The 72,089-nt window shown below is 32.8% G+C and overlaps 1 protein-coding gene across 1 annotated transcript; it reads left to right on the forward strand.

Moving 5' to 3' along the window:
• Positions 1-8,735: 8,735 nt before the first annotated feature.
• On the forward strand, positions 8,736-50,395 carry LOC115447776. The gene is made up of 8 exons (XM_030174997.2): positions 8,736-8,907; positions 34,699-34,803; positions 42,491-42,655; positions 44,150-44,319; positions 45,628-45,844; positions 46,585-47,014; positions 47,417-47,520; positions 48,320-50,395. Exons 2-8 carry the CDS (start codon positions 34,743-34,745, stop codon positions 48,430-48,432), a joined length of 1,260 nt encoding a protein of 419 aa, XP_030030857.1. The 5' UTR covers positions 8,736-8,907; positions 34,699-34,742; the 3' UTR covers positions 48,433-50,395.
• Positions 50,396-72,089: the final 21,694 nt, after the last annotated feature.

Below are 72,089 nucleotides of genomic sequence, written 5' to 3' on the forward strand. Positions count from 1 at the left end.
AAAATTACTGTTGCGCAAAATATTTGCTCTAGAAAACGTCAGCATTGCATTACTATATCAATCAATTAAACTGGTAGCTATAAGATTAGATATATATTTGTAATATTATCAACTTGGGTGTATTTACATTATTATTGATAGACATAAACATACTGGTCGTAACTTTTCGCCTGCGTGTCCGGCTCATGATGATATAGGGGACAAGCCTTTCACTATATTGGGTACAAATTCCAGATTCCGGGTCTTGATGAAAAAAAAAACCATATCACATAGCCCGACCAGGGATTTGCACCTAGAACCACAGCGGTGTCGTACCGCGTAGGAAATACAACTGCACCATCGCGGCAGTCAGGACTAAAATAGGTATACGAGTACTTACTATTATTATTTCACACGTGAACTTTTCTTTTCTATATATTTTTTTTTCGTAAGAAAAATTTTATTTTTAGAATATAAATTATTTTCATTTTGTTAAGATAACGTCTGTGTAATTAATAACCGTAATGATTATTCTTTATTTATGGGGAATAAGGGAAAGAGTATTATTATTCTTAACAAATTTTACTTCTTGTTTTATTCGAGACTAGCTTTTGCTCGCGGTTTCGCCCGCGTGAAGGAGATAAAAGTCCCGCTATACATTTTCCCGGGATAGAAAATAGCCTATAACCATCCCAGGGTCTTAAACTACCTCCGTACCAAATTTCATAAAAATTCGTCGCGCAGATTTTGAGCAAAGCGATCAAATACAGACAAACAGAAAAAAGGAATTTGTTTCAAAATATGTACAGATTTGCATTGAATATGAAGTTTCTACTCTATTCCTATTTAAACAATGGTTTAAACACATGCAACAGTGTCACAAAACTGAGCGCCGTTAACACCGCGTCAGTTCATTGTGAATATCTAATTGAGCATCACTTTCAACAACCTAACGCGAAAACGTCAGACTTGAATCCACTCTCAAAGTCCTCTGCGGTCGACGCTTTGGTTAGTTATGCAATGTGTAGTGTGATGTGTATTAGACAACGTGTTGCTACGTGTGCCTCTCGCTCTATCTCGTACATGTGATATTTATTTGTGGCAACAACAGTTACTTGCTAGGGTGCGTCTTAAAATGGCGAATGCGAGCATAATTCTTTGCGCACTTATTTACTTAAAGGCTCGCATAAAGCGCGCATGTCGATTGAGTTCGCTCCTTATATACTTTATCATAGGGTTGCTTTGGATAATATTTAGCGATACATATATTGTAGGCGGTGTAACTACTGGACATAATAAGACTTAACATCTCATGTCTCAGGATGGCAAGCGTAGTGGAATTCCAATTAATACGTTATAATTCAAGGTGGTGAATGATGTATCTACTGTTTATGGGCGGTCGTATCGAATTTGGAAGATATGTCGCAAATACGATCCCTTCATCATTAAGAAAGCCGAAAGTTCTTCCCTTTTCATCCATCAAAATATTTGAATAAAAATATGTAAGTAAGGTCAAAATATGTAAGTAAGGTCAAAATAAAAATATGTAAGTAAGGTAAATTCACATACTTAAAATATGAGCATAGATAATTTAAAAGCATTCTTCTATAACAGCTGCAAACAAAATGAAGTGAGACCTTGTATTGTTACCGCAACTTGAAATATGAGCGCTGAAATAGAATAAAAGTTCGAATACGTACAGTCGCCGGCAGAATTCTTAGTAATATGTCAATTGTGACGTGTCACTAATAAATAAGCAGCGTTATTTATGAAACTCCTTTCAAAGCATTGAAATGTAAAAGATTTATTGTAAATATTTGAAAACCGCCACAAAAGAAACCGGCTTACACGAATCTTTTGAATAACAAGACACGTTCACAGAGATTTATATTTTGAAGCTTACTAAGGATAGTACCGAATCTTTTCTTGTTAGAATACTTGTAACAGTTTGGGTTAACAAATTGTCTTGAACATTTATCCATGTTTAACTCTTTGTACCGTTTCTTTTATTTTAAGCTGAGTCGTGGGAATGAGACTTGGAAACACAAGTTGAGTAATTAGACCAGTATAGATATAAGTATTGTCAGATATATTAATTCAAACCGTTTATTAATTATCTACATTTTTTTTGTTCCTCTAACCGACATAAGGCCCAATGTTATTATTGTTTGAAGTCAATTTTTTTTTATTATGTGGTTGCCTGAATCCTTTTGAAGAACGCCAAGATGGTAATTATTCAAACCCTTAACATGTTTTAGATTAAGTCTTATTACACTAGAAATTTACCCCGATGTCTTCATCTTCTAAGTCCTAGTTTGCCACATAAGTGTATAAGAAAAATATATCATTTAAAAACTGTTTTCTACAGAAAATGATGGTAAATCCTTAAACTAATTCAAAGACTTTTCGTTATCACAAAGTTTTCCACACCATTACTGAAAAACTTGTGTGAGCGATACTACATTTGAATACGTATCCAGCTGTCTTATTTCGAATCTTGAGCAAAAGTTTCGCATCAACACTTCAATCTTGAGTTCGGAGATGTATAGCAAGGACACGTTCAATTCCGTTCCCTGTTCCCATCATCTATTTCGGGGTGACACGGGAACGCGTAATTTGCCGTGGGATTAAATAATAAATCTTCGGGTTAGATGCGTGTTTATAATGTTGACTCTTAATTATAAATACCCAAATTTTTTGTGAAAATCTTCGAAATAAATTCATGATAAATGTTAGTTTCGGTTTCTTTCAAATACGTGTGTGGTCAAGACCTAACAAGAACGAAATAAACAATAAGCAATGGCTTTAAATTATATAATTTTATGAACTTATTTTATTGTATTTAACATAGTTTCTTAAGTTCCCATTACTCAACATCTAATCTAATTAAATAAAAGAGAAGAATATAATCAGTTTCTCTATTCAGCATGTAATAAAATAATATGACAAATAACAAACACTGTTTCATAGCAATTAACAATTAGCAACCCGCATATTACAGGTATAAACTTACGTGACGTTACATTTTTTCCCGAATTACATCTACTGCAAGTCGCATTAAGGAACTATTTTCATGACAATAATTAACACAAATTAAATACAAAAGGTTTAAATTATTTATGATCTGCAAGTGAAAAAGGAAATGTATTTTCGCGAAATACTTGCTGCTGATAGGATATATTTTATATCCGCCTGGATAGCGACCACCGTACACAATGTGTTAAAACCCGCCACATTGACCCACATAAGTGTGTCACTTTTCGGGATCAGCCTTTGTAATGTGTATATCCGGTTCCAACAGGCCGGCATAATTGTGTCGACTGTCGAGGGGTAATCATCTGTCGTCAGTCGACATTCTAGTGGACCCTACTCCAATCACCATCAGATGCTGTGGGGTCACTTTATTGTGCCCGTATAGAAAAAAATATATTCGATATTCTTTTACGATTCGGTACAATTCTTTACGTATTATAATTTTTAAACACTGTAAAAACCAGTATTAACAATGATTTATCCTACTAATATAGATAATAATTGCGAATGTTTGTGAGGATGGATTTATGGATGTATGTATATATGTATGTTTGTTACTCTCTCACGAAAAAACTACTGAACGGATAATATTAATAATTGATTGTATGAATTAATATTGGTTATACATCAGAATAACGCATAGGCTACAATTTATAATGATTTAATGTAATTTGGTCATAATATAACAATACATATCAAGTAAGTCGGAAATAAATTGCTATTTTAGTGTACGCTGCCGAAACCGTTGGAGTTAGACAAGTTGATGTAGCGTAGGATTTTTTGCCTTAAATAGTTCTAAATAAAAGTCCCCAACAGCATAAATTTACCTATTATGTGGAAGGCACTATGTCCAAAATAGTCAGACATTTCTGCCTGTCTCTATGTTATCGATTTTCTCAAAATCTACTGAACGGATTTTTATGAAGTTTCGTATGGAGATAGTTGACCCTGGGAAGGTTAATAGTTTCTTTTTATCCCGGAAAACTCCTACATGCAGGCGAAGCCGCGGGCAAAAGCTAGTAAAAATGTACATGTGAAATGTACCGATTACGATGAGTATAAATCGATTTGTAAATTGAAACGTTTTGTAATCTCTACTATACTCCATAATCCAGAGTGAAGTTTGAACTGACAACAAGTTTCGAGAATCATTTTCCTTGTTTGACCGAGTGGTATTGTTTCCCCTGTTTACTGCGGTATCGTCAGCTATTTATGTGAATTGGTACTTATGGCTTGAATGTGTAAGATAGATAAACGTTTATTGCTCTTTTATTGTTGTTCAAACGTTAGAATATATGAGTGCTGTTTCGATCTTGCTAAGCTGGTCTAATTATTGAGATTTTTAACTGACTTCAAAAAAGGGAGTCGCCAATTCGACGTGTTTGTTTTATTACAAAGCTCAGTCATTTATTAAACGATTTGAATTTATTTTTATTTGAAAGAAATAGTTTTTAAAGCAGTTCAAGAGTTTGTTTTTAAACTGAAAAAACTGGAATAAGTATGTCGTCCAAGTAAACGAAATTGCGAATTTTGCATTTCTGTCACTTTTTCAATGATGTTTTTGTGTTGGGATATTTGGGTCCATTTCTTATACATTTTCATAAGGAATACAACAGTGCTTGCACAACGCTTTTTGGAAGAAATAGACATTGTTGTCCCTAACTGGACTCTTGCATACAACAGAGTTACCTAGTAAGGTGTTAGTTTCGCACCCAACTTGGCACGTATTGACGGGTCTTTCCTGAATTCTAACGGTTTGATGAATAGTGTTGGACCATACCGCTAGCTAAATCACGTACAAAGCGTTGCAACACGTCTATAGAGCTCATTTCACCTGCGACACCGTTTCGATTATCATACAAATGGAACAAGGTTCATGATTAATTTTGAGGTAAGTTGAATGAAGGGAAAAGTTCGTGGAAATTTCTATACTAGCATATATAGAGCCATAAATACTGAGGACACCAACAGCTTTATTATAAACATACGTACCATCACGCCATTTTCCTTTCTCAGTTGTAAGCCTTACGCCATCTTACTGGATATCATTCCGGACTCTAGGCTGATGCTGATCAGCAAATCCCAATACCATTTTACTCAACCCGAGACTTCAGTATAGCTGACGCTCTGAAATACGCTACCAAGGAGTCAGCTTAACTTATACTAACAAAACAGTATGTTGAAGTTCCAAATTACAATACATGTACAGTGGTTGCTACAGTGGTTGCTACCCTCAGCGGATTCTGAAGTTCTAAAATAGTATCTTATTTTCGAAGTACCATACAGTATGGTCCATACCACAGCCTAACCGACTGCCTGTTTGACTCGGTAGAGAGAAGCATTATTAGTAACTTCTTGCAAATTTCCTCATTTCTAACTTTGTCACAAAGGTAGATACCGCGAATTCTTCGGAGCTTGTTGAGTAACTAATTAAGTTTCGCATGTACAATCGCATGTTGCTTGACTTCAATTTTGAAATTCCGTAATATTCCGATAGAGTTTATAAAATATTTTTACGCCCTTTGCTATTTAAAATGTGGTTAGCAAAACGTTTTGATGTATATTGTTAAAGATTTATTTTTTATATTTGACCACTTGTCTGACGTCTACTCTCTCTCGTAAATCTATTCTATTATAAAAGTATTACCAAACTAGGCCAGTGGGGGCCCTAAACGACGCGAGGTCCCAGGCGAAAGCAAAAAGAAACAGACGCGAGGGCCCGAGCAGAGTAAAAGCCGTCCCCTGCTTTAACAGTTTTGTCGATAAGATCGTAAAAAAAAGGACCTGGAGGCACGGCGCGAGGCCTCTGTAAGCGCGAGGCCCCAGGCGGTTGCCCGGTTCGCCTTCCCCAAAGGCCGCCTCAGAACCAGGCCTCAAACGCTGGACCTCTCATTCCACATCTCGTACACGTTGCAAGCATACACAAAGTTTATCTTTTAAAAAATTAAAAACGCCTGCACATTGCAAGCGGATATTCTTCGCCATTCTCCCATTGCAATATCGGAATCGCTTCGTCTATGTGTTTTTTCTTCACACATGTTCGGAACAATACGCCAGTTTCGAAATTGGAAAAAATTTGCAACTACTATTGGTTTTAGTTCACATTATGAAATCGTTTACATTTGCACTTCAGTATAACGTTGAGTTTTCGATGTCATCAAATTTAACGTTCAATTACAATAGAAGCTATTTTGGAACATTAAACGCGGTTTGTTTAAAAATGGTTCATTTGCATAAGTGTAATATAAATTAGTTTTGATGAAATCCCTTTTAAATATTACACTATTTCGTGTTAAAAGCCTATATATTTATGTAGTGATTGAGGTTGCGTGTTCGATACGACTGCCATGCTATGGTCTCGGGTTGCATTCCTGGATCGAATAATGTAATATTAAGTTTATTCCCTACAAAACCGGAGTCTGAAATCATCCTAGGTAAATATTAACAGGCTTGTTCTTGTAGTTTTCAATTTCCCTGATCTCACACAGCAAATAAAATTTTATACAAATCGGAATTACAGCCGTATTTATCTTATGTTTGGTATTTTAATACATCAAAAAGTGTCGTCGGAGTTTGAAAAAAGACCATCCCATTAATTTATAATTACTGACGCTTGATCATTGTTATATCAGACCTTATGATTAAAATATTAGGACGCCCACTTGCAACACTAACGACTTTCTACGAAAGAAATAATTGACATTTACGGCATTAATAAAGGAAAAAATGTAATTCCTATAATTAACGGCATAGTTCACATCGTTATATAAATCGAATATGGCAAGAAATCAATTAAAATCCTACATAAATAGGTATAGTTTATATTTATCGGATAAAATATAAAGCAAATATGTCTGAAAGTTATGAAATTCGTACCAAAATAAATGCGAATGGGTGGGAAGATGTTTGTTAGAAGTAAACGCAGGAACCCCTGAACTGATTTAGATAGGGTCACAGATTAACAATATCTTTGATTAACATATAGACGCAAGTAAAGTACACAATAGATTTTTATAAGAGTGTCACTCTGGCGGCGCCGTGAACCACACATAGTCAGTTTAGATATAATTGGAAACCCTTTGATTCACAATACAGTACTATTGACTGAAGCTGCGCTAACGTGCCGTATAAATTCAAAAGGATTAAAAGCAACAAATTTAATAGTTTAACTAAAACCCTAGTTAATCACTCGACGCGCTCCAAACTGTGAAACAGTTAAACAACGTTTTGTACTTTAAAATAAATCCCTCTACAATTTCATGCACCTATATTTTAGTAAAATTTTGCAATACCCATTATGGCTGAAACTGATACTTAAATACAATAGTTATATTACATAAGTAGTGTATACAATATCAACGTTTTTAAATCCTATATTAAAATCTGTTGTACTAAACTACAGTGTTTAATTTTTGCACAAATTATCATAGCAAATGCACATAAATCATTCATATTTTTATTATAGTTTTTCATTAAACATATTATTTTCAAATGTTCTAAATTCGTATTTCTTTTAATGACTGCGTCCGTGGCGTATTTGTATTACGGAACGACTGCAGTGCTGAAGCCTCGGGTTCGATCCCCGGGTCGGGCAAAGTGTTATTAAGTTTTTCTACTCATTATCAGCCTGGAGCCCAGAATTGGTGCCTCATATGGCGATAGGTTCGCTACCTATCACATCATGGGACGGAATACCCACAGAGCAAAGTGGGGCTTTAGCTGCGTCCATGCGTGTGTGTGCATAATGAAATATTTTTTTTTTTAATTTTAAGTTTTCGTGCTGCATTTCATACATACATAACATACATAACATCACGCATTTTATCCCCGAAGGGGTATGCAGAGGCGCAACTAGGGCACCCACTTTTCGCCAAGTATGTTCCGTCCCATGATGTGATAGGGGGCGAGCCTATCGCCATATCGGGTACAAATTCCAGACTCCGGGCTGATACCGAGCAGAAAAACCCAAATGCTGCATTTCAATAGATATAGAATAATAATTGCGTAATATAAATAATAATGTAAGGTTGCCAATCACTTAAAATCACTAGCGACTTATGTCGTTTCACTGTCATTCAGTTGTCAAAACAACACAGCGTCTCTTCTTTTGAGGTGTCACTTTGGCTACGGCTTTTGACAGTACGATGACGGCTAGCTAACATCATTTCCGTACACGTACGTTATACCCAACTATTTCACGAAACGTTTTCTCAGTAGCCCTAAAACGTCATGGAACTAACTCTGCAATTTGCCTAAATAGCGACGTGTTCAAAACGGATCGGTAATGTTCGAAATTTGAATTCGTAACTCATACACTCACTCAAACAAATGTACTCAGTGTGTGTAAATGTATGGAAAGTAGTTTAGGTCCAATTTTAAATATTCAAATTTAGAACAAAGTGGTCCCAAGCCGGTGCCAATATATTACACGTGAGTAAAATTAAAATAGCAAATATTTCATTTACTTACAAAAAAACCAAGTTCACATTTTTTTTCTCATATTTGGTAGTCAAGAATAAAATACTGCGTAATATTTTGTGTCAAAACTACACCTCTAAATACCCGCATCAAATGTATTATACAAAGAACAATGAAAAATCGTGTAAAAGAGACGCGGCCTTATTCAAAAGCCTCACCAATTTCCATGATAACCGTAGTAAAGTAAACATTAATACGCACTGTAAAACGTCCATAGCCCAATGACGTGACCGTCAGTTCGCTCCCGCTCGCTCAGTACCACGCAGCCTCTTGTGGCGTACACATCGGAGCGTTGTACGCCCTATATCGATACGTTCTTACACGAATAATTTTCGTATGGAGTGCAGTGTGTGTTCAGAATAGTGCGCTTGTTTTATGAACGAATGCTTTTCGGACTTTTGATCATGTCCTAAAAATGTAAGTATTACTTATAGTGTCTGGAAAATTATTTTGAATTAAGTTTATTATTTTAGCGTAGTATTTAAATTAATAAATAAAATGTGCCACATTATTTACTTGACAACACTTGATCTTAATTACGGAACGCCCAATTGGGTAACCTAGTTCCTTTAGTGGGCTTGAATGACATTAAGCTCTGAATAATTAAATGACACATTTTAAAATGACATTCTGTAAGCCGCGGCTATTAAATTATTAATTCGAAATTAAAAAAATTGTATACATTTATTAGCTAAAGAAAATCTTTAGCAAACAGACTCCTCTGAAATAGAAAATATCTTGGAAATCAATCTTCCGACATCGTTCCCCCGTGAATAAGTCTGTACGGCCCAGATCTCGACGGATATCAAAATAGTTACGAAGATTCTGTAAGAAGTTTTTGATTAAATTCAATCCCACATTTCGATACGGAGAAAAGTATGCCAATGACATTAAACTAGCCAGCCGTTTGCAGGATCTTTTTAAAGCATTTTAAAACTAACTGCGTTTTGTTCGATGTTTAATTAGCGAAGAATAAAATTTCTATAATATTCTTCTGAAATCCGTTTTTTTTTAATATAACGTTTTAATATTATGTGAAGCTGTTAATATCTATTAATCATTTTATTCAGTTATACTAATTTTTATTTACGCATCACATGATTCAAATTGTAGCATTGATAAAAAGCTAGTCTTTATAAATTAAATATTAGTCATAAAATTTTATAAATGTTATGCGGGTATAATTTTGTCATTTTATAATTTTCTTGAATCAATCAATAAGATATGCGGAATCGTTATCTATGATTTCAAGATTTAAATCAAAATAAGCATACAAATATTCACTTTACTTTAAGAAGCTTTTGTGAATAGATCATTACCATTTTATACGAAATGAAACTATATTCTTCATACAAGTACTATTTATTATGCAGTAAATAAAGTCCACGATTGCCTGAATTATTTCACGAAAATGTAAAATACGTCGACGTCATTACCGTTCCAATACAATTTAATTGCGTCCCGATATTTGCATTCAGCGAGCATACTTACAACTGACGACCATTTCAGGGCGGTGTATAACTATATAAGAAATAATGTAGTGTGACTCGTGAATATATTATATAACTCAATTAAGTATAAGCAGATATTTATATTCTTAATTGTTTTTTGTAGAGTCGTTTCCGTAGTATAAATTCAATAAGGGCATAGGTTTAAGGAATACAATCTAGTCTTAATGTAATTTAGTGCTTAAGTATTCTTTATAATTATTATGTTCTGTGTTATGCCTTTTGTTAATTATAAAAAAAAAAGAATACGAAATTACTACGCCAACTAACCTTCCTAACGAGAAGAAACACTTATTAATGGATGGTTTTTGGCACAATGTAAGCAAAGATGAAGACAAGTATGTGGTTTCATTTAGTAACGCAATGTCAAAATGACCCTGTAAGTATATTACGTTCTGACATTTCGTAAGAATGACAATTATTACTGTTATAGCACATAAATTTTAGTAATTAGTCAGTTTTATTAAGCTATCTTACTAAAACTATTTATATTACAATAAATTCAAATAATAAACGATGTGTTCAATATTTTGATTAGGCCCGTAGCTACAAACTGTAAAATGCCTTAAGGGACGTTAGGGATGGTTAACTTCCTATTCCAAAACATCTTCGGATATCCCATAGAGATCATTTCCCGTAATAAAGCCAGCCATCCGACCTATTAAGACGACGATTAACAATTAATGAAGACATCGCTCTTTGAATATACGAAGGCAAATCATAAATTCTCTTTAAAAGGTCGATTCAAACACTTCAAGGTTTGCAGAGTAAATTTCCTACAAATTCGTATTCCAGCCACTTAGCCCTTTCTGGAGCATTCTCCAATGTAATCGAGGGTGTCAAAATCGGAATTTTGTGAATTAAATTATTAACCAATCATAGAGATACCTTGCTATCTTTCAATAATAATTATTCGTATTGAACAGAACAGCCATTAATTTTGCCAGACACTTCATTTTATATTCTTAAGCTAGACTTTATTGAAATATTACGCAGACCTATCTACGTTTTTTTTATATTTTTCTATCCCACCTGTCTTAGAAAGCTTGGTAATTGAAAAATAATCTTCGGTACATATTGGAAGACAGGTTCAATTTTCTATTCTTGTGATAAGAAAATGGTTTAATTTTCTGTAAGAAATTTCATAAATAGTTATTATTTTTGTACTATAAATAAATGTTCCTACTTGCATTTTATGTTAGTATTTGACTTCCAAAATAGCTAAGTAAAGTTTGAAACTTTGCCAGAAAATAAATACAGCTTTTATGTTATAATAAACTTTGTAGGTATGGTTTATATTACAGGGTTATTTTGGAAATAAATATCTTGTATCATGGAAAATAAAATTATGGAAAAAAAATGTTGCCTTTTCGTAGTATAGCTGTAGACTATAGAAATGGATTCCGAATCAGAGTTGAGCTCCAATGTAATTGGTTATTGGAGCTTAATTAGTAGGTGTCTTGTATCTTAGTAGGTATTAGTAGGTTTGTTTATTTTTGTCTCTAAACAGTAGTGTTTGTAGCGTTTGCTTACGTTATTTCACCTTCCTAATTAGATATACATAGCATTAAACATTCATCCAAAGATTTAAACATTTCACTATACACATTCTTCAATGTTATCAAAGAATAACAAGAACTTCTATTTAACCAGCATAACGAAGTTTGATTTCAAGCACGCTCAGCATTTTTTTTTTTTTCAATATGATTGCTGATTTTACCGAACTGATATTTTACTCTTCAATTTCCGGTTTGTTAGTCGTTCAATGAATTACAGACTCGGAGGTGATCTATAATTTTACTTTATAAGCAATCTACTATATTTTAAAGAAGCAATGTGAAATAGTAACATCGCAGGCGTGTAACGTTACACTAATTGTTTAATGATTAAACATGTCTATGTTTAATTTTACACACTTCTATTATGTATTATATGCACCTGATGTGACAAAAAAAACATTTTTCGTTCTATCTTTCTTAAATTATTTCGGGTGCCATATTTGGAGCTAAGTATTGAACTGACTCCAAAAAATATTTTATTAATGTAGCCACCTGGAAATCTTTAGTGGAGGACTATGTCCAACCGTGGTCTTTATCTGGGTGCTGATGATAATGATGAATGTATAGCGTTTTCTTTGATTAACACACATCTTGTGGATGGTAGGTATTTTTTCCAGAAAATTAATTAGTATAAGGGCGCAATGTTTAGGAATATAATCTAGTCTTATGCTTATATATTTTATAATTTGCTATAATTTTGATAGTAATCTGTTTTACGTCGTAATTTTATGAAATAAATAAATAAAGAAAAATACTCATTTGGTCGTAGCAGTGAGCCAAATCTTGTTCTTATCTAATATTATTATAAAACAATATCCCTACCGCATTTTACTGTCTGAACATGATAAACCCAAAAACTATCAGATTTCAATGAAAATTGGTGTAGAGATATTTTAGGATTCTGGGAAGTACATAGGCTACTTTTATCACGGAAAAACTTCCACGCAGACGTAGCCGAAAACAAAAGCAAATTTATAATAACAAAAATCTATTCTTACAAACAAGAGAAATGCACATAGACAGTACAATCAATATCGTTTAATATGCAGTGTCTCAACCCTTACTCTGTAGTTCCCACTTAATGTTAAGCGTGGCTTTGTATATTCATGCTTTGAAAGATTAGTCTATCTCACATATGGATCGTGAAAATGTTTGCTTTTTGAATAGTGCAAGACCAAAGGTTTTCATTTTAAAATATCAAAGGTGTCTTTTAAATATTAAATTCATATAATTGAATTGGTCCTGTGTTGCTGTTTTGTGAAATGTATTTGTTATTGTTTGAATATTATGAGTTTTTGAAGTAGTTTTTGTTATAAATTCAATAACATTAAAAATGTTGACATGAGTTATTGTAAGAACTTTTCTTTAAATGTAGCTCTGGCCTTTGTAGGCACAATGTTTTGTAATAAATCTTCCATCAATATTTTTTCATTCAGTAGCCGTTCAAAAATATTCTCTAATAATAAAGATTCGTCATCATGCGGGGTTGACAGTATATCTGATCAGACCGTGATACGGGGTTCCTGTGGGAAGGCTTGGATCCTTGTTTCTACCCTTGTTAATGACCGTTAAATTTTACTTCCTTTTGAAATACAAATTTTAAAATCATACTTTGCCGACTCGAGGTATCATTTATTTTCATATATTATGAAAAATTTATATAACAACGAAAAAATAGCCCTCGAAATATATTTGATAAGTACATCATAAATGATACACACAAGTGTTAGTATAAAATATCCTTGTACTGGATTTAAATTTCAATTAATGTTTTGAACTAAAATCCGTAACAATTAAATTAAATTAATACCTAAAAATTATACTGTTTGACAATAGCTATATTGAAATAGGGTGACCGACTCTGCAATAGATCAACAGTGAATTGATAAAGGTAGAATGCTCTATTGGATGCAAATTGCAGGTGCTGTGTCTCTAAAGTGTTTATTGTGGATAGTCATTTCGATCGTGGAAGGCAATTAGAATGAGAGTTTAAATTGGTTCGTATTGAATATACAGATTTTTATATTAACAGCATTAGAGTGTAATGAGTTTTATGTTTACGCGATTGTTAGACATTGGAATTAAAGTATGTTATTATTATTTTCTCCCGACATTTCGAAGATTACAGCCTTTATAGTGACCATGTCCAAGTCAAGTCCGGAAAAAACTTTTATTTCAACATTACAGTGTATTTTAGATTTACATTTATATTAATATATATTCGATCTTGGATTTAGAACACAAATCCGAATTTAAGTTCACAATGTGTTGTATAATTTAAACCTGCTTAATAGTTAATGTAATCATCAATCGACCCAAAAGCCGTCTAAAACTTTCATTTTACAATTCCATAAAACATTAATTACTTGTTTCATAACAAATTTTACGCTATTTTCGAAATACTAAAATGTTTCATAAAAACCCTCTGAAACGTTGATGTCACTCTTTCTATTCATACCTGCAGTAAATTAAAACCCAACAGACAGCACTGGACGTTGTGAACTTTTTAATGCAGCGCGTTGCAGCTGTGAAGATGCGTTAAATGTACTTAACTCAAAAATACGGGTCAGTTTTATTTATTGTTATTCGGCGGCTTTCGCTGCGTCTGAATATTGCTTAAATATATTTGTTTCCACAACGTTACAATATTTAATAATTATTAAATATGGTAAAGTTTAAAGTATGAGGATTAAGTTTAACGTTTTTAGTTCCAGTCTAAAACGTAACCGTGGACTTCATCATCATCCACAACCTGTTAAGTCCCACTGCTAGGTATAGGCAGAGGTCTATACCCAGCAGTGAGACTTTAGAGACTAGATACTTTAGAGAGCTATATGCTACCTTTTTGTTCTCCACCTAAGCGCAATGAAAATTATTTCAAAACCCTAAATTTATAAATATTTCATCTTACATATAGATTACGCGGCTATTCCCGAAGTAGGCAGAGGAGCAACCAGGACACCCACTTTTCATCTGTGTGTTCCGTTCCATGATGTGATTGGTGTTAGTATAAATTTACGTTTTATTTAATTTTATGGTTACAAACAAGCCGACATAATTGTGTCGACTGGCGATGGATAATCATTTCTCGCCAGTCAACACTATCTAGACCTAACTCTACTTCTCTATCAGATGAAGTTGGGGTCACTTTGTGTTGTCCGTATAAAAAAACATAAAATGGATTATAATTGCGATTTATAATATTAAATATACACTTATATTTGTCGATATGTACATCGAAGCTGTCTTAGTTTATTCGTTCTGCAGTATAGATACTGTGGAAATGGAAATACTAAAAATATTATAGGTTATACCTAACATTATTGCAATTAAAATATTTTCCAACTTAATGACAATGCATCTACTTATATTGTTTCCGAAATCCTTTAGAAATTCCTTATGTGACATCTGATTCCTTTACAGTAACAAAACAATAGAATATATGGAACTATATTATGGATTACATTAGTTTTTTTATATTGATAACAATAAACAGAATTCCACAAGTCCTCCTACGTTTTTGTGAAGATCTAGCCTCTTTTGTGCCAACTGATAAACTTGCTTTTATTAAGGAAAAATGAAGTGGATCTCAACAAGAAATCTTGAATAGGGCATCCTATTGTATTTATTAATAAATTAATGTTATTTCACGACAATAGTGACATCGGAAGATAAATAACACATGTTTATTAAAGTAAGCACTACAATCCCATATCACGTCTAAATACATAATATGAAATTGGCGTTGTGTGTGGATCGTGGGAGGAATACAAAGTCAATTTTAAATGACTGTTTTCGAAACTCGAATGTACCAGTTAAATGCATTTAAAAATTTGAATTTGGAATTCTTAACCAAACAGGAGATAGTTCAGATCAAAGTGGCCAGTACGCCAAAACGCTAATTTCATAGATAAGGACCTAATATTTGGCGATTTATACTAAATACTACTTACGATCCGAAAATAAAAAGTAATGAACGAATGATTAGGAAATAGCCTTCTAGTGCTAATTAGTAAATAAAATAACTTAATTCCGAGAATATTTTCATAGCGAAATAAAAAAATACACATCACACCTTTATCCCCGAATGTGTTGGCAAAGTTGCAACTAGGGCGTTACTTTTTGCGGTGTGTTTTCTATGCCAGAATGCTATAGGGGGCGAACCTACTCCCTATGGGGCACAGATTCCAGAATCCGGGCTGATGTGAAAAAAAATACCCAATTTCACTTTGCACGACCCGGGACTCGAAGCCTAGACCTTAGAGCCAAAGTACTACCGCGCACGCAATACAACTATGTCACTGAGGAAGTCAAATAAAAAAATTATCACCTCTGTAATACAACAAGAAACGATGAATTATTCTAAAGGCAATTTCTCACTCAAATGGCAATAGTCTACTTCTAGTATTTTCTTCCCTTGTAATTCTTTCCGTCATTTCAAAACAATTTACCTAAATGGACTCCCCACAGTAATCTAAATACCAATCTAAAAATTAAACGGGAAACGTAATGTTGAGCCGATTTGAATAAATACATTTTTGATTTCTTGAGTTCGTTAAAAGGTTGAATGGAGGTTTTAGATTCTTAAAATAAAAGTTTGATTTCATTCAAAATTAAATAAAAAGTTAGAAACTTTGCATCACTGGCCAAATTGATATTTCAGGAGTTTATTATTCTTTCTCTTCATAATATTATTATTAGCATCTATTAGATATTCTTACGACTAATATTTACACGCTTTGTCCACGACATCTGTGTGGACTCAAATTTGTCAAACCCTAATATATCTTCTCGATATACCGCCAAGTATCACAGGACACGCCCGATGCGTTGATACGTGAGGTTGGTTTTTCCCGTACGTCCATCTGACCTCAACTTTCTGTATAATATGTCACACAAAGTATTCTAGTCATCACATTTTAAATCCAATGATTTTAATATGATACGCTACGGAATAATTGAGCAGACAGATACAAATTTCGAAAGATGTTTTATGTTGTGTTACCTCGCTTCTATCATGTATTTTTAAAATAGTTAAATGCAACTATACGGAATATCTATGATTATCTTATTTACATTTAAATAAATGTTATAATGTATGAAAATTGGATGTTTCAAAGTAAACGTTTAATCCTCTGAAAGGTTTCAATGAAATCTGGTAAATAGTCTAGACTATAGGTTTTCTCGTCTGAGACTATCTCGTGTGTGATCCGCGTATAAAATTTCGAGAAAATATACTGATATAATAAAAGTTTAAATTATAATATCGCTATTATGAGAATAGTTACTAACATAACTAGAATTGTTTTGTAAATTATCTTTCACGTATTATTCAAGATTTAGTTGTCTTAACTGGCTGAGTGATATTGGGTTTTTCTGCTTAGTATCAATCCGGAATATGAATTTGAATTTATATTTTCCCGTTCATATAAATTTGTTCATGATTTTTGATCAATCCAGATTTGAACCCTATCGGAATACGAAAATATAAGATTTTTACGAGATCCTTGGTTATTAGAGATCATTCTATGTTGTCATATCTTCAATACTGTTCCCCCCGAGCCAATTCTTCTTTCCAAAGGACATTTGTCGTGGCCTTTGGCACACGGTTAAGTATGTGCATCTCATAGTTGCCAATTCACTTTGAGGCCTATAAGGCTCGCAAATATTTCCTGACCTTTTTCCTTTCTCTCACCGTGAAAGACTTCCTTATCCTTCTCGCACACTTCCTTCCCAGCTATTACCTCCCTACTTGCCTCCACTGTACTACCACTGCACATGACACATTAACCGCCGCATTTCCAAATTGTATCCACAAAATATTTGAACAATACCAATTTATTTATGTAACAACTAAATTTAAACCCGGAGCTTAGTAATGGAAATATGCGAGTTTCATCAACAATACATTAATTTATCGGGCTACAACACCGGAGGCTGTTAGCGGCTAAATTACCGAAACCAATGACGTCATACCTGTAAATTATTACTGTTAATCCAAAGCAACATGTAACAATTAATAAGTATTAATTACTTGTCGAAATCAAAGATTTTAGTTGAATATTCGGTATTAAGAAGCAAAATGATTAATTTCCAAGTAAGGCGGTATTTCCCTGAAAATCTTGGTATGGCTAATAATTTATAACTCTTTAACTGCCGACGGTGTTTTCCGGTAAACGTGCCATTTACTAAATTGAGGCCGATTTGAAAATTGTATAACAAGTTTTATGTCTATACAAATTGGCCTAATTGTGCTAATGGGCGTTAAGTGGTATTTATATTTATTAGCTTTTGTTGAAAGAGTTTTCCAGGACAAAAGACCCGCTTTTATTACCGGGTTAAAAACTAGCCTATGTACTACCCAGGGTCTCAAACTATCTCAGTACAAAATTTAATCGAAATCTGATTGGTAGTTTTTGAGCTTAAACATCGTTTTATAATAAGTAAGGATAGGTACAACATGATTGCATTAATCCCAATGAATATTTTCTTTATTAATAGCTTTTTACTAAACAATTAACGGATTTTAAATAGAATTACATTATTACGGCTACTTGTGTGAAGATATTTATTTTTATTACTTTTCTTACTCATATCAAATTCAGTTATTCTAAACGATTTTTTTTAAGGTTTATTCCAAATATTTTATGTCTCTCTCACATGTATATACTGAAACATTCAAGAAATGGAAAAAGGAAAAGTATACTTTGGAATTTTATGTCCCACGCCGTCAAATCTGATAGAATAATTTATTCAGAAAAGGCTTGGGTAACGTACCTACATCACACCCTTAGTTTGACGTCATATTAATTTTGTACTGAAAACCGCAATCTCTTAGAAGAAATGTTACTTTGGAGAAAACGAATTACGAAGTAAAAGTCAAATCATTTTCTTTGAAAAGAGTTTCTTAAATTATTTTCAAATTTTGTTATTTGTTAAATATTTCATGAATAATATTTTTGATTTGCTGCTGACCACTTGGTCTAATATAAATATTAATTGTTTATTTGTTATTTACTCCATACTAAATTTGGCTCGAGCTTCGGCCGCATGTGTTTTTCCAGGATAAAAATCCCGTATATCTTACCAAAATAAAATTGTTTATATCCTTGCTAGACTCCCGTGCTATCTTCATACCAAATTTCACCAAAATTCTTTAGGTAGATTCGAGTTTGTCGCATTTAAACAGACAGACGCGGCAGGGTCTTTGTTTTATAAAATGATGTAAGTATATTTTTTATGCTATGTATAGTGTACCAAAAATATTTCGCAAAGGGTGCCAACGTTTACACAATTGCATTTATCTAATGTTTCTAGTTATAATGGACATAAGTTCTTACCTGGGTAAATTATCTGTCACTTAAATATGGATTTTTTTTAAGTTATATATAATATATACCCCGAATATCTGTTCTAAAATGATAACCTGATAATCTATGCCACTTAAGGCAAGACATCAAAATGTGCCACAACTATGTCCTCATATCGACACGGTTTGAGCCACAATTTACCGTAATGGGTCCATGCGGTTTGATGCCGGAAATTGCCTAAACTCGATGCAAAGTGGACGATCTCAATCAAGCTTGATTTCGACCCTCTAATTTGGCGAGAACGTGGCTTAAAACATGTGTGTTGCATTTCAAACCGCTGTCTCTTTTACATATATACACAAACACTAAATATAGCACATATCGACTGCGAACCGGCAAAATGTACTATGTGATTTTAAAAACATGGAGATTCATCGTGTAGGTTTGTCGTAATGGCGTATCTACATATAATTATTTTGTTAAAATGTCCACTGCTGTTAGTAGAGCTCTCCTAACTTTTCTAGATCAACTTATTGGAAGCGGCCTGGGTATAGAATCTTGCTTCGACCATACCAAGTCGCCTCTATAACTTGCAAGTGCTTAACTCTGCGCATTTGATTAGTGATTTAGACTTTATAAATATTCAAAAGCTATGCGTTTTTTATATCTCATTAATAGTATATTATAATTTTAATATACAATATATTATATGTATTTTTCTTCAAACTAATCGACCACAGATCTTCATGCGACATTCGCTTGTCCACATTCAAAATGTAGGAGATTTAGAGTTCAGTGAAAATTTCCAACTCAAGTTGTGGAAAATATCCAGAAATAAAAATGAATACCCGTTGCATGTCACCGGCTTTTACAAAAGTCTCCTTTGTGAGCCAATGCATATACTTTTACTACGAAATTCTAAGTACAAAACCTTTTCCTTTATAAATTAAAGGCTACTTAATTTTTCGTGATATTCGTATTAATACATATTATTGTAACGATAAATATTTATTTGCAAATATGGCGATGTTTTTTATAATAAACATTATCAATCAAGTTATAGCAAAATTCTCAAACAATATGTTAAGGGCTAAAATTTGATATTTTGGGTATGACGCCAAGTGTTAGGAAACGAAATACTTGAATGAGTTGCGCTCTTTCTCTCGTGATGAATGAAATGATGAAAATGAAAAATATTTATTGTATGAAATTGTTACCAAATTAATGTCTTATAATTTTATCGCTCTTTCCTCGTAATGATAGTATAGTTTATCCACAAAATTATTAATATTTACGTTCAAATATATCCTTATATTCTTCAATATCAAAATTCTTCGCTTCACCGCTGCCTTCGCTGCTCCATGGAAACATATTCATCGTTTAAAATAATTATTTCACTATAATACGCTTTTGATTTTGCTAATTGGAATTTATCTTTTATATATTTTAAGAATATTCATAATCCAAACAAGCAATTAATTGTTTTCCTACGAACTAAATAAAGAACAAATTACCACTACATATATTGAGGCAAATTTCATTCATCCGTGTATTACTCGGAAGTCTTAGGAACTTGAGTACGGGAAACTTCGTCTAGGAATAGTGGAGTTTCGACAAGTATGACAACGACCGTAGTCTGAAATACATTAGTTCTTAATATCGTTTAAAATAAAATAAAATTAAGATAAGGCCAGGGAATATGAATAGTCAAAAAATCCCCTTTTTACGAGTCTCAAAGCTGTCCTTCGATTAGATCGCCCGTAATCGCTAAAAGACGGATTTGCCCTTGTAGACGGAATAGGGCCCCCTGATATTATTATTGATATCACTCCGATTTCGAGGTAATTTAAGTGAAAATCGCGAGGGTTTAATGTTGAATTGTTCATTGACAATTTGACTATGTTTGTTGCTTCAAAAACCTCTACGTCAATATCAGTTGTGTGAACTTGTGTGTTAAACCCTAGCTATACATACAGGAAAGATTTATGGTCAATTTACCTGTAGATTGAAAACAGCAAAGAAAATACTATATTCTAAACTTATAAAGAGTCTATTAAAGCCTATGTTTATTCAAAAAGTATATGTCATTTTGTGTTATATGTTAAATTATATACTTATGAATATGAAATAGTTATAAATATTCAAAATGTTCAACGAATCTATTATAAAAAAGTCTGACTAAAACATCGTAGCGACACGTAACATTATAAATTTTTCAATTAACTTACACAAAACAAATATCAGTAACTTTCAGTTTATTTTAATATAAATGTTTATTGAAATACTAATAAGAAATTCGAAGTTTATTATTCATAAATAATGCTAAATAAGCACAAAATTCATACACATTTCAGTGAAATAATTCAGTATTATATTTTGTCTAAGAATATGCAGAAAGTTTGCTGAAATACAACAATAGCTTTGCATTTGCTTCTCTTAATAACACACCTGCATTGTGTATTTTGTAAACACAGCATTTTCAGTCTTTGATTAATAAAATCAAAGTTTACTTTTTGTTAATTAAATGTATGTGCATACATTTCATAAACCAAAAGTTAAATTCTCATGGGAAATATCCCTTAAGGCATTTTATCCATTAGTACAGAACTGAAAAGATGAACTAAGAGTTTAGCACGTTTGGAACCTTCAGCAGATGTTCATTGTAAAATATGTTAATTCTACTTTTTGATATTGTTATTGCACTTATATAAATAAAAAAAAATACCTACTTTATTTATCACGTACGAGAACAAAATTACACTTATGATACGTCAAAACAAATTATAAGAATAATGAATATTATTTCTGAACAACGCTTAGTACTTATATAATGAGAGACAACATTTTAGAAAACTTTTTTAAGGTGTCGGTGTGTTAATTAATAAAAATTAACGCAAAGACCAACGAGCAAGTTCTGGAATAATATTTAGCCTATTTTTAACTTAGAAAAGTGCACAATGGGTTTTTATTGTGAGACGACTCACGCAAGCAGAACCACAAGGAAAACTGGTTACAAATAAATAATGATGTAATTGTTTTATAAAAGTATTAATTTTGTAGAGATTTAAAATTATGATATAATATTAGCCGCCAAGTATATAAGCTTAGGTACTGTAGCCTTTATTGAATGTGAAATTAATACATACGTAATGTATTTTACTACTTTATTTGAAATTATTAGCTCGCTTAATCCTCTATCTCTAAATTAAATATACCCACGCAAAAAGCCCACTCAAAATCATTTAGCGACATCCACTCATTTTTACACCCTTTCATAAGTCTTTTGTAATGAAAATTCAACGTAACAGTTGTTTGATCTAGTCTTTTTTCATCTTCATGTTATAATAATGTAAACAACGAATACATCTTGCCGTGGACCATAAAATATTCATATATACTGAACGACTTGTTAAACTATGAGCTACAAGGGTTTCGTATTAAGATTTCTGTTACGTGAATCTTTGCTAGATATGTCAACGATGACAAACTGCGTTTTTCTTTCATTTTTAGTGCTAGTTAAGGCACGCCTTTCCTGTTCTTTGAAGGCAAAAGTTTGGGCAAATGTTTACCACGTTGGTCATACGAAGGGTTATAAAACACCAAAGTCTAATTCGTATTCTAGCTAAATGTACCACGGGGTAGATGATTGTATGTTTTAGAATATTACGTTTGATTTTGCTTTGAAAAATGTTTTTTTTTTTCCTTTGAATGACGAGATGAGCTTGCCGTTCACCTGATGATAAGCGATAGTATGACCGCCCATTAACAGACGGAAAATATCGAACACCTTGAATTACAAAGTATTGTTAGGTATTCCACTGCGTTTGCCATCCTGAGACATGAGACGATAAGTCTTATTATTTCGAGTAGTTACACTGGCTACAATTTCCTTCAAACCGGAACACAACAATGACTACACACTGCTGCTTGGAGGCAGAAATAGACATAGCAGTGGTACCTACCCAGGCAGACTCTAACATATCGATGGCTCCTACGTATATAATCGTATGTTTGTTTTGCACTTTTTTCAGGACAAAGCTTTAAAGGTGTTTTCTTGCACCGTATCGTTAATTTTAACCCTTTTGTTTTGAAATTTAATCTATGCATAGATAATCTAGGGAGGCCCAATATAGAGTAGGAATAAAGTATTAATTATTTGTAGTTTTTTAAATATTGCAGTTACGATTATTTCTGTTGGATATGCATATGGTAAAAAATAGTAAGTGCTACTTACGATTTTTACGCCTACTTATATTTTATAGAAATATCGTATATAAAAGTTACGGTAGTATACAGTGATCTTATTAAAGTAAAATTGAGACGTAACACATACATGCCATAATTAACTGCGTACATTGTAAACTTACTTGATTAGTGTCTGTGATGATTAGGTGATCAAAATGTATTTATATTGTAATATTATATTGTACATAAGCCGGATTTTTTAATAGTTAAAATAGGTTGAAATCAAAAACAGTAAATTAAAAGTTATATTTATTATAAAGTATTTAGGTGGGTACTATTCTTACACAGTAATAAATAGCCAAAGATAATTATGAAATAAACACACAATTTCTCGTTTTTTTCTGGGTATACAAGTTGAAATGTATGTAACAAATGTATAGGTAATTTTTTTTACTTACGTACATGAAACAAGGAACTTAATGTTATCTTAAATAAACAAAGTGACCCTTTCATTACCCTTAATTTTCTAGAATCACACAATGACATCTAGGTATAAAAGTTTAATTTATATACTAGATATTTATTATGTATAGATGGGTAGTATTATAATTGAGCATGACAATTTAGGTAATAATCTTTTTATAAATTAGGTTTTAACAGTCGTTATAAGAAAGATTTAGTAGGTAACTTTCATGAGGAACATTAACCCGTAAAAGTAGTAATAATGGCTATCTAAAATCATTTAAAAGCTTATTTAATATTATACAAAAACATAACATAATAAACTCTGTTTGCCAGTACGTTATGAGTACTCTGCGTGCTCTTTATCGTTTGAAAACTTTCTCCCTATCAAAACTAAGGCAATGCCTGTACAATCCCTTATCTTTTCTATAATAGACTACGGTGATGCGTGCTATTTTGATCTGAATGCAGACCAATTCAATGAACTTGACTGCCTCCTCATTTCATTTTCATTTTCCTGAATAACTGCATTCGATTAATTTTGAATCTCCGTAAATATGACCATGTGTCCTCTACCGCTCACAGTTGAAATGGCTGCCCATACGTCAACGCCGTTCTTGCGGGCACTCACTACACTCTCTATACTTTCACATCCCAAGTCTCCTTCCTAATTACCTTCTCAATTCCAGTACCTAAGTAGTACTCATAATAAAAACCTTCGCTCCTCAAACAATCTTCTAGTTAAGTGTCCCTCTCACAATTTCGACTTTACTCACCTCTTCCTTTGCAAATCAATCCATTCTTCTCCGGAATGCACTCACACTCGATATTATGACGGCCACGAATCGTTTTGCATCCAAAGCTAAGGTTCTACTGCTGTTGCTTAACATATGTATGTCCGTGTAGTTATAGTTTTATTCATCCCATATTATATTTTTTTTACACTTATCTTTATTGCCTTCACGACTCCATCACACAGATGTTAGCTGGTAGAGAATGCCCTTTACACATTTTACGTATAGAAAGTGTAAAATAAAAATTAAATAATAATTACATATCATTTTAAGTGTCAAGGATTAGTATCACATGATTTACTGTACTTAAGATAATCTTAAAATCAAGAATAAAAGAGATCTCGTAACCGTCATAAAAGAACAATTGGTATCTTCTATAACGGTTTGAGAAGATAATGATGTCTTATTCTGAATCCTTCTTATAAGTCTCTCTCTCGATATCGAGAGGATGAAGGTTTCTAAGGGAAGGCCTTTTGCAAAAACTGTGGTGAATTTTGAAATGACACCACTAGTACAAAGACTAATCAAATCATTTTTTTCGCTTAATGTATGGCCAATGTATTGTAGTAAATTGGATTTACAGAAACGTTGTTTTGTTGTCGACGTCGGGTATTCATTTTCGTCACAATTTACATACGGTCTAAGGTGGTTTGGGCATTTGAAGAGGATGGATGATAAGAGACTGACAAAGACTGTCTATAAGGCGAATGTGGATGGAAGAGCTGATAGGGTCGACCGCATCGTACCTTTGAATGTCAGATATCTGACATTCTTAGTATAGGTCAGGTCAAAAGTACCCGGAACCGGTGGGAATGCATGAAAAGATTGATGAAGGTGGAGAAAGCGAGAGAAGTATATCAGCATCTTTCAAAATGGCAATCCGTAGTCTCTCTCTACCCCTATGAGTAGAATTATGGTATGAACAATTGTCATATACTTCTGTTCATCAGTCATATTTATGTAGAATGATATTAAGGCTAGTAGTTTTAATTCTTTAATCTTAGACCACAGAACAGTATTACCCTGCAAAAATTTTTCACCAATTTTTATCTTGTAGCGTCAACTTAAAATCAAGAAAATTTACATGATTCATTCATTTACTTTGTATGGAGAAAACAATCACCATACAAAATCCATCAATAATAAAATAATAATAATAATACCGAATTTTTAAATAACCTCATAGATAATATCACAAGTAGTTAAAGTCGTTAATGTTGGTGATATACTTTCAAAATCTTCGCCCGAGAGTTCAGAAAGGGCTGAAATTTCAATAAGGTCGGCCCTGGCTGGTAACGGAGAGACTGAAACATTAAAAAACTGACATAAGACAGCATTATTTTTGTAGAGTTCCATGTATACTATTGTATTGATAGTTACGATAAGAGATAGAGCGACGTAAAGTATATTAAGTTATAAATACGATAGTAAACACTTTTGTGCGAACTAAGTAAAATATTGCATGTATTAGATACGATAAATAACTTTCGATAATGATCGATGTAAAAATGTATGTGTTACATGCGATATAATTTTAAAAACAAAAACAACGTACATAATCGTATGTGCTACTAACAATATTCTTACTTGATTTGATTAATAGGCATTACTAAAAATTGTATTTTATAATAAACTGCGTAAATATTACAAATATAATTCAAAAAGACTTACCCAATAGCCTGTTTTCAGTGTAATTGTTTGAAATGCAATGATCCTCTACATTTTTATTTACAGCGTTACAAATATTGTCGTCATTTTAAACCATTCCACAAGCAAATTACACAGAGTTTTTGTGTTCGTAAATATTTCTTGATAGGTAGAAATATGTCATTACGTATTTTGTAGAACCAATCTATAATGCTCACATCAAGTTAAACTAATATTTTAGGTTAGAACATGCGTATGCTCAACGTATCGACCGGTAAGTGATACATACGACGCGCGACGCTTGACCTTTCTCCCCCGTAAAATGTGGCCAAAGTAAATACGATCAGTTACGTCGCATGCAAAACAACATACGATAGAAAACGGAAATCTAAAATACTTAATTTTCAATATTTGACTTTCAAATTTACACAGTTCATGGAACTCATCTAGATCATTTAGAAAACACAAAAAAGTAAAAACAGCAAAATTGTGGGATACGATTATATTCGTAGGAGCCATCGATATGAGAGACCTACCACCAGCGGAGGCGGTAGTTTTTTCTAAAACAATAAACGCAATGCATGATATACAATCAGAACAATAACCATTAAACTTATTTGATGGTATATGTTTGATGAATTAATGGAAATTAGAGCGTCCGTAATGAAAGTAGTAACACTCATAGCAATTCTTTAAAAACGGAAAGACAAAAATATCATTTCAGTTTTACGCAGCCAAAGTGAAATTAGATAATTGTTCGAAAATAAATCGCGTTTTATATTGAAAAAGACGCGGCCATTACGAATTCTAGACTGCTGGCACGGTTCCTTAGCCTGATAAAAGGGCTGCTAATAATGCTGACGTCATTCAAGTTCATTAAGGATGTGCTTTATACGTAATCTTTTAGTGCGTACTTTTGACGTCTGCGAAATATTTATCCTTTCAGATTTTTCTATGAATGTTGGCTCTGTAAGTTTGTGGTTTTTGTTCCTTTACAAATAAATAATATACTTTTTTCTTACCTCTAAGATCAAAACATGATTTTGTTTGAAGTTATTTCGACGGAGTAAGGATTTGTTTGCCTGTTAATAAAGTCGAGTAATATGTTCCTACTACAATTACTTGAGCTATATAGAAATCGTGTAAAAGATCGTCATATTCATTCATCAATAGTGAACGTTTATTATTCCATTATTTTAGTTTTTAAAGCAGCAGAGTCACGGTATAAACATATGTGTTTTTATGCTGTTAGGTCAAAATGAGCTCACTTCACCTGGTGGCGATTATATACCTATCTAACTTATATATAAAAGTAAGATTAAATAAGTCTATCACACGCAAATATTTCGTACTCAAAACACATCCATCTCCAATGCTACTCGTACATTTCCCATGACAATAACCAACATAAATAAGTTTCCTATCCATTTTGTTTTGTATATTGTGAATGTGTATTTTGGCATAATATATTACAGCTTCTTTATTCATTGATGGAATTACACGGGCTTGTGGTAAGTGCTTTTACAATATTCCATTGACAAAAAAATACGTAGGCATTTTCATTTAAGCTAAAAATAGATTTCAGTGTAAATAGACTCTATATTATATACTCTTAATAGAACCTTTTTATGTCGTATCAATCAATGTCAAATAACCTAATGGCTTCAGTATTTTGCGAACAAACCACATTAAAATGAACATTGTATAATTTTAAGCTGAAATTAATTGTAGTTCGTTGTAATTAGTAGATGTAGATAACCACAGAGTGGTGAAAATGGAAATGATCAAATGCGAATTATAATTAATCTGGGTTGATATTAATAAGCAAGCAGAAGGAATTCCGATTTCTGGCTCATGATCAATATATTATAGATTGTTAAAATAAGATTAGGGACTTCCGTACGCTTTTAAAGAATTAAAAAAATTCACCTAGAAAATATGATACTTCTAATTTTTGACCAGAGACAATTACAAACGAGTACGCATTACTTAATAGTAAAGGATGTTTTTAACGATAACCATTATCCTTGATAAAATTAATAATTTTACATTCCATAGTCAGTGTTAATTACTAGAAAGAATGTGGCCACTATATGATATTCCATCGTGAACAACATGAGCACCAATGCCAACATCGTTTGCCGCACAATTATATGTATAAATATAACAAACGAACCAACTTCGTTTATATCAGCAAAGTCGAAAATCGGGAACTCACAAGGCCTTCTAATAAATCCTCGTAACACCTTTTCGTGTTTGAACTGACGTAGAAAAAACGGAATTCCGAATGAGTTGTAAAATTTGTGCCGTTACTAAGAAGGAGTTCGATAACTCAATGAATCCACGCAGCTTGATGTTCCAAAGGCTACCCAAGTTCAGGACTTCCAATTTGTTTCGATTCGATACGCTGATTACATTTTAGGGATCAATCTTGAAGAAAAAATTTGAATATTGAACGTCTGAACAAATGAGATGAAGCCGACATGTTAAGATGTGATTTTGTTCTTCTATTCCTACTTTACATGAGATTTTATATCATTTACCTCTAACAATGTTGCGTATAATGATTCTATATTAAGCATCTGTAAAACATATAATGATATCAGTAAAGACCTAGATATTTTCTCACTAAGTCTAAATAGTTATATAAATAAATGTCTAACTAGAGTGATTGTATAGCACTTAAAAATGCTTTATTTATAATATAGTGTTTCAAATTGTACGTAGCTTATTGTGCGTAAGCTGAGAGCTGTCGGAGTTTGAATTTAGAATTGTTAACACTATTATATGCATCCTTTTTTGTATAATTATAATTTATACTTTATAGCTATGCTTAAATAAAATAAAATAAAATTTTGTGCCAGATATTGGCAACTGATTATTATTTCTAAGCATACAATTCTACTGTAGGTCTATTTTCTTCGCCCAAAAGTGTTTGAATTAAATATAACTATCACACAGCACGAGCCGACAAAGAGGTCACATGGTGTTATGCGGTTCCACCACAAGTATATTGCACCGGATCACTGGATTTAATGCAATGTCACTAAAACTCTATAGGATTTATTCTTTTCTATGGAAATGTAAAAAAAAATGAAATGTGTTAATATTAAAGGATGATTAATCATCTTGAAAAAATCTAGCAAAATTTAAAATCATAGTTAATGTTTCCATATAAGATACGATACAAATGGCACCAACAGATAACACTAAATATTTCAAGTTGAATTAGCCTAGGCGAGAGTTAATTCCACCTGACCTAAGCCTCATGTGATATAAAATGGAAATTGCGCAAGAATAATTTCATAAGCCGACCTGCATACTAACCGCAGGCCAAAAGTTAGGTGTAGCCAACGGAAGCATATCTTATTCACACACGCACGAACCAATTACGTTCCTTTACATTATGTATTGCCGTTAAGGGTTGGTTAATTTAAGTTTGTTAACTTAAGAGTCGATTTGTTTATTTAATGGTTAATAAAGTAGTATGTAGCCATGCTTTCGTCATTGATTAGCGTACGAGTCTACATGTTAAGTTTTGTTAGTTCTCCTCTTGAATAAATTATGTTCTATACTAAATATAGAGTGATATTTTGATCTTTATAAATCTAAATGTATCACCGAAATGTTTGTACGCACATGACTTCCAAATTAGATACATCTTTCTTTTATATGTTCGTTATTGTCAGGAGAAGGTCTGTATTACAAAAAATTACAAAAATATTACAAAAAAAGCAAATATTTAAAAATCTCAGAAAAGGCAGTATGTGAATGAGACAGAAGAAAAAATATGTCAGTTTGAAGGTTGTCGGGTCAACTAGTACATTTATAAATATACATGATGTCCTACTATACATAAAACGTCTATTACGTCCCAACTAGCATTTGATTAAATATACACACAAAAGATTTTATGAAATCAACATTGTCTTTAATAAATTGAAATATAATCGAGATACATTCTTGCTGGAGCTAATTAGTCTATATTTCTTTTCTAAAATAATGTGTGTATTCGTTGTGAACTATCGCTTGCTGTAGCGGCGAAGAAAAACATCGTCAGGAAACTTACATACCTGAGAAGTTCTCTATAGGAATTTTGAGGGTGTATGAAGACTACCAATCCAAACTAGGCCAGCGTGGACTAAGGCCTAATCGCTCTCAGTAGTAAAGGCCCGTGCCCAGCAGTGGAACAGTATATAATATAAGGCTGATATAATTATTATATGGGTGAATATTTGAAAATAGACATATTCGGTGTTCCTAAAATAAATTCAAATATTGCTCCCAATCGCGATCTTTATCGATTCGATGTAAAGTTTATCGTATTTATATACTATATAAATTAAAGGCACAGTCTGTAAATCGATATTCAAGTCGGAATTGGATTTGAAAAATGTTCACAAATGGCAATGAGAAATGACACATATGGTAATTAGTATTTGAAAAATGGTAATTAATATTTGCTAAATGGTAATTATAATAGGTGGTTGGTAGGTAATAAGTAAATAAATAAATACCGTTAAAATTATATAATATATTATATTTATGAATTATATATAAGTCTCTAATATATAAAGATTGAAAACAAACATATCTACTCATTGCCAACATTATAATATATAATAATTGTAACGCAACATGATTAACCGATTTTGCTCTTAATAATCAACAGAGTTTGGTCAGCAAAATAAATACATCTAACAAAACAACAGTCTTGTTTAATTATTACAATAATATTATGTTTTAAAATCAACAGAAATGAGAAAATCCATTATAAAAATGCGTTAAACATTGATCTTGACTTAATTCTTCAAGGAAATAATGCTAAAATGATACAATATGTCGAATGTCGACGGACCACCTGATATTCAGAGGGACTAGTTGCTTTGGGTGTTTGGAAATGAATTGTAGACATACTAAGTATGTCGGAAAATTACAATGTGATAGCAAAAATGAATCTACTAATACTATGAATAAAGAAACTATTATTGATGAGTTGGGTTAGTGAAACTCTTGTGCTAGACGATCTGTCAGAAGACCCTGGATGTCCTGTTGTTCAAAAATATTATGAATCTGATTCTAATTCAAGTTTAAATATCTTTCAACATCCTATGTTATAATTTATCAGTTTATCTCATAACCTTAATTAAGAAATACATTTACATGCGACTTGTTCAAAATATTATTTTTAGTTGATTTTAGTTTTCATATAACAATTCCGATAGATGTAGAATCTTTTCAACATTTCTTTCTTTGCAGTCTTCTAGCTCTTGGTGTTAATTCTTAAGCTGATAATATTTTTTTCTGTGCTCTTCGTTTTTTTCGTTATTTTTCTTTCTGTTTTTCCTGGGCGTATAATAATAGGATCAGCTTTAATTTTTGTGTATCTACTTCTAAGGACAATTCTCAAGGCTTTTGCTTATACTTCTTGATTAGATTTTTTTATTCCCAGGCATCTTTAAATTCAAAAACAGTGAGATGGTAAGCGATACGATCACCCATAAACAGTAGCAAGTCTACCTGGAATTTTAAATTACAACGTACTGTGTGATACTTCACTGCGGTTGTCATCCTGAGAAATCATAAGGCATTAAGTCTCAAGATGCCCTGTAATAACATTGTTTACAATTTTCTTCGAACTGACACACAACAGTGCATGCACACTGTTTCCTGGCAGCAGAAATAGACACTCAAGAGAGCTACCTTCATTTTATCTAAAACTTCTATTGACTGGTGGTAGGTCTCTCATATGTGAGAGTCCGCCTGGTTAGGTACCACGGCAATGTCTATTTCTGCCGCCAAGCAGCAGTGTGTAGTCACTGTTGTGTTTCGGTTTGAAGGACATTGTAGCCAGTGTAACTGCTGGACATACTAAGACTTAACATCTCTTGTCTCAGGATAGCGAGCGCAGTGGAATACCAAACTATACTTTGTAATTCAAGGTGTTGGATGGTGTTTCTGCTGTTTATAGGCTGTTATATCGCTTACCATCAGGCGAATGGAGGGCTCGTCTCTTCATTCAAAGCTAATAAAATAAAAAAAACTATTAGTGAACTCTCCTAATATAAGAATTTATTAAACCATTAATTACATAACTCTTTATACTATTATTTACTTTTTAGGGATCAAATAACGTTTATAGTCTTAAGTTTATATAAACAAAGTATAAAATTTACGCAATACTAATTACAATTTGTTATTGCCAATTACCGTTTACCAAAATTCAAACGGTAAACACGGTAATTATAACGACGGTAAGTAGTTTTTGCTACATTTTATTTTATAAAACATTCTTTATACTACTTTATAATTTAAGAAACCATAAAACGGGACAGTTTTTTTATGACGATAATTATAGTTAATCCAAATTGTATATAAGCAACACAGACTTACCACAGCAAGCTCAAACGGAAATGAGAAAAAATTGTGACAAACGCTTTTTTTCGACGATAAATACGAGCTGCAGCTGCCGTATAACCAAATCTTGATGTGTAATCTGTTTGAGTCACGAGAGGAAACTCAGCTCTAGCCGCAGAATAAACCAAACAGGCACCGACACGTTCCGTTTAAGTTTTAACACTATGACTATTTCAACAAATGGTAGGTAGAACAATGTGTTGGGACAAATTTCGAAGTGATTAAAAATAATATTAAAGTGTTCTTTATAGTTTGTAACTTGGGTAGCTTGTAGAGTATGTATTCTATTATCTGAATAGTTTAAAAAAAATACGATCTTCAAAAGGTTTTTACTACTTTTCGCACATTTATTGCTAAAATTTGGACATTGTGACACGGATGGTAATTAGATTTAAGGCATGTTTTTGAGGATAGCTTTTCTATTTATTACAATACGGATATGTTTTCCACATGCACATATAGACCAGGAACCAAGCTTTAGGAAAAATAAAAAATAACATTTAATAATATTTGTCTAGGTAGTTATTTGCTTAGAGCCGCGTAATATGCACATGTCAAATATTCACCCATATAGTCTTTATTTATAGTGAAATGTTAAGTCTGGAACTCCTTGAACAATAATGGCAAATCGAACTTAACAGAGAATAATTTTCCATAATCATTGTGGTTATTATAATATTTTTTTCATAAGTTGCAAAATGTTCAATTTATAACATTTACAAAATTATGGGACATTAGGTTTTTGTAGGGTTATATATAAAATTGACATTACTTTCTTATCATTAGTTCAATGTTTACTAAAGATAACTTGATGAAGTTACAATTAATATTCACTTTGATCTATATCCCTTATAATTTAAAAAGGCTACCATTTCATCCAGATATTCGTATGATATCAAACAATTATTAACTACCTACTACCATTCAGTAAAATATGTTTAACAATAACATAATATGAACATAATTATTATTATTGTAGTAGCGAGTAACCGCTCACATTTCAATATGTTTAATGCGTAGTTTTAGTCATGGGAACCTATTATTGAGACCTCAATTGTTAATCTATAGTTATTAAGCTGTTATATCTGTTGGTTTTCCTTAGATGTAATAAATAAATAATGATTTCTTATGTTTACACGAATGTTAGACATTAAAATGAAACTATTTTTTTTCGGATTTTATCGCTGTTTTAAAATTTTAATTGGGAGAAAATTAAATAGAACGCTGCGATAAAATCCGAAATATAGTTTAATCTTAATAATGTGATCACTATTCACTCCCAACTAAGCGATAAAAAATAATTACAGTTTATTTAAAATAGAACCACATTTACAAGTTAGAAACTGACAGTACTGCCTTATTTGAGATTTTTTGCCTGATTATTTTTATGAAATATGCTCGCGTTATGAAATAACGTCGGATATTTTCACACAGGACAGGCGTTACAAATATTTATTATATGCAAATATAGTTCTTATGGACACGAATATTGGAACTTCACGGGATATTGTGATTAAAATTGACGATCAATTCGACAAGGTTATTTGCAAATGAAAGAGGATAATAACATAAAAAGGAAAATTTGTACAAAAGCGCCACGGGCGTTGCGTATCATTCGGCGTAAAGTCATAGTTTTCACAATGAACAATGAAATTGTAATGAAATAAATAAAGAGCGCGGCGAAGCGTAAACTCGTTGCTTTGCTGTTATGGGCGTCCAATGGCCAACAGCGTTGCAGCGCTTGAAATTGAAAACAAATTTGTCAAGCGTTCGAAGTGGTCGTAACGCGCTTCGGTAACTTTATCATAAATCTCAATATGCCGCCGCCAGTCACTTTTTTTCACCGAAGAACAAAACATGGTAAACATTACTGTGACTAAGTATTATATGTACTCGGATAGATAATAGATATATCTTTTTAAGAATTTCGTTTCCAGCCACTCATATACAATGCTATTTACTTAGATCAGTGGTATTACGTAGTTGGGGCTGTACATTACAGTAAAATCTTTAAAAAAGCCTTTGAAAAGTCGATTTTTTGTCGCATCGTCCATCTTGGCTACGTCCCGGGCAGCAAGAATTCACGATATGCCAAAGACTTAAACGAATTCCCATATATGACAAACCTTGTATAACATTATATTAATCTAATTAACCTGATTAAGATATAACGGGAATACCGGGACGAGCGATGAAACAACAACTTCTCAATCCAACGTACATTCGTTGATTGGCGCGACCGTACGGGCCGTTGAATTTATTACAAAATTACCCTCAGTTTGTAATTATTAAAATACATACTAACCAATTACGTTTTGTCTTGCAGGTGAGCGGCGAGGGTCATGTGTCATCGCCTGTGATGTCTCTAATATGCAGTGGGGCGGCCTCTACTTCGTGTGTTTAGCATTGTGTTGTTTGCATACTGCATCAGGTGAGGAACATTTTTGATCATATTTATTAAGGTCTAAGGTCCAAAAAGGTTTAGTATTCGGCCTCCGACGTAGGGCACAATGATGGACTTGATTTAGGCTGGTAACTCCGTCATACCTACAAGCAAGCCAACCATACTCTTCAAGCAACTCTTGAAGAGATTTGAAACATATTTATTCATGTAAAAAAATGTTACTTGAATATCATACATTAAATTTAAATGTAGTAATCGTATTTATTACGTGGCCAGTTTTATACAAACAAAACGAATTCAGTAACATTTTAATATTATGTTTAAACCATAGAGCATCGGAATGTTTGCCGGCAAACATGACAGCTACATGACATTACGCGTGTCACGGAAAAATAACCTTATTATGTAGTACATAATGTTAGCAATTCTGAAATTGTCTGTTTACTTCCATAAATATTCTCTTCGATGACAGGTTCGAAATTTGATTTTTCTTTTACTAACCGTCATTTCCAGTAAACGATCCTAATCGCTTTTATCTATATCAAAAATGGACCAATCAGAACAAATATTTTTTTGGCATGCTTACAAAGACTTATTTTGATTGGTTCATTCTGGAAATCGGATTGAAGATTGAGATTTGGATCGCTAATTGAAAACGGCTGTAAATAAAACCGAATTACTAAAATATTTTGTATCCTACATGAAAGCACACAATGTCGATACTGTTTAATATTAACGTAATTCTATGCTAATGAGACACGGGAAGTTGTAGATAAAATTATGTAACACCGTTTAAGCGAGGGATTCGACGTGAGATGTCTACCAAATCCCGCCTGATAAGGTTATCACGCCTGCACAGATAACTAATTTATCACGCTAAACATTATGTATTAGTAACGAGATTTGCATAACAAGCTTCATAAATCCTAATGAACTCATTTGCACACAATAATAAAGTGCATTTTAATGCTAATTGTTGATAGTAATATGAGGAATTATAATGAAATATAATTGTTATTAAATTAGTTAATATCATGTTTGTGCATTAGTGTGAGGAAGCTTATTTAAACAACAATTTCGCATATTTACAATCTATGTTTATTAATCATAAAATGAGTTCACTATGACAAATATAGCTTACTTCCATCTGTCCTTATGCTATTCCAAACAGTGGCCGACGCAAAGCTTCTAAAATAAGTAGAAAAAAAATTTGCGTTAGGTTTTACCGCAGATTTTACGACCGTCCACATGCTTGACGACAAGTCTGAGGGATCCAGCCCTGAAATATAATTGACAATCATGCAATAAAAGATTATTGATTGATAAGAATCAATATCAGTCCCAAACACCCTATATGGCGACTTAATTTACTCATATAAAAAATATGAAAGATTGTGTAAATATTTGAAAACTTCTTAGAAGTAAACGCAGAAAAAGCTAAACGGATTTGAATGACACGGGTAGACCATATCTCGAATTAACATGGACTACTATTTATCCCGATAATTTGCTTTCCAGGGAAATAATTAAATTTTTTCATTACAAGGTTTTGCGGAATTTTGTAGCGAGATAGACATTTCACGCGGATGAAGACGCAAGCAATACCTAGTTAATAAACAAGGCTTATCTACAACTGAATTAAAAGTGTTATCGCCACTTAGTGCACCCGGAAAAACCAATTCCGACCAATAAAGTACGTTCTATATACCTCGTTGTATTATCGATTGCCTCTCTTGTTAGCTTAATAAATAGTCTTTGGTTGACGGAACTTCTGAACTAGATTTGTTTTATGTACCGATGGAAGTTAATATGGCAATTTGTAAGTCTAATAAATAATTAAATAAAATGACAGTGAAACATAACTTGCTCCAATTTATATTTGCTGCAAAATATGCGGTCTTGATTTTGATGTTACAATATTAGTCTATTTTTAACCAACGTTAGGAAATGTGATATAATGACACAATCATCAGAATCTTTTGTATATATTTTTGTTCCAAATAAAAGTTTTTCTAGTGTCAAATATACCTAAACATGTAAATAATGTTACAACAAAAGGATCACAAACCTAAGGAAAAGAACCTTTCGAGATTTTACGGCCAATGTTTTAAAAAGCGCAATAACTTGTTACATACAAGTTCCTCATAACCTCATATATACCAGTGGAAAAGTGAGAAATTCTCCGAAAGGGAATCTGATAGGAGATATAGATACCAATACTAATTATAATTAGATTTTAGCTCACTTTTCTATAAATATTAATTAATTATTATAATTTATTTTCTTACATATTATATACTACAAAAGGGAAACCGGCAGGAATCGAATTATATGGTACCTTTGCCACTGGTATATACCACAGTTAATATAGCACCATCTTCAGTCAATGTAATTTAGTTCACGTAGAGACCATAATATTTATCTCCCCAATCTGACCCCATTAAGTGAGGGCTCCCAGCGGGCTCCAGTGAACCATGACAATAAACACGTCTTCATACCGTTAACGTGACGGTTTCGGATTATCTTAACTCTCAAACTTCGTCACATAAAACACCTTCGCACGAGTATCACTTCAAAATTTTCAAACTTTCCAAAGGAATTATAGTGAAAATTGTTAAAGTTCAACGTATTTGTATCGAAAATATTAATTATTGACAAATAATATATTGTTTTCATAAAATTCCAGTATTGCGTTTATTTAATTTGTCTCCAAGTATTTATAATATACTAGACCGTCTACAATGGATTCAATATAATCATATAATTGTTTCCGTAATTAACTAAATGAAATTTCCTGTTGTAGAAAATATATTCCATATATTAGCACTAATTGCGGTCTTGTAATGCAAATGGCTCTACGCGAGCTTAATCTGTTCATCTTTCCATATTGTGCAGTTATTCCCAACTATATCAACTCTGTATCAAATATTTGGTGATTCTGCGTCATTTCGAATACAAATTAAATTTTTTCTCTAAAATGAGAACTTTAAAAGTAACAAATCATTAAAATTAAATTATTTTTCGGATAATTAATATTAATTTTAATGTCTAACATTCGCGTAAACATAAGAAATAACTAAGTAACACATCATTTTACATGACTTTGGAAATGAGAAAAAACTGCACCTTTTTTAGTAGTACTATGTTTTTATGATTTACGATTATCAGCCGTTTTTAATAACCGATCGTAATCTCAATCTTCAATCCGATTAATGAACCGATGAAAATAACTCTTTTGTAAGCATGTCAAAAAATCTTGTTTTTATTGATCCATTTTGAGATAGCTCCAAAAAAGCTATTGGGATCATTTGTTGAAAATTTTTGTACATCGGTCATAATTTGTTGATAGATTTTCTATAGTTTTTCAAGTAAAGCTGATTTTTTTGTTAATACCAAGTGGGGCCTTTTCAACTGAGAACAGATTATAGTTACGTTGTAAGAATTTTAAGTTATTTATTATTTTAGTACCAAGCGACGCCTTTTCAACTGAAACTATATTTCAGTTTTAAATAAATTTTACTAAGAAAACCTTTATTTCAGACAATATTTTAAAGACTTCAGTCTAACTTTAAGATTTTAAACTACTTAAAATTAATTCTAATCACAATCCGTTAAAGTATTTTCTAAATAAAATTTAGAGACCTTTATATCAAAATCCCATCACGTCTGTTTACGTTAAGCATATTTTGGGATACTTTATAATCCTTAATCCAAAGTACACAATCCGTTTAATCCCCCCGTGAAAGGTTCGCGTTTAGTTTACGAACTAAATCAACCAAAGTAACAATACAGTTTATCCAAGAAATTTGTTGATGTTGATTGAAAATACTTTTTGCGTAAACAACGAATCGTTTTAAACTTAAATGGCAGAGCATAAAACGACTGGGTCTAAATAATGAAAGTTTTCTTAACGACACGCTGAGATATTTAAACACACCTGTGATTTGGTAAACTGCTGTCAATAATATTGGTTTTATACGCCTCGAACTGCAAAAATTACTTATAACTAAATATTTATTGATGAAATACATAATTAAAATATTTATTAAAATTCTTATACATTTGGAATGTAATTGTAAACATAGTTATTACTTATAGAAATAAGCAATATAATGTGCTGCGCAACCGCTTTCAATTTGTTGCCGAGAATCACTGACAACAATGAAACTGACGGGGTTTTAAATTCTAAATATGTTAAACATTACTTAGATTCAATTTGATTCGGTACGTAACGCAGTTTCCACTAGAAAAGAACGAGCAAGAAAGTAGTATTATTTTTTTAAAATCACTTGAAATGTATAAAGCTGGTACCGTCAACTATTAAAAATATATAAAAAGAATATCATTTGTCAGTTCAATAGTAGTGTAAACTATGAACGATTTCTCAAGTAACAGACAAATTTGATTAATAATTCTCTGGCTTACTATAACAAGGTTCTCTATTATATTTGAGGTGCACATTGATTTATATATTATATCCCACAATTCTAAATGTTTTTCAGTGATATTTTAAAATAATCCCGAAGGATAAATAAAGGAAGAACCATGAATCATATATTCTAATTTTTACTGACATGAAAAATTATAATATTCCTTTTTGCAATAATAGTGAAAATTAACATAAGACTTAGTAATAGTGAGACAGCAAAATCTATAAAAACAAAACAACAATTACCATATTATGAAACGCAGGACGCCCGTTCATGAGGAAGAAATACAATACTTTGATTACTAGATTTAATTCACTCGAGCAATCTTCATCGGAAAAACAGAGAAAGATGGTAATTACTAATTAAGTAAGTTCAAAAAAATATAGATCTCAAATAGCCGCATTTTATTGGCATTTACTCATTAACGCCTCTAAACATCATATTAAATGAGAGATTTTTTTTTATTCCTCGAATGATGAGACGTGCTTGCCGTTTGCCTGATGGTAAGCGATACGACCACCCGTAAACAGTAGAATCACCATCCAACACCTTGAATTACAAAGTATTGTTTAGTATTCCACTGCGCTTGCCATCCTGATTGCTGAGACATGAGATGTTAAGTGTTATTATATCCACTGGTTACACTGGCTACGATGTCCTACAAACCGGAACACAACGGTGACTACATACTGCTGCTTGGCGGCAGAAAAAGGCGTTGCGGTGGTACCTACCCAGGCGGACTGTCACATATGAGAGACCTACCACCAGTCAATTCAAATCAAGTCACTTGGTCAATTTAGTCTCTTTTTCAATTTCACGCCAGAAAGAAGGTGTCAAGTTTTCCAGTTATAAAATGACAATGGTCTGGCCAATATCAAATGAATCCATATGACGGATTATAATAACGAAAAATGTGTTTTTAGCATACTAAGCTTCACAGAATGCTATATTGTTTTGGTTAAATTTAAAAAACTGATTTAAGGTTATAGCTTAAGGTCCATTTTTCATACATTTTGTTTCACCTTTAATCTGGGTAACTAAACAAGTATTGGCAAGTAAAGAATTACAATTCACGTCTAGTTAGTGATTAGTTCTCGCAGTTGAAAGAAAAACGTAAAAATAATTAATATGCATGGATATTTCGGCCTTTAAAATTTCGTCATATTAAATTTTAGTTAGCCATTAACCGGCAACGTTCCATGTTCCATTTAACGTTATTGTTTTTGCGCTAACAGTCATCGTGAATTAAATGTTTTTGTCGATTGAAATTTATTAAGAACTTTTAAACAATAAACTTTGATATTAATATTTATTTTTGATGTAACTTTGTTTTTATTGCTTTGTAGGACGAGACGAGCTTGCCATTCGCCTGATGGTAAGCGATGCGACCGCCCGTAAACAGTAGAAACACAATCCAACCTTGAATTACAAAGTATTGTTTGGTATTCCACTACGTTCGCGATTGTAAGATATGAGATTTTAAGTCTTATTATATCCAGTTATTACACTGGCTACAATCTTGTTAAAACCGGAAAACGACAGTGACTACACACTGCTGTTTGGAGGCAGAAAAGACGTTGCGGTGGAACCTACCCAAGCGAACTCTCACATTTGAGAGATCTACAACTAGTAACTATTTCGATCGTTATCATTCGTTTATTGTAGATGTCGAAATACTTATCACAGATAATAATGCATAAATAACTTCTTGGTTCATACAAGATTATACAACTAAAAATATACGCACTCGCTCGCGCCCTTCATCTAGGAAAGGCATAGGCGCCACGAGTTTACACTCTTTTACCGCGTGTATTTCGTCCCATGATGTGATAGAGGGCGAGCCTATAACCATATCGGGTACAAATTCCAGACTCCAGACTCATTCATAGAAAAGAGTGATAGAAATTAAATTAGAGTACTAAAGAAACCCAATTACACGTTGCCTAGGGATCCAATTCGAGAACTTAGCACTGCAGTTGTACCGTAATAAAACTCACTCTTAGATAGGTAACTATCTATATGGACGGTGGAAAGCCTTAATTGACTTATCGACTTTTTTGTGACATTAAGTTTTAAACATATTTAAAATTAGTACTTCTTTCTATGTTTTTCTAATCTAGTTAAAATTTTTCGAAGAATAATGTCGCTTACGTCAATTATCATGTCAACCGTCAATATAATCAGACTTAAGTACTTGTAAATAATTAAAGGTACTTAAGAAAATATTTTTGCCTTTTTTTGTGAACGGTGTTATTGGTATTAATTAAAATACTTACCACCTTTAACAAAAAACTGAACGCAATTAAGCTCTTTCGTTTCTCATAAAACTCCAAACCAAATGACAATATCAAAACATATATTTTGAACTAGATATTTGAAATGATATCGCGTCGACAGTTAATTTATTGTATCTTGATTTGACATGGAACTTTGGAATTTAGATCAACTTAGTTTTAATAGCTGACATTAATAATGATCTAATCGAAAGATTAAACGCGCTTATCAATTAATTATAATCTGACTTTCAAATCCACTAACGTTGAAAGATGCGTTTCAATTTCCAATATAGAACTTCGAGATATCATTAATTATTTTGATAACATGTTTTAGGAAAACGTAGAAATTCAATTTCTAATAATATAGGCGTTTAATGAGAGTAATTCCATAGAGTTTACAGCCATATAACTACCATCCAAAATACTTGATAACATCCAAGGGTAGCCTAAATTTCTTAGAGCCAACTACAAAATCCAAATTTTGAATAGATATCTAACTAACTTAAAATTAAATTATATTTTATACTAGTGGATGAACAGACATCGTCAAAGAGCCTTAATTTTATCATTATTTCCAGTGTTTATCTTTAAAGTAATAGTTAAAGTTGGGAAAACTAGGACGGGGTAGTTATTTTATCGTTCGTTTTTATTACAAACTTATCTGCGTCGGCTACAATTTACTTTTGTTACTTTAGAACAAGTTTATAACGCTTTATGTAAACTATGCATTCATTTTGTACAAAATCAGTAGTAATAAACTAGTTGGCCGAAATTATTTAGGCAAAGTTTATATAATTAAAAAAGGTAATTATTATACAAAACAGTAGTTTCAATAAATTTCCGATAGTCAGTAAAAAATTAAAGGTCTCACAAAATATATTGATGCAAAAATATTTTAAATAATCATATCACGAAGCAATGTCTTCCACGAATTATTGATTTCAACGAAATTATAATTCACAAAACATTTAACCAATGCACGAGTTACACAAAACAAATGTTCGACAGAGCCATTGCGCTTCCCAGAAGACTACCAAACAAATGTACGACACAGAAGAGACGAGAAGGACAGCCTCGCGCTGTCCAGGGAAATATTCAAGAACATCACGAAGCAACTCCGAGAGAACATCAAGCGCGAAGGCGCCACCGACAGGAACGATCATTTATTACAGAGTGAGTATCGATCTTCACACTTGTGTTTGGTTTTATATTTGTAACGTTTTCGTTTTATCGGTGAACGGCATTGTGTTTTGAATATTTGATTTGATGTAAATACAGGTTTTACGAATTTGTCTCGGTAGGATATTTAGAGACACGATGACGAAATAAAGGTTCCTTGACTGATGTATCATGCCCATAGAAATGATCTATTGTACAAATTGCACAAATCTGTATTGCGCCTATTTAAATTCAATTAAATTATTACTATCCTAATAACTAATAATCTTATTGACTCAATAACTATTAAAAAATATGAATTGTATGTTATAAACATACTGCTAGTGGGCACCAATGAAATCCAAGTCACGATGCTTACTCAGACTGACCTCAGATGAAATACCTATACGTACATTCATACTTATATTATAAATGCGAAAGTAACTCTGTCTGTCTGTAGGCTTTTACGGCTGAATCACATACAAGATTTTTATGAAATTTGGTGTGGAGTTTGAGACTGGGAAGATACCTAGTCTCAAACTTTGTCTATGTCCTTACATAGGCTACTTTTATCCCAGAAAAAACATTTACGCGCAGACGAATCTGTGAGCAAAATCAATACAAATTCACCTAATCGATAAAAGATTATGACTGGATTTAATTAACTTTATAAATAAATATAATTCACAAAATAAATAAAAATCTTTGCAATCAAAGCATGAAAATTCGTGTGATTCATAAATAAAAGGCATTCATCGAAATAATAGGATAGGATCAAACATAAACAGCCTTTTGATTAAACGAGATTGAAGATAGTTTTGTAGTAAAAGTTGAAATCTTAATTAAGATTTACCCCGATCGTTGTCAAGGCAATGAATTTTGTTTTATTCGGGCCCAATCTAAAAACGGGTAATAAAATAATTTATACGGAAAGCTAAAATAGATAACAGTTTAGTGTTCTCTTTCGGAAAGGTCGCCGTTTTGCATAATTGTTTCATTAACGGAATCGTCAACGAATGTACATGCCACTTCTAACTATTTAATTAAATTATGCAAATTTATTGTGAACGCCTTTATTCTGACGGGTGTTTGTAACAAATTATTTATTAATCCTTAAACGGGATATATTGTTCTTCGCATTTCCATTTTATAGGTTACAAGCTGTGATGAGTTAGTAAAATGGGTCATTGTTTTTGTTAATAAATGAGGGTTCGTTTTGTTTCCTTGAATTTCTGATGCGTAACAAATAGTTATATAATAACAGACTGTTACAGAATAAGAGTATAAAATAATTCTATTTTTAAAGCGTTCAATTAGTTATTTGATAATTGAACAAATATAAATCCAGCTGTGTTTTATGAATTCAGTTTATAATTTCTATGGAAATGAGGTAGTTTTCTTAAAAAAAAGGGGAAATAATTCTTATTCTGGTATAAAAAATACTGAATACACAATGCTTGAACCCAAATATAGAAATAACGCCTAATATAACATGACATTTTTTCATAGGCAAGGTAGAAGAATCGCGACCTTACGTGCCGTACCAAAGTTATCTTGACCATCACCACGAGCACCACTGGGGCCCGTACTTCGAAGAAGATGCATTCACCCAAGTTACAGCGCACGTCGGAGCGGAGGCATTGTTGAATTGCCGAGTTGTGATGCTGAAAGATAAAACGGTATGTTTCAAGTTTCTTTCTGTAACATATTTGTATGGGTCTTCGCTAAAGGAAACCCAAAATTAAAAGCGGTTAACCTCAAATAGGTGAAATTGATGGGAATTATTCTTAAGTTTGATTCTTGATGAAATACAATGTCTGAAGATGTCATTGACGTCAATATATGCATTCTTTGTAGACAAAAATATATACAAAGATTTTGAAAGCAAGGTGTAAAGAATAGAATTCGTTACATATTTTTTACGTAGGTATTTGGTCTCAAGAATTTGTATTGGCACCGGACGTACAATACCGTTCAAGTCGATGCATGAAATATACAAAGATAAAAGAATATTATTCAAAGGAATCATAAATATGAATTTCTTATTGAAAGCTACGAAATCGAAAATAGATGAAACATTTTACAATGGAGCGGTAATCATTTCGCTTGCGCCGAATTTCGCGGATCGGCGGTATCACTTGCCGACCAATGTGTTTATTTTCAATAAACTCTCTTTTCTCCGCAATGCCCACGTATATTTTTAACGTGGATTTTCGAACGTTCAGTGAAAAATATATAGAAGTATTCTTTGAATCGAACAAAGTTCGTGTTACTACGAGTAATATTGTACAGAATGGCGCAATCATCAATAAATGTCCATCGAAGCACTTTCAAAGAAAATTGAAAGAGTTCACTGTAATTTAACACAATATAATAATCGTTATAAAATCTTATAGCTACTTTTCGCTTTACTTTATAAAGGTGGAGACGCTGTTTCTAATGAATAGTCAGAAGCCGATTCGGCTTTGAATTAACGGTTTTGAATAAAACTTCCAAGAAGGTTATTAAATATTGGTAATGAGCTGTAGCAGAGTAGGGGCTCAATTAGTGAATTTGAAAAGCAGTTGACGAAAGACGCAGCAAAATAAAATAATAACCTCGCTTATACTGCATTGCCTTTTATAATTACACCTAAATGAACATTAAATAATACATCATTAGAAAGTTACACAGATACAAAAGAGCATTTTTTTTCAACGTTTGCTTTTATTGATTAAAATTTGATCGAATTCAAAATAATTCGTACGATATTGTATATTCAATATGGACTGAAATTATATTATGATCGATTAAACTGTCAAATAGATTCTAAGCAATTTCCATAGATACGTAAAGATGAATACCATCCCAAAACAAATGTATCAAAATTTTCAGAGAATAAAATAACAATACACGGATTACCTTTCTTAGCACAATCGATAACCCCTTGATCCTAATTAGGTCCACTATAAATGTTATTTGGATGTTTTTTTTAATTCCCTATACAGGTGATGTGGATGCGAAACACCACAGAATCAGCCCAAATACTACTCACAGTTGGTCCAGAGAGACACACGGGTGACAGTCGGATTACCATGAAGTTCCAGTATCCGAACAACTGGAGACTGAGCATGAACCCTGTGAAGAGATCCGACGCCGGCCATTACATGTGCCAAATATCTACTCACCCACCTAGAACTGTTTTTACAAATTTAACTGTATTGCGTAAGTACAAATTTAACGTTTGGTGTTGATGATTGTGGTTTTGTTATTGCGTAGATGAACAAGTACGTCATCTAATTTCATATGACAGTATTACGACGCATAAACATCTATTATTCTATACGAGGTGTAGTTACACTGCTGAATTCAAGGAAAAGAACAAGGATATGACAAGAGTGAATCTCTATTAGCGCTTCTGCAAATTTCAAATTGAATATAATAGAACTACGAATTCTCTTCAAATTATGCATAGCATGTTTTCAGATAAATTAATATAAAGGCAATTTAAAATTACCTTATTGTTTTGATTTTGACGGCCTAAATTATAATTGATTGAAGGGATTATAGAGGAATTTTAATTTGAAATATTTATGTAAGATAATGGAATTTTGATTTTACAAAATAAAGGTCTTTAGGGAAATAAGTGAAATAACACAATTAGTTTCCTTTTAGAAGGTGTAATTATTCAGAATAAGGTGTCTTTAATCCACTCAGTGAAAATGTATTAAGAACATTTTAAGAAATTCAGGTGTCAAATTGTTCTTGGGTGAATTAGATTAATGATAGTAATTGTAATAAAATCTCTTGGTATTTCCTCAGGGATAGGTTTGTATTCGTTTAAAACAATGTTTTGTTTCTAGTTTTTGTCTGCTGTTAATTTAAACCTTTCTTTTAACACACTATTTACACCAATGTTTTATTTCTACCTAACAATTCTTTAGTAAAGTTATATTATTTTACAGCTCCCGTAATTACCATAAACGGTGACCAAAGCCATGATATGAAAGACAGATTCTACAAAGCGGGAAGTGCAATAAAATTATCCTGTATCATATCAGAAGAATATGCTTCAACTCTATCCACTAAAGCCCCAATAACCACACCGGCTCCCACCACAACCCCAGCAACCACAACTACAGAACTCACTACAAAAATGAGTACGTTATTCAATAGAATAGATATAATGATGAATAAAAGTTGGAGTGTAGAGACTACAACGCTCACTTCGACTGTTAGTATAAGTACTACAACTTCGAAGCCTAAAGCTAAGACTACAACTGAATTAACTACAGTGATGCCGACCACGCCACCGGTCGAAAATAATATTTATGGAATAATGTGGAAGAAGCAGGGGAAGGATTTTTTTGATAACGTTACTTTTCGCAATTTGAGGTAAGGCTTTAATAATTTCAATACTTTGTACAATGTAACAAAATAATAATTATAATCATATCACGACTCGATCTTTATACCATACTTGGAACCGATTAATTTGAATTAGACTACAATATTATGTAATACGGTGAACTATAATATGCCAACACACAAAAAAATATAAGATATCGTAAATGTAATTCACAAACATTCTAAATAAGTATCTGAAAATTTAGAAACAAGAGTCAAAACAATTTCGCCGAAAATGAAAACAGTATAAAATAATTTACTGCGTTGGTTATTAACGATTGTCAGCTGTTACTTTTCACAGAACATCCAAGGCTGGAGCAATTTAATAATTGGGCGTTTGTTATAATATTCAAATAGATTGAATACGAACTAAATTGGTATTGATTTTAGCGCGACCATCAGCGTGTCGTCGGCGTCGCAGAACGACAGCGGCACTTACACCTGCCACCTGCAGAATCATTCTCAGGTCACGATCAACGTGCATGTGTTGATTGGTAAGTTCATTAACCTCACCTATACCATATTTATATAAGGAATACTCAACGCGGGTGAAGGAAAACATCGTGAGGAAACCTGCACATCTGAGAAGTTCTCTATAGGAATTTCGAAGGTGTGTGAAGTCTACCAATCCGCACTAGGCCAGTGTGGTGGACTAAGGCCTAATCCCTCTCAGTAGTAGAGGAGGCCCGTGCTCAGCAGTGGGCAAGTATATAATACAGGGCTGATATTATTTACTCAACGAAACCCTAAAATCAATCTTCAATTATTACTATGATTTATATTATTCTATCTGAAGAAATTCACATATCGTAAACTTATTTTAAAAGTCTAGTCAATTCATTTACATCTTTATTCATTGTACTGCATGAAGTTTTATATGGGAAAATGACAACCGCTAGAAATTTCAGTAGATTCCGATGGCGCATTCAAATTAGCCGCAGTCTAGCTGTCACACTGCTAGATACTTGACAATATCAATGCAGACTCGTATTGACTATTCGGTTGTACTTTGTCAAGAAATATTTCACAGAAGAGTTACCTTATAGTTAGAATATATTAAAATCCTAGTCTTCGAATCAGCATCGACCTTATACGAATCGTTAAATATTTATTTATTTCTCTGAATATATTCAATTCAATATTACGCATACCATTATATCGCAAATGAATAAACAACCGTAATAAATCACACTCAGCAGAAATAGCTAAGATAGTTTTGTCTACTATTAGTATTTGAACAATGGAGGAGTATTGAAAACTTGGAGAAACTTTAACAATATTGCTCTTTACCAGGCGAGAACCAAGCTGCTGTGCACCACGACACATGGAACAAAGGGACACTTTTCTGGCAACCGCAGGCATTTATTTTAATATCTATAGCCGCTATCATTTTGTTTTATCCTTGAATATTGTAATATAGTACGCGCATTAGGTTTTTGAAAGGAACACTAAAAATAATCAAAGTCGAGGGATAATCATCTGTCGTCGCTCAATATACTATGTAAACACCACTCCATTTACCATCAGGTGCATAAGGTTCACTTTTCCGTGTCTGTGTAGCAAACGAACTTGCTATATATATGAATGCATTACGAATTGTGTATGTAATGTGATTTTCCTTATTTTTTTATACGTACGAGTAAAAAATATCACACGTATAAAACACGTATAAAAGGGACACAAACGTGATGGGACGTGGTCTTTATTAACAGCGCGCGTCAAATAACATCCGGTACAACGTTTGCCGGTCATAATATAACCTATATTTTTCTTGTTATGGAAATTTCAGAATAAGAAAAATCTGTTTATATTATACAATATGTAATGTATATAGGGCAGGCTTCATCATCATCAGCTCGTTGTAGTCCACTGCTGGACGTAAACCTCTCCCAAGGTATGCCATAGAACCCGGTCTGCTGCTTTATGCTTCGTTACCGACCCTTTTGTGTAAGTCGTCTCGCCATCTGACCAGAGGGCAGGCTTAAGGCTGTTTTAAACGACGACATTCAGACACGAGAAGAACGATGCTGAAGACAAATATTTTAGTATCGTAAATTTTTTAGTGTCCTTGAAATTTCTAAATTGTTACGTAAATTAAAGAAAACATCACTGCGTAATTAGTCCCGTGTATTTGAATCACGGTTATATTTTTTACGATAAATCTACATACCATCAAAATTTTCCCATAAGTAGACATTAGGGCTTCAAGCGAATTTGACCTTTAAAAACATTGTGCGCGTTCTGTAACAAATACAATACTTCCGTACTTGTAAGCCTGCGGAATTGATTCCTTTTGGTGTCGGCTTAGGACGAGTTTATACATAGAGCAAACCTTGAGACATTCGACCATGAAACTTAGGTGTAATGTAAATTACGAATTAATCCGTGCATGACATATAGCTGTATATAGGCATGGATTTACTATTTCTATGAAACTTACTGTGTTTTTTATGAAACTGTGTTATAAAGGTTATTTTTATGTTGAATAAATTTCTTCATAAATGGAAAATATATTACTTATTTATGTTGAGAAAACTAAGGATGTATTTTCTTCTAAATAATGTTGTTGATTTGCTCAATAGAAATGTTCGTTTTTATTTATGCATATATTGTTTTGCATAAAATCTATATTAAGGAATTGGTAGTTAAATAGTAATTTCGTTAATATGATCATATACTCTTCATAAATAATATTTATGTCCTTAATAAGTCGAAACCTTTCATAAAATTATTCAGTTATTCAAAAGTTTGTTAGATCTCATAAAGAAGAAATTTTAAGTAATCTCTTAAATGTTTTAGTCCATCTATACAATAATCACAGCATAATCTCTGCCAATATTATCGCGTATAAAGTATTTTTAGCTTTAAGCTACATTTACAATAGTAATAAGACATGTAGAATGTAAATAAACAATACCATTCCATTAATCGTTTTACTTTAAAAGTAATATAATCATTAAAATAAGGCGTCGCACAGACGATGCCAACCTTTGTCAAGAAACACTTAACAACTATAACATTGTGAGTGACTGAATTTGCTTGCTTTTATAGTAGAATAGTGTTTCTCGGGAATAGGTTTAAGCGTCTGTGCGGACCCTTATAGTCGAATACCCTAAGTCGATATTACAATACAAAATGTACAGTAAGTGATTTCTTATTGTAAGTTTATAGGTAATTTCTCTTGTTTGTAATATAAATAGATGTAAGCTATAAGGGCGAAGCCAAATAGCAATTAATCTTTTAAGATATTTTATATGTTGTTGCACATTTTTGTTAATAATACACAAAACTTTCATCTGTAAACAGACAAAGACTATGTTAAATGACTGTAAAACTAAATAAAGTAAATATAAATATTATTAAAACTAACAGAGTGTTTTTATTTCTCCTTACAATAACGTCAAATTATACTTAAAGTGAGCTAATTACATGGAGCAGGAGTATAATTTCCTATAACAATATTTTTTCGAGTCATTAAAATGTGAATTAGTAAGCGTAATAACACGAAATAATTAGACGTTGTTTGAGGAATGGAACATTCTTATAATTTATGAAATAATCACCTCATTTTTCTTTGTAATGAATTAGGATTTAACTTCGTACGTATGCACCGTCTAAACATGCCTAACGAAAATAGGAAAACATAATCTGTATCTATACTATTATATTAAGCTGAAGAGTTTGTTTGTTTGAACGTGCTAATCTCAGGAACTACTCGTTCGAATTGGAAAATTACTTTAGTGTTTTTTTTTAATCTTGGTTTACTTTAGTGTGGGAGAGCTCACTTGTCAAGTTAGTCGAGTAGCTATATAACATGTTATGACCAATAAGAGCGGAGCATCAATGAAAAATGTTGCAAAAATAAATTCCTTTTGAGAAAATTAGTTTTTAATGGAAAATACATTTGATAAAAAACTATAAATATCAGTAGGCAAATTTTAATATCTTATACAAATCTACCAAAGTTAAGTAAGACTTAAAGTTAACAAAGTATCCAACGAGTTGCAGCACGAAATAACTATTTCAACTTCAGAAGCAATTAAACGAAGAAGTGTCAGTCCTTTCAGGAAAAGACAACGAGAACTTGGACGACCGGGAAAATTCCCGAAGTGTTAAATCCTGGCACTAAACGATTTGAAAACGTTAGTAAAAGAATCAAACAAACTATTAATTAATGAGGCATGTAATACACTCCGAACTACATTATGTTTTATGTTATTAATTAATAACGTAAACATTATTCATGTAAATGTTGAAGACCGCAATAAAATCAATTATCAAACAAAATCATTAATTTGTTTTAAATGTTTGTTAGACCAATCCATTAATTTTGTATATCATTTTAATACTATGAAATCGGCATCTAATATTAATATTCTTATAAACAAATTTTCCAACTTCGTTTTAGCTTAACACATACCGAATCATATTTTTGGATTCTTGCGTCTCTTTTTGCTAATAAGTAACATTGCATATATCAGGCTTAGCAAGGCCAGTTCCATTTCAGTCTGGCACCTCTCCGAGATAAGTTGGCGATTTGTAGACCGGACTAGCCTTTTTGCGTTATGTTTTTCCTGGGAAAGTGCTGCCAGCAAATTTTGAGTTCCTCAAAAATGAACTATGAAGTAAAATCGATAATAGAATGTAGATATTGAATGTTAACATTTAGTTATATAACTATAGATTTCAATGTAACAATAAATATTACAGAACGAATACAAATACAATGAAATAAAAAAATTAGATATACTATGAAAAATTCGGCATTGAAAAAAAAATAAGCCATGGACACACATACGTACTTCTTGTATTTTATTAGTACTATTTAGTTTGCTCGGGAACCCTTTTTCAGTTTATTATTGCATTATTTTATAATAGACAAATTACTAAGCTAGGTTCACGCATTCACAAATTACTACTAAAAACGAAATTTCTCGAACAAAATCTTGAAGGAGCCAAAGTAATGCAATATCGATACATAATACTAGGCGTTATAAAGTGCACAGTATCACCAAAACCTTTCAGCGAGAAAATGGGAAACGCGGTCGACGATGCAGAAAATCAATTATACCACCGACTTCAAAGGGTGATAAAGAAGCTTCAATTTCTGATGTTTCTATCAACAATAAAGGGATTTGGGGCGGTCGATACCCTTCAGATTCGACTGATGCGGGACATGTTTGTAAGCGTCAAAGGTGACGCTTTATGTTCTAAGAGGTTTATTAAAATTGAACCTTGTTGCTTTTGCTTTTGAATTTTTATTATGATGAATTTACAATTAGACATAATTGGGATTTTATTTTTTAAAATAAAGACATAACTGCTATAAGACACTAATGTACCGGAAAATTACAAAATGGCAATGTAATGCCGGGAAAGATCTCTTACGAGGACAGATATTGTTAATAAAACGGCCAAGTCGCCAACAATGAATAAAATGCTTATAAACAAAAAGACATTTATCATTTTAATTACTTGGTTATAATCATTGATCTTGGTTACAGCAAAATATCGAATAAATTCCTTTTACCAACTGCTTTATAAAAAAAAAAAAAAATTACATAATATATCATTTTGTTTTTTAGGTGCAAATTTTGTCCCCATCCACTAACAAAACCTGAATAAACTTATACTAGAACTTCCTTTGGACTTGAACTTTGAATGATCCACAAAATCCAGAGAAAACGTTCCTGTATATGCCTTAGAAAAATTTAAACCTTTTCCATAAAATCACCTTTACAAACGATAAATAACATAGCCCACGCAAACATGTCTAAAAATAAAATGGACACGTCCGAAATATTTAAGGAAAGTGCCACCATATCGGTAGTCATTGTGATCAGTGTTTCGCCCCGGGGAAAACGTTCAATAGACCCACACAGGTAGGCTTGTACGGATTGAATACCACAATACTTTATACATTTTATGAAAGGGTTTTGGGAAAAATCTTTTGCTTTTATTCAAAACCAAAGTGACATCTGAAATGAGTAACCGAACTAAATGATACAATAGATTCTTAATATAAAGTGGTTCTACTATAATATAATAATATTTATACCTATGTTTCACTTACAGGAATAATAGATAAATTACTAATAAACTATAAAAAAAACAATGATTTTTGTCATTTAATTACTTAAAAAAATTATCTTTTTCGACGCGTGTGACCCTTTTCAGTTTTTTACACACCTACAATTTTCCTGTAACTTTGAAGTTCCTAATACCGTGCTATATACTAATAAAGCTAGAGATTGGACCTGTTTCGAAACATCCTTTTGACGTAAAAAGTCGATAACGTAATATTTCTTTTCAACAAGTCTACCAAAGTTTCGCCGCAAAATGATAACGGTTTGCGTACAAACTTGGGGGATTAGATCCAAAGCGCTAGCCGACTGAAATATAAGATTCGATGTGCTAGATTTAATATTAAGATCTAAGAGGTTCTTTTCAAAGCTTTAACGCAAATAAGCTGACTTCAGTATACATTCATAATGTTTGCTTATGTTTACGCGAATGTTAGATATAGAAATAAAACTACTTTTCAATTTTATCGCGGTTTCTTATATTATAATTTTGACTATGAAGACTTTGCAGCCTTCATAGTCACGGGGCATTTTAATTATTCTTTCATTTTATAGTTTTATATAATTTTAAAATATTGTAAAGTTGATTTTTCAGACGACCTACGCTTCACTCCGCCCTGTATTTCGAACTATACTGTTATTTAAATTTTCTATTCAATTAGGCATTAGCAAAGAGAATTAATATAGAAACGACTATTACCAATTAGTAACAAGCCATTCTGATCTTTATCTTCATAGTACGCTAATGAACATTAGAGCGATACACTATTAATTAACAAATACAAATTGGGAGTCTCGTTCCGTGGTTAATATCTGTCTACGATGATTGTTTTTGCTTCTGCAGGAAAATTCGCAATGAAAACGCTGTACCATCATAATTTGGACCATTAATCTATATCTATATATGTGAGGAGGTAGCTTAGAACCAGGAGAAGGACATAGGATACTTTTTACTATTACATAAAGCTGAAGAGTTTGTTTGTTTGAACCCGCTAATCTTAGGAACTACTGGTTCGACCTGAAAAATTCTTTTAATGTTGGATAGGCCACTTATCGGGGATGTGTGCTGTCCAAAATTAGGAGCTTATAGGCTATATATCATCACGCTATAATACAAAGGCACGGTGGAGTAATTACAACTGTTGCAAAAACTGGGAAAATGTATAACTTTTGAGAGATTATATTGCGTGTACTGCGTAAACGGTTAAAGTTATGTAAAAAATATGTATGACGAAACTGTTCTGCTTAAAAATTCAAAATAATATGTTATAAAACAAAGACCCCAGCCATATATGGAGATTGTTGACCTTGAGAAGGTTATAGGCTACTTTCTATCGGTTTACTTATATACCGCGAAAATATATAGCGACACCTTTATCTCGGAAAACTGCTTCACGCGGGCGAAGCCGCGAGCAAAAGCTAGTTCTTTATGAAAGATATTAAGCCTATAAAAATATGGAGCCAAATCCCCGTGTATTGGATCAAGCTATTCCAATTTCAATAACAGACACGTATAGTTTACCTAAACTTCATTATAAAATTATTTTGAACATAATTATGAATTTGTAAATTGATATTCGACCCATTGGGATAATAAATTAAAACCCGCGTTGCTTGTTGAATGGGCAAGATTTATTACACGATTTTGATACATTAAACATTATAATTACACATACAATAAAGATAAATATTATACACACAAATGGTAAATTCAAGGCTTTTGCAAAAAGTGTGAACATGATAAAATAAAACATGTCAGCTACCCTTTCATACGATGTTTATTTATAAGATTAACGTGGCAAAAATTTAATTTTATATTGCATTATGTCCGATAAATACAATGTTTAACCAAGCACAAGGCAATGAAACGAACAGAATAACCGAATACCGTTTACAAATCGTAAATTCTGTTTGTTCGTGTTTAATTGCGTGCATTTATGGCTGTATACGGATATAACCGTGGCAATAGTATTGTTTCTAGAAACTAAAGTGCATGATATAAGATGTAATACAATTTAGTTAGTTGCAATAATACTGAGAATAATTATGTTATTAATTAAGAATACTAAGTTTATTTAGATGTGTTACATTGTAAAGACACATTGTGTGTAGAATTTTTATATTTTCTATCTCCTTTTTGGTCAGTCGGGCTTTGAAAACGTAACCCATCCCAAAATAAATCATTATGAAATTCTAGATTTCAACCTTTTTATCGAAGGAAAAAGGCTTCTTCAAACACGGGACAAAAAATTCAATATACGCACACCCCGTTTGTAGATAGGAAAAAAATCCGATAATCCATTTAGAGTTTTTCTTAAATAAAGCGGAAAACGCACGTCGTTACCGTGCAACCTTCCACATGCGTACGTGATGAGAAACTTAGACGAGATAGTTTCCGGTTCAATTTAGTTCGTACAGCTATTTTATAGGCTGCCGTTTTTAGATCAGCCTTTATAAGCCCTCATTGTTATAAACACCCCACTAACATAGTAAATGCGACGTTTGGATATTTGGGTATATATAAAATCTACATATATTTTGACTATTGGAAGGATTTCGATATTCGTGAATAAGGTGAAAGTGTGACCTTTAAAAAAAGAAGCGAGATTGGGATGGAAAGGGAATTTCGGGCGTCTGGAAATTCCAATGATAGCACAAATCATAACCGTTGATGGTTTTTAGTGAGACAATGATGCCACTGCTATACCTCTGGGCCCTTATTCTGTATGACAGTGTAAACGCGTAACGCAGCCGTGTCATGTTATCTTCGAGAAATGTGTGTGGAATGGTATTCTGTAAGCCAAATTTTTATCGTCCTAAACATGATGCGTTGTGTTACGTGCTTGTTACGCACTGTTAAAATAACATGCGGGATAGAGAATAAGGCCCCTGGCTTATTAGTACCTATTCAACAACCGTCTAATAGCTATGTCATTGTTGCCACACAAAAAATGTTGTATTGCGTAGTTGTACTGCATGTGCGGTACGGCAGCGCTCTGAGGTCCTGGGTTCTAATTCTGGGTCGGGCTAAGTAATATTTGGGTTTTTCTGCTCAGTATCAGCCCGGAGTCTGGAATTTGTGCCAGAAGGCTCGCCCCCTATCACATCATGGGACGAAACACACTTGGCGAAAGGTGGAGGCCATGGTTGTGTCTCTGCACACCTCTTCGGGGACAAATGCGTGATGTTTGTGTATTTCTATTAGAATGAACTCTCAGATCTCGCAATAAAACTTCAGCTTTGCTAAAATTACCGAGGCTTGAGAGTTCTAGGTTCATGCACTATATTAGATACAAGTCGTCTCTACATAAAAATACTAACCTACGTGTCATTTAGGAAACATCCCAGAGCGCGACTTTTCCCCGATACTGCGATTTCAGCTACACAGTGTATAAAATGATCTTGTATTTCTTACTGCGTTGTACGATACTAAAACCGGTGAACCGTAAACCGCTGTGGTACGCGGAGCCGTGTACAAATCGCCTAATGGATTCTACTTTTACGACCATTGTTTATACTAGCAAAATGTGCGTTGACTAGAATACAGTATGTAAATAGGGGATAATTATGACATTTGATTTTGTGATTAGTTAGATAGCTTTCAGCCCCGTAGAGATATACGCAAAAAAGCAATTTATGTACATGTCTTAATATAAGGTATATACATTAATTGTACAATTGAACCTTTTATAAATTCATCTTAAGTTTTTATCTAAAGTATAAACCTGTCATTCACTAATTTCACATCGCGAGCCAATATCAACTAATAAATTTGTAGACCAGTTAAATACTTCGTTTTTTTTCATTATAATATAAATTTTCAATATACGCGTTCTTTTTTTTCTCTTTAAACATTTTCTAACGTACAACAATACCGTATAATATTTTCTTTCCTCAGTGTGATTACTAGCAAATATCTCTACGTCATATTAGAACACAAATAGCACAAATTTTCTGTATTTCTCCTGTTAAAAACCTCAGCCCTGACTCGCCCTAAAAACGAATCCACGAATTGAGTCCACATACGCTAAATAAGAAGTTTTAAACAATTATATTTAATTCCTAAAATCCGTGAGCGAAATGACTTTTATCTACATCACCTGCACCTAATTTAGATGGCCCTCTCGACCAAACACGTCGGAACTACAAGAGTGATTAGTTAATTACGTGCATGTTTGGTCGATGCAGTTTCTGCATGCTCTAGGCACGATTCCGTATTCACTCTCAATTATCCTTCCATGCAAGAGACTCATTTAATATAGGAGAGTGTAGTTAAATATAAAGTAGACGGTCTTTCATACGTGACTGCTTCGATGGCATAGTTGTATTGGGTGCGCGGTATGTTACTCTGAGGTCTTGGGTTCAAATCCTGGGCTGGACAATGATGTTGGGTTTTCTTTCTCAGTATCAGCCCGGAGTCTGGAAATGATGTCCGATATAGCGATAGACTCGCCCCCTATCGCATCATGGAAAAGAACGCATATGACGAAAAATTGGTGTCTTGGTTGCACTTGTGTCTACCCCTTTTTTATTGGGACACGGCAAAATGACCTCACTGCACCTTATGATAAGCGATACGACCGCCCATAACCAGTAGAAACACCATCCAACACCTTGAATTACAAAGTATTGTTTGGTATTTCATTGCGCTCGCCATTCTCAGACATGAGATGTTAAGTCTTATTTTGTCCAGTAGTTACACTGGCTACAGTGTCCTTCAAACTGGAACACAACAGTGACTACACACTGCTGCTAGGCGGCAGAAATAGACAGTCCGGTAGTACCTACCCAACCGGAATCTCACATATCAGAGATCTACTACCAGTTAATTCACGACACATTACACATGATGTCGTAATTCTGTTCTAATTTACCTAATAGTCTTAATAGAGCAATATAGAATGCAATTTATATCTCAACTAGCTTTTGCACGCGGCTCCGCCCGCGTTATAAAGTTTTTCAGGCTAAAGTTTTCCGTTATAAAAGTAGTAGTTTCCCGGGAGCCTATGTTCTTCCCAGAGTCTAACACTGTCTCCATACCAAATTTCATCTTAATACGTTGGGTAGGTTTTGAGTTTAACACGTTCAGGCAGATAGATGCAGCGGGGGGCTTTGTTTTATAATATATTTTTTAGAACTTTTTAAGAGGAACAATCCCGTCATACATTATTGTTGCATAACTTTAACCGTTTACGCAGCGCACGCAACGGAAGCTCTCAAAACTAATAATTTGCAACAAGTTTCATTACTGCTCCGTTCCTATTGGTCATAGCGTGATGATATATAACTTAGAGCACTCCACAAACAAAGGGCTATTCAACGCAAAAATAATTTTTCAGTTTGGACCGGTAGTTCCTGAGATTAGCCATTACTGCTCCGCTCCTATTGGTTATAGCGTGATGATATATAGCCTATAGCACTCCACGAACAAAAGGCTATCCAACGCAAAAAGATTTTTTCATTTTGGACCGGTAGTTCCTGAGATTAGCGCTTTCAAACAAACAAACAAACAAACAAACAAACTCTTCAGCTTTATATAATAGTATAGATTATATTCAAGTGTGATATATCCAAGTACAAAGATAATTATCATTCTGCTTTGAACTATTGTTACAGGCCTATTGTATCCCATAATCACAGTATTGAAGCCGACTTTGCATTCATATATCATTAATTCAACTGTTCACAGTAGGTGTCGCATTATTACTAGGATTTACAATGCTGAATATTTAATAAGTACTGACATTTATTTCATGAATAATCATCAATTTACAGCCAATAAATGTGACAGATTTTATTATAATATCTATATGTTAAATGTTTCATTTTTTCGTCATCGATCATGGGACGAAATACAGATGAAAAGTGGGTGCACTAGTTGTGCTGCTGCCTACCCTTTCGGTGTTTAAAAAGGCATGTGTATAATATTTAGATTACAGGAATCGACTCCTTTGCATGCATGCGTGCACTCTAGAATATTGTTCCCGAGAGGGATGGCGAGCAGCAAGCAATAAATTAGAAAAATGTGTAAAGCATCATAAGTTCCAGTGACTTGCTATCATTGTAAAACATCATTTTAACTTCACGAATGCAATACAGAATCCAATTTTAGTTTTTTTTTTATTTTATTTATTACGTACATACTTTACGTATATTCTATAGCCACGAACGTCCATATAAACTATTTGTTCAAAATCTGAACTAAAATCGCAACCAAAACGTCACTGTTATAACCTATTTATTCACTTGAACAACAAATAATTTAACTTATTTGACTAACATTTTTTATTCAAATCCAGATTTCCACTTAGACTCGAGTTCTTATAACATAAGCGCCATTCTGTACGCAACCACAAGCTGCCAATATTGAATAACAGAATCACTTTAAATGGATTGCAGTTCAATTCAGCTGAACACACGCTACGCCAAATCTAGTGCGTAGTACATAATATATATTGATGGGTACATAGAATTTTACATAAAGTTTAAGCAAATGCACAATCCACACATCTGTGCATAAGATCTTATAATTACATAATTTAAGATCTAAAATTAAACATTAGTATACATTTGCCCATTATAAAGAATAATAATGTAAGACATCCCTAGATACAATTCTAAAAGAATAAGATCCCGTAATTAATAGAAAAAAAAATATGCTTGTTTCATTTGAAATTTTCCGCGTAGTAAGAGTATGAAATTTCATTGGGAATCACATTAGTAATGTGATCAATTCGTGGATAGGTAACATTGCTTTCGTACGTTTTGCATTCATTATCCTTCGCATATCGCTTACAAACTCCAAGAAAAGTATCATTATTATCAAAGTATATCCACATTTCCTTTTAATCTATCTGAACATTTTACAGTCATGATATTTACTTTGGTTGAACACGGCAAAAATAATGAAGAAGTTTTACTTTTATGTAAATCCGCGGGAACAAGCGAAAGACAAGTCTGACGGTAAGCAGTTACTGTAGACACCTGCAGTTTGCAACTTGTTTTATGGAACTCTTTCATCGCCTGCCTTTGCATAATTATATTCCGTTCACTCCTTACTATTGGTTTGCAGATGAATAAATTATAGTTCTCGATGTGAATCTTGTGAATTTAATGATAATAATATTAACGATAGTTGCAGACCAAGAAACGAGCTAGATTCATAATAATAATAATTCATTGCTGTATAATTTACTGCCCCTGTTTCTGGCTATATTCAAAAATATAGCCAGATTAATTTAACGTAACTTGTATGGCTGAGAAAAAATCACGGAAAATAGCTTATATAGTTTGCGGTAGCACAATTTCCAATTTCCACATTCACAAGCAGGATAAAATATCTCAGCTATGCGAGCTAAGCTAAACTAATCTTGTTTGTTTTTATCTGCAACCAAGATTAAGGTATACAGACGAACTAGTGAACGTCACAGGAATTCACATGATTGCTCCAATTTTTTTTCGTATAGCAGTGGTCATATTATGGTTAATAACTAAATGACTGAAATCGGACAAAGCTGTAGGTAACAAAAGTTAATCTGGTGACGAGTACAATAATATAGCTAAAAATGTATTGGTTTCATGTTCACTCCCTTTATTTTAAAGGTCTCTTTTTCCATTTTTTATATACATTCTTTTATAAAAAAAACATGCATATAAGGAACAACCCTCCGATGGCAGAGCTCAAGACACAAGCCACCGGTGGTTAGGGATTTAAAGTGAGGAATCTCCTCACTGGAACTTTTATTATTATTAATTATTTCATTGATTACGCAGTTTGATTGCATGTGGATATAACTCGAATGTGTCGGCGAAATATGAAGTTTTTCCTCCACATATTTAAAAATAATAACCTCGAGTGTTCTCTTGAATAATTTTAAAAGACCTCAGGGAACGTACCACGGGTAAATTGACAATAAACATGGACAAATAATTGCATTAAAAAACAAAAGGAAAACGAACAATACATTTGGTTCTGTCAAAAACACAATCCTGCACAAAATATAAAATTAAATCTGACATTTTAAAACATAAAAAAGGAAATTATCTACCCTGACTGCACTTGTATTTTAGTGCTGACCTAGTTGAATCTACAGTACGTGTTAGTACGTATAAAATCTAGACTCACCATTTCCTACCTGAGTTATGGCTTTGAGAGAATTCTTTCTATAAACAGATTGGGTTTTCATGTTCAGAAGTAAGTTATAAGTTGGTAGTAATGATTTGATGCTTATCGCAGTGCTATAAAATAAAAGACGCCAAACCACTTATATTAAAAGGTAGATATGCCACGCACGCACAATCGAGATGTTTCCATATACTATGCTATAATGAGGAATACTAGTTCTTTTTTATTCGCACTGGTTTAAATACCTCGAACTCTTTCATAGGACATGCTAATGTAATAAAATGTATATGTATGCTTACGAAACACTTTTTACATTTAATTTGTTAAGGCAAAGCATTTCTTCTTTTATGGCGAAATTTTATACTTTCTTCATTAAATTTGAAGTAAGAACTAAAGTAAAAGCAAAAAGAGTTGTTGCAACTCAAGCGTCTCCAAATAAAAGCAATGGGTCACCATAACATAAATGGTATTTAGGCAACAGTAAAAGTAATTTTCACTGTTACTGTCAATGCATAAACGGGCAGTTAGTATTTTTCTAGAGTTTATTGAGCCTTAAATTCGCAAGGAAGCATTGTATTATGTTAAAAAGCTTCATGTAAAAATAAAAACAGTTGACTTGAAAATTAAAACACCCCTTCCATATTCATTCTCACCGAGTCAGAATATAGTTGAAAAAGAAATGTGAATTGGCAACTGTCACAAAAAAGACAAGATGGCCGCCAGGATTATATTTCCTTCTTTTCTATTTTGTAGATATTTTATTTTGATGCCACGCGCTTTTAAAAATTATAACTTCAGTTGATTTTCAAAGGTTAAAACTGTAAATAGTTAACATCAACGCTCTAAACGCAAATTATCCATTAAAATTGTTTAATTATTTTGAATTTTCTTATTAAAATGAAAACTTTAAATCGCTCTAGTCAAAAGATTGTCGCTTAAAAATGATTGCCTTTTAAACGTTGACATATTTTTGTTAGTAGTACCAACTCAATTAACCTACAAATTAATTTGAAGTTACCCTTAAAATAAAATTAATTGCTTAAAGCTTTTTCTCTTTCACATGACTTCAATGGCTTGATATTGCTATTTCCGTAACATTCGTAATGAGACGCATGTTAAAAAAATATGAAATAAAATAATTCTACGAAACAAAAATATTTATAAATTTTGTTTATTTGAGCTAATTTATAAGCCTTATACATGATCATTATTGAATTTCGTTAATAAATAAAACCATATTATACTCATCTTTACCTCTGCTATGATTGTTCCAAAAAAAAAAAATGAATAAAGAATATTTCTATTAAAATCCTGGTTCTTTAATTCTGTTTTAGGTAATTTTGTTGTTTAGTGTTTGCTAGTTGTTTAGTGCAAATAAGACGCGTCCGTGAGTGTTTTTCTAACTGAAAGTGTGATGTTGCCACTGCGACAAAATCTCTTAGAATAGTAAGTAGTATTGGCATGACTGTGTGTAAAATTAAAATGTTTTTTATTGAAATTTATTTTTTTTAGACACTTACAATTTTAAGTAAAGTAATATTTCTACAGTTCAACTAATTTATAGTAAAGTGCTATTTTCAAGAAGATAAGAAGTGTTTCCATTTTGTAACGTGTGTCCTAATTACCCTGTACATAAATAGACCTAAAAATTATAAAGAAACTGAAGATACCTACTATGTAACTTATTATATAATATTTCTAAATCCTTAAACCGCTTTATAGTTACAACAATAAACCAGAACTGACAAATTACTCCTTTAAAGCTGCTGCCACACCAAGCAAATTGTTTGCGGTCGCTGCTTTAAGTTATAGCCCAATAGCATCGAATAGAGCATTCCAAGTTTAAGCGCGTATTGTAATTGCGTCGAAGATTCATTCGGTCGATGACTTGTTTGCAACGAAAGGTCATTCATTTGTAACGTGCAAAACGCGTGGTGTGATCACAGCCTTAGGTATTCAACCTGATACCTATATGTATGTAATCTCATATCTGTAACAGAAAACATATTTTACGGAAGACGCAGCACTCCGAGTTTGCACATGTCAACTTTGCTATACTTATATCTTTGTTTCAATTATCGTGTTAAATATAAGAGCATTAGTTTATTACGAAAAAAAGTTCATGATTTTTATTTTATCTTATTTATTCTTTTATTTATCTTACCTCACTTCTTACTTCAACTCTCAGAGTTTTCTCTGACTCAAGCTTTTTTGCTCGGGTTTATTGACCACCCGCCCTGATACCTTCAGGGAAGAGTTGATTCAGTCTCCCTGTTGTTCCCCATGTACGAAAAACGTGTTTCCTAACACTCTGCTCAATATAATAGACGTATGGATTGCTACTTGTTTTTGGAGGATGTTGATATCTATGGTGGAATTTAATGTGTTAAAATATACACTTTTTACTAATATTAGTAATGTGATTTTTTTTTTAAAATGGATGTTTGTATATTTGGATGCTTGTTAAAGATAAACACAGATACACTTACTATATTAGTGTCATTTTCACTTATAAAAATGTTATGTTCTAATAATAAAATAACTTACTTCATTATATGTTACACGAATTCGAATTCGTCTCATTAAACATTATGTAATAAAACTATAAGAATCATGAAAATAATTACAACAAGGAACACACAAAAATGAACATCATAAACATACCACAAAAACGAAAACCTCTACATTAACCCCACGTTTTGTTTATAAATTGGAAGTGTTAAAAATGTACGCCCAGTGACCCCAATTTGAGCATGACATCAATTACACATTTACAATATATAATTAATTATCAATGCATGAAAATTGTCCGCCGTCCATTCATTCTATTTGAAATGCGAATATGTCGACTCGAAAATTGTGATAAGGGTACGTGTACATTACATTTCTGTAATCCTCTTTACTTTGATCATAAATTATACGCTCACTTCACTGATTTTGTTCGTGCAATGGTATCTTTGCTTATTCTTGATATGAATTTATATCGTTTACCTTTGAAGTAGTGTTGCCCAAATTCAGTCTTGGTCTTGCAGTCTTGGTCTTGTTCTTGCGTTTTTGCAAGACCAAGACCAAGAACAAGACCGCGTATTTTTAGCAAGACCAAGACCAAGACTGACCGTGCAAGACTTGAGCAAGAACAAGACATAGCCTGCAAGACTCTTGCGTCTTGCAGCTAGGACTTAGCGCTATTTCACTGAGTAGTTAGGTGTAACAGTTCGGTGTATAGGTAGGTACGCTTAGGAATTCTATGAGACGNAAAAACTGTATCAAAGAATATGAAAAACTGGACCTATGCGCATTACGACTAATACCATAAACATAGCGAATAAAAAATATCTATTAAAATCAAACTGAGTGCATGCATAGCTATGTTTTAACCATCGGCACTTTGATAATGCGGCATCAAAGGTTTTGTACTTACTTCTCAAAGAAATTTGCCGCTTTTCGGAAGTACATGGTTATGATACACGCGCCGGCGGCTTCTTTGAAATCTAAAACAATCGTTGCCGCCACGCCGAAATCATAACATTTGACACTATTTGATTGCCGCCATAGGGCGTAGGTATACTCATGCAAAATAATTTCGAATTTTAAGAGTACCTACAGGTGTTCCAAAGAATAAATAAGTTTCAGAGTGCTTAGAATGAAAATGAATACATTATACTGATCACGCAAGTAGTATTATGATTGGGATAAAATGGTAAGGATAGCCCGACTAGAAATTTAAAAGTGCGACCAATGGGGCCCCTCTTGGGCTTCCCTCTTGGGGCCCACTTTGGGATGTCACGCAAAGCCCTCTTGGGCTCCCATTGGGAAATCCCAAATGGGCCCCTATTGGGAAATCCCAAATGGGGCCCAATTGGGAAATCCCCATCAGATCCCAATCTAAATTTATAAAAATCTAAAATTTCAAAAATCAAAAATAATTTTGAATTACGGACTCTGATGGTACTATAACTTTATATTTCGATTAGAAAGTGAACTATTGGTTGAATGCATCCTTGTCGTCAGTTGGGCTCGAACTCGGGTCCTCTTGATCATCAGTCGTTCACGTTACCACTGGTCCAAGCGGGAATATTACATTCGTCGCTTTATTTGATGTACATCGAATCAACTAGATGATATTACTAATATTGCAGTTAAATGTTTAATATTTGTTTCTGTTTTTCGTTTATCTTAGTTAGATTTATTCAAGCGGAACTATTAGCAATAATTTACTATTTCAACGTTGGGATTTCCCACTTAAATCCCACTCAAGCCCCAATTAGGAAATGTTAACAATAATTTTTCATTTTTACTTTGGGATTTTCCCACTTTGGCCCCACTCGGGTCCCAATTGGGAAATATTAATAATAATTTTTCATTTTTACTTTGGGATACAATGATAAATCGTAAAACTCTTTTATTAAATTTCTTATAAGTTGAAGGTTCAATCTCTTTCTAGACAGATAAGTATTGTTCTTTAAAATACAGTCAAGTTATTGTAATTAATTTGTTTTTTTTACATGTTTTAGCAAATGTAAGCTTATAAATCATAAATGTTTATTAAGAAACAGTTACTTCCATGGAAAACGACATATAGGTCAGTTGATTTTTCGAATTTCTTATCAAATCTTCAGTTATTTATTAATCTGCTTGATCTTTACTATGGCTATGTTAATTCAAGCTCACAATGTTCCAATTCTAATACGTTTTTCTAAGATTTAAAGTAAACTTTAATAAATAGTAATAGACTAATAGGTAATTGCAAGACTTGCAAGACTCTTGCTGCAAGACCAAGACCAAGACCAAGACTGGGAGCGCAAGACCAAGACCAAGACCAAGATCAGGTGTATTGGCGCAAGACCAAGACCAATACTGGCTAAGTCTCGTCTTGTTCTTGCATTTGGGCAACACTACTTTGAAGTGTATGGTATTGGATTATGCACATAAACCTTCGCATGTCTTTTTATTCATATAGGCTAGGTTTCTGATAATCTTGAATTGTCCCATTAAATTTTTAATTCTATTTAAGTGATACGAAAAAGTAAACTTTAAAGATATTTTAAAAAATTCCAAGATCTGCTTCGTCTTCTAATTTAAAGATAACCGTGCTCTTAATCCAAATTGCAAATTAATATAATTTTCTAAAGATGCAATAAAATAAATTACGTAACCAAATTTTTTGTAATATTGTTCATGAAAATTCGTAATAATAAAGTAGCAGATAGTTTACCGATCTTAAGGAAAGAGGTAATGTGACTTCATGACCCTGCTATCATATTATTGTCCACATGAAGTGAATCCACACAGTCATTACTTCTGGTCGATTTCTGTGGAGCAGTAAAATTATTCTGCTATATATAAAAATGTTAACCATTTGGCGCTTATGCATATAATAATATTAGCGCTGTATTATATACTGTCTCACTGCTGGGCACGGGCCTCTTCAACTACTGGGAGGGTTTAGGCCTTAGTCCACCACGCTGACATAATGCGGGTTGGTAAACTTCACACACCCTCTAAAATCCTATATATAGCTCCTCCATCTCAGGTGTGCAGGTTTCGTCACGATGTTTTTCTACGCCGTTAAAGCAAGCGATAATTCACAACGAATTCACACATAATTTTAGAAAAGTCAGAAGTGCGTGCCCTTGGGTTTTGAACCTGCGGTCATTCATCTCGGCAGTCTATTCCACTCTCAACTAGGCTATCGCCGCTGCGCATATAATGTAGGTCTATGCAAATTAATGTATCCGATTGAAATGTAAGAGAACCAAAGGCTTAAGGTATCAAAGCTATAAAGCCACCCAGTTTGGATATTAACTGCGCTAGACTTTACGACACCACAGTGTTCGGTTTCAGGTAAGCTCCCAGTTAGCGATCAAGGAAGTCTCTTATCGGATTATATAATAAACTTCGACCTAAACACATTTGCAAATAACATTACGAGCCACTAACTTCACATGTAAGTTACGTTAGTAATTTTCATTGATATACTCATTGAAATCACAGCAATAATAGCTTACAGAGAGTTGAATGGATTATATACATGGTGTGGCATCTCATACCCACCCCATGGACATGCACTTCCGAATTTTGATTGTGATTTTATACATTTTTAATGGCGGCAAGCTGAATTGCTTCTTCACGCTCCGTTTGAAGAACCCTAAATTGTAGGTAGGAGGGAACACGTGTGCTGGCAAACTATTCCACAGTTTAATGACACAGTAGAAATATAAAACAAATGAAATAAACCTGAAGCCAGTAAAGATCTGGAAAACAAGGGCATTATTGATGTATGTAGCAGCCATATAATTGACCATTTTAGTTCTGAATATAAACATCTTAAAGCCTACAACAATTGCCTCACGCCGGCTTTTTTTGTTGCATTATAATTTGCTTTTTTAATTTTAGCTCTAGCACTAAATTTCCGTAGTTATCAAAGTAACTATTAATTCTAATTATTAGTATCATACATTGTGTCCTTCATAAATGCAACTATGTTCGCCTAACTGAGTAATAAGTTATGTTATTAAAGACAGTCACAAACATACCGACATTAATATCGTCATCTGTACGAGTGGCAGTTAAACGGTTGAATTTTAACCAGGTCATGTGTACATAGGGTCTCTATGAGCGGAGTTCTTATTGTCTCCGGTGTACCACAAGAACTTCATATGGAACAATTTCCTTTAAATAGGTACTAAAATTAAACTCGGAACTAGGTTTGTTTCGTTTATACTCAAACTTTGATACATTCGGGTAAAGTTTGCGTGTAATGGACATGTAGTGTGAAACAATTGTAATAAAATCCTTTAATGCACATTGACACATGAAGTACCTACATATGTATCACTGTTAAGGCATTTATAGTTAATTATACTTTATTAAATTGAACATTCGTTTTGTTTTTTTTTTTGTTATGAGGTTCTGAACTTGAACTGCTAGTATCTCTATTCTCTGCCTTTATAATAGCTCGAATAAATAATGAAATAGAAAAAAAATGCGCTTTTAAATTTGGTAACGCCTGATAACCTTATATAAAGAGATTCTTAGATATTTCAATAGGCTTAGGAAAAATCATTCATCAATCATCATTCAATTCAATCAATCATTTTTGATTTTATAAATAAATATAAATTGATATTATATCCCTTTAAACTATACTACAGGGCAAAAGGGCGATAAAATTATGAAACCTTAGAATGTAAACATAAAAAGCTCACAGCGAAATATGATGTACACCACCTTAAAAAATTAAAACATAACAGTTTAAGTTTTATGTATAAAATAAAACCAAAAATGTTTTTATTAATGTCACTAGATCATACAGTTGTTGTTTTGATATAACTGGCTTTTATTGAGCAAATTGTTAATGTTACAATGAAAATCTAAAAGCACTAGACAACTGTATAAGTGAATAAGATTTTCCCAAATATTGAATCATGGACAGAATAATTTGAGAATTTTATTAAAATGGAATAACTTATTACTCTAGAATATGACAGTTGAAGAAAAGAAATTTAAAAAGACTGCGTTGAATGGAACGAAAAAATAATTAAATTTCATCGATTCCGTCTGAATTCGCGAAGGTCCACAAACGTGTTGAGAATATTAAAATGGCGTCTCAGTTCTCAATAATAACGTTGCAGAATATTTGTTTTTATGTTCAGCGGAATATAAGCCTACCAAAAGGATTGAACGTTTACATGAAAAGACAAATTATTATGCTTCAGAGAATATTACGATTTGAACAGGATGTAATTACATTTATTATTATTGTTACGTTTTTCGGATCAGAAAAAAATAAAATACCTTCACTTTTATTCAAAATTCCCACCTACATTCGCTCTTATATGTCATGAAAAGGTTAGTGATGTATCCGTTTCGTTAGGCAGATTTCTGGTATGCAAGAAATAACTTAGTAGGTACTATTGATATGCCTTTTTTACTACTGCAGCTGATGGTATATAGAGGGGGTCCAAAAGAATAACGACTGGCGAGAGATGATTAGCCCTTATCTAAGATGATGATTGATGATTAGACTGTCTAAGTCGACGCAATTATGCTGGCTTGTTGGAACCAGATATACACAGGCTGATGAACGCGAAACACTTATGTATGCCACTATGGTGGGTATTTGAACCTTTTGCACGATGGTCACTATCCGAGCGGATATAAAATATATCCTACCACCAGAAAATAATCAATCTATTTTTTAAAGACAAGTAGCAACTAACAAGATTTATGTACCTCGCTTCGATGGTCATTGTAATAGAACTACTATAATCCGATCGACACTTAAGCTTAAAAGCTTAATTCATACATTATTTTATTCAGAACGCAGGATTTATGAGCTTTTATGAAAGATTTATCCCACGTAACATTCTCTTAATGCATTTCAGCTATTTCTAAAATAATCCATTTCTATTTTCTAAACCGCTCCCTCATCAAAAGCTTTTCAGTAACGTTTATTCGTGAACATAATAATTGAATACAGCCGATTTATGTGTTATTTGCTTATGACACAATGTGCTATGATTCTAGGTAATTGTTTTTCCACGATGTGATCACTGCGTTTCCAATGAACACGTAAAAACTTAATTATGATAATTATTATAACTAAATTTATTCGTGGAACCTCATTGTGTCATTAAAACCATTTAAAACATATAATCATAATATAATTCCCTGTAATTCCTTATAATATGGAAATACAAAAATACAACGTGCGTTATTAAATTCGGAAAATGAATTACAAATTAATGTTTAACTAGTTTTACACCGGTATTCTTTTTGGTATTTATAAAAGGTTGTTTCATGAATACTGGCAAACAAATAAAAGATATTAAGTATATATTTGCGCTGTTATAACATTTTAGTGATGAATACTGACTGCCTCGGTGACGCAGTTGTACTGCATGCGCGGTACGACAGCGCTTTGAGGTTCTGGGTTGGAATCCCGGGCCGGGCAAAGTGATATTTGGGTTTTTCTGCTCAGTATTAGCCCGGAATCTGGAATTTGCGCCCGATATGGCGATAAGCTCGCCCCCTATCACATCATGGGACGGAACACACTTGGCGAAAAGCGGATGTCTTGGTTGCGTCTCTGCATACGCCTTCGGGGATAAATGCGTGATGATGTGTGTGTAGTGATGAAGACAATTACTTAACCCATTGAATAGATTTACGCAATATTTGATAATAGTAAAGTCAACGTACCTATACTTAATTTACGTTCTTAGGCATTTATCCTAAAATCCGTAAAATAGCATAGTCCTCAATTTGTTTGCAATCGTTGATATTGTTTGTAAAAAATATGGAAATCTAAGGAATGTAAAATATTATGTTGAATAGATACGAACTATTATATTATCTTAACTCTTTTTATTTTGAATGTTATTTTTACATTTTTTTTTATATTATTACTATCTAAAAACATGAATCAATACTAAAATATAACAAATAAATTAATCACCCTGCGAGGACAAAACTTGGGACCCAAGCCACTACTTAGAGTGTCTAAGTAAGGAATCTCCTCACAATGCATGCCATGTCTCGCAATACAGCCTTCTGCTTGTGGCTCTTGACCCAACGGAAAATTGAGGCGAGATATAATATTATTATTATAATAGTTATAATATAATAGCTAAATAATAATGAGTTTCGATACGGATCTTGTGTATTAAGCAGCAGTTACTAACAAGAAAAGATTACTTCATGAACTTCTGGATGAGGTGAAATATTTATTATTCTTTAGCATTTAAATTTATACAGTAAACAATACTTCAGAATCAACCATAATAAAATTAAACGTAAATGTCGACTTTGCTTGTTTGAATATAAGAAAGCGTTATACAAAAAGTTAAAACTGCGTCATACAACCAACACTTAGCTTCAAAGATGGTGAACATTTATTAGCCGGATAAACACGTAACTTTGGAAATATATTCAGGAAGAATTCCCTCTTTATCCCTTCTGAAAGAAGTCCCCTTTATTTCATTCCCAAAACTTCACTTCATTTGACATTCATGGAGCATAGGGATCTAAATAGTTACGGTGAAATATGCGCGTGGACACATAAGAAACGTGTCGGAGTTACGTGGCCTATGTGAGTTGTTATAATCTATACTATTATATTATATAGCTGAAGACTTTGTTTGGATACGCTTAAATCAGGAACTACTGGTTCGAATTGAAAAATTCTTTCAATTTTTGATAGTCTATTTATCGAGGAAGGCTTTAAGCTATATAACATCACGGTATAACCGATAAGAGGAAAAGGAGTGTCAATGAAAAATGCTGCAAAAACTGGGATTTTTTTTAATTCTTTTTGAGAACTTCCGTTGCGTGCATTGCAGAAACGATTAGTTACGTAACAATCATGTATGAGAGAGTTGTTTCTTTTAAAAATTCTAAAAATATATCTTAATACAAAGTCCCCCGCCACATCTATCTCCCTGTCTGAACGCGATAAACGCAAAAACTATCCAACGTATTTCGATGAAATTTGGTATGGAGATAGTTTGAGACTTTGGGAAGGATATAGACTACTTTCTTTCCCGAGACTTTTACCTCGGATAACTCTTTCACGCGGACTAAGCCGGAAGCAAAAGCTAGTGTAATATATATTTGAGTAGTTATAAGTCATTGGTGCCGAAATGAGACAAACAAGTTAAACGTTATTTCTATTTTATTTTACTGCTGCTATTGTTTATCCTTTCACATATTATAAATGCGAATGTAAATATTCCTTCATGGCTGAACTACTGGATTGATTTCGATAAAATTTAGTATGGTGATAGTTTGAAACCCCGGGACCGACATAGGTAACCTTTTATCCTGAAAAAAAAATATGGCAAAACTTTTACGC

This window comes from Manduca sexta, chromosome 8 (genome assembly GCF_014839805.1).
Source record: "Manduca sexta isolate Smith_Timp_Sample1 chromosome 8, JHU_Msex_v1.0, whole genome shotgun sequence".
In the NCBI taxonomy this organism is placed as follows: domain Eukaryota; kingdom Metazoa; phylum Arthropoda; class Insecta; order Lepidoptera; family Sphingidae; genus Manduca; species Manduca sexta.

Bases quoted from the DNA above. Each gene is read 5' to 3' on its own strand.
- LOC115447776 (XM_030174997.2), top strand. From the start codon at position 34,743: ATGCAGTGGGGCGGCCTCTACTTCGTGTGTTTAGCATTGTGTTGTTTG. The intron at 34,804-42,490 runs GTGAGGAACATT...AATGTTCGACAG, and splicing joins TTGTTTGCATACTGCATCAG to AGCCATTGCGCTTCCCAGAA. The intron at 44,320-45,627 runs GTATGTTTCAAG...TTCCCTATACAG, and splicing joins TGATGCTGAAAGATAAAACG to GTGATGTGGATGCGAAACAC.